Source organism: Amblyomma americanum, chromosome 1, assembly GCF_052857255.1.
Source record: "Amblyomma americanum isolate KBUSLIRL-KWMA chromosome 1, ASM5285725v1, whole genome shotgun sequence".
NCBI lineage: Eukaryota > Metazoa > Arthropoda > Arachnida > Ixodida > Ixodidae > Amblyomma > Amblyomma americanum.
Genome location: NC_135497.1, coordinates 275,005,699 through 275,068,280, shown reverse-complemented (window position 1 = coordinate 275,068,280; position 62,582 = coordinate 275,005,699). Strand labels below are relative to the sequence as shown.

Genomic DNA, 62,582 nt, shown 5'->3' with positions numbered 1-62,582 from the left:
CATCTTTTTTTGGCAACGTGCATTAGGTGGTAACATTCTATAGTGTGCCATACAAATCGTTTCAATTAAAAAGAATTTGCTGATAGACTTCATTGCATCCATCATCACTTCTACTAATGTGTGGATGCTTGTGCCACAGCATGGTGTATAAAATCCGCATCTTCAGCAGTCACACAGTAAACCTGTCTTAAACGTGTCGACACTGGCATCTTGCATGTGCTGACGGTGCAAGGCATACCTCTTTGAAACTCCCAGCTGTTCCGCAGCTCCACCCACCAGCTCTAAAGTTGTAAAGTGGTAGGGCCGACCAGCGTGACAGAAGAGGTGGTATCACAAAATCAAATAGAATTATTTAATTACACAAATAGCTTTGCATTGAACACCGCACAAAAAGTGCTTTGAGCCTTGCTTTTTGAGCCAGATGTGAACAACACTGCGAAACAGAATGTTCTCGTGCCACAGGTCGTTCTTATCGTAGATGACGGTTGCGCACAAGTGTGGACAGTGAATGCCTCATCAGAACCTGTTCTGATCCTGTTGGGGCTTAAACTCGCTTGATTTGATGCTTATGACATTCATACTATCAGATCCATATCTAAGTGTGAGCATTCCAGTCGAGCCACAGACTTCACCGTCAATATCGATCATATGATTAACAAGTCGCTTTTGTCGTCCAAACTGCTTGCATTACAGGCTGTTCTTAGCCAGTATGTGTCAGTGTTTGATTTTGCTCAGCCAGCCACTTCCTCTCCGCTGCCAATTTATGGCATGCAACACTATAGATTAACACTGGTACCGCTCTGCCCATCAGACAGAAGCCTTGGTGCGTGTCTAAGGCCGAATGGACTGGCCGAATGGCCGAATGGACTCACATAGCCTCCCTCAAATGCTGCCATCACAATGCTGTCTAAATTGCTTGAGGACAAGCTTCAACTGACCTGGGGCGAAATGCTAAGCCGCGCTATAGTGCAGTGAGAAAATGACGACAGACTCGGTGGGCGCAAAAATGAGCTATGGTGCTCACCACTGACTGTTCAGTGACGTGCCCAATCCCCGCTTTGGCCTTGTAAATAAATGCTTTCCTGCTCTCGCAACTTCGTATGAATATTGTAACGAAGACAGGACCGGCACAGATCACAGTCTCAGCGAAGTCCAGCGCACAGCAGGGAACTCACAAGATGGCTGTCTGAACCACACACACACTTCGTCTTTGTCCACCGGCACACGCACACTTCGTCTTCATCGTCGGCGCGCTCCCATGAGCACGCGCCAATATAGTAGTTCAGCAACATTTTCCTGTGCTGCCTGTGGAGAACCGTGGCACCATGAATAAAAAGTTTCAATGCTGCCACGAAATTGGGGTCATGCCACTGTTGCATTTTTGTTGTCTACCATTCTCTGTCAGTAACTTCAAAATGTTGCAATAGAATTCAGAGTTCACAATGCTGCCAGGAAGAACACACAGTGACAATCACATGATTTAACTTGCAAACAATGACGTTGGAACTAACTGTACAGACACTGATAACATGATTAGCTTTCAGCATTGTAAAAGCCTGAAACTGAACTTTCATTTTGCTATGCTGAAAAAAATAGTGACTCTTGTTTTTCTCTTGTCAACAGGAGGTACCGCTACATCAGCTACAGCCAGCTTGCACACTGGCTTTGGGGACGCCTGGGCAGACATCACCGGAAGGTCCTCCCTGCTTGTGCTGTATGCCAAATAAGGGAGAGATTTCCATCGGAAGGTTACACTGGTTTCCAGTATGCACAAGGGCTCTAGAAGTTTGTTCAGCAATGCTTGTGAACTTGCAGTCATGTCTTGTTAACATGGACACCTTGCTATAAGGACAATTTTCAAGGACTGATCCCCTCCCATTCCATTCTGCCTTGGTGATATAGAAACTCTCTGCGTAGACTATGGACAGCTTATTTGGAAACCAAAAGCAAAAAAAGATACATTTTGTCTCAGTTTTGCAGACATTGCTTTGGTCCTCTGGGACCTTGCTCATTGGGTATAATATGCAGTCGAAAATTGGTTGTTGGGGAAAGGAAATGGCGCAGTGTCTCATGTCTAGGTGTCCAACCATGCAGTAAGGGAACGGTTAGAGGAGGAACTGACAGAAGAAAGACAGAAAGAGGTGACTTAGTGGCGGGTGCCAGAATAATTTGGCCACCTGGGGATCTTAAACGTGCACTGACATCACACAGCACACTGACGCCTTTTGTGTTTCACCTCCATCGAAATGCAGCCGCCACGGTCAGGTTCGAACAAGGGTACTCTGGCTGAGTAGCTGAGTTTTGACCTTCATTCGTTATTTTTGACCACTCATATTATAAATAATTTTTTCTGGGAACAAAAGTGTCCATATTAACCGCACATCACTGTATTATGCAATTCAAAAAGTATGGAAGAGGGGAATGCACCTTTGGGACAAGAGACTTCAAAGTGAGAAAAGTTTCGCTGCAGATGGGAGCATTTGAAAGAAGTAGCACCCCCTAGGTGTTCATTATTTTTGTGAAAGGGTTGCTTTTAAAAATCCTATACTTGTATCCATCCATTTCTGAATAATATTTTTATAAAGTTTCATCTGCATCCACTTTGTTATCATGTTATTTTTAATGTGCTGATGTTGCGTACAAGGCATAGGTAGGGACAGATTGATTGCATTTTCGCACTCTATCCCAACCTATGCTTTTGAGAGATGGAGAATATTTCTTTTTTTTTGTCTGAGTGTGTGACGACCTACACTTCAACCTGTGCCATGCTTCATGGCAGACATCATGGAATCACAGCACTTATAGCCGGGGCAAAGAGAGGACACACAAACAGCTGCACAGTTTTGCATGTCCGCTCTGTGTCCTCGTATGCAAGCGTTGTGAATCTACGATGTCTGATCAAAAAACAATTAGCCCAGCAACACGCCCTGCATAAATTCATGCGTATTAACATGCGACCAGACTACAACTTGTTTTGAAAGTAATGGGCCTATCCTTCAACGCTGATTTCGTAATTTTAGGGAATACGCACCTGTACTAGACAGTGGTGCTCCCCATGCTACTGGCAAACCTAGACCTTCTTGCTGCCACGAGTTCATTCTTAGAGGGCCTCGGGAAAGAGTGACTCATGGGGGGTGGGGCAGTCGAAAGGTTTTCCGCAAAAGCTGCCTTGAAAGACGGCCACTGTTCACAGCAATGGACTGTCTCCTTCAGAAGCAGGCCAACATAATCTGGAAAACAACAAGCGTGCATATAATAACATCAGCATTATTAATGCCAACATTCCTGACACTAACCAGTTATACAAAAAGAGCGTGCTGAAGCGTACTAAAGAGGGTATAGGAGATACTGCTTTGTTTATGCCCATACACACCCATATTTTAGGTTTTCTTGGAAACGCCTACAATAGAACTTGGTGGCTGAAATTGAATACAACCTTTGTCCGTAATGTTCCGAGAATGAGTCCATTAAAAAAAATGCGTTTAACATTGAAAGCATTTGTGCAACACCCCTTCAGAATAGTCTTCCTTGCAGTCTATACACAGCTCCCAACGCTTCTTGAGGTCTTGGAAACAGTTGGAAAATGCCTCTTTTGGCAGGGCTGTCAGCTCCTTTGTCGTGGCGTCTTGAATGGCCTCCACGCTCCTAATTCAGTTACCTTTTAGGGCTCTCTTCACAGGAGGAAACAGGTAAAAATCGCATGGAGAGAGGCCAGGCGAGTATGGCAGATGGGGAAGTACAGTAATGCTGTGCTTAGCAAGAAATTTTATCACGCTGAGAGCAGTGTGCAGCCTTCCGTCATCGTGGAGAAGGCTCCATTGTCTAGATGTCCATAAGTCGGGGCGACGGCGTCACAGTGCATCAGGCCTGTGTTGGAGCATGCGGATATAAAACTCCCAATTCACCGTCTGCCCTTGTGGAACGAACTGATGGTGTATGACTCCTCTGGATCGAAAAAAGCTATCACCATCGTCTTTGTTTTGTTCTTCTGTCGCTGCACCTTTCTCGACGCCGGAGAGCTTGTGGATCGCCATTCGGCGCTCTGCCTCTTTGAGGATCGTATTGAAAACGCCATGTTTCGTTTTCAGCGATGATGCTGTCGACTAATGCAGCACCCTTCTCTGCCTCGGAGACCAAATCAGTGCTCACTGATGCCCACTTGTCCTTCTGGTCCTGTGTGAGGGAGTGCGGCACAAGTCTTGCATTCGGCTTTCATTTCCCCAAGTTTTCGTGCAAAATTTGGTGGCATGTTGTCTTACTAATGTCGAAAGCATCTGATAGCATGCAGACTGTAATGGTGCAGTCTTGCGGTACGATTTCCCTGATCCGAGCCACGTTGTTTTCAGTCCGTGAGGTTGAAGGGCGTCCCTGCCTTGTGTTGTCTTCCACCGATGTTCTCCCCGAAATGAACCTCTTGTGCCACTCGAAAACTTGCGCCCGCGAAAATGTCTAGTTGCTGTAAACGTCACGAAGGAGCTCATATGTCTGTGTGGCTGTCGTGCCAAGCTTCACTCAGAATTTAATGTTTGCACGCTTTTCGAGGTGGACGTCCATCTCCACATTTTGTCACAGTAGAATGCACAGACGACCAGTGACAACGTATTTTCCTACATGTAAATTGCTCAGGTTAGCTTGGAAAGATGGCACATACACACCAACATTTCCTTTCAGGAATCATTTCTAGAGAAGAAAATAAATCAGTCTCAAAACGTTACGGACAAAGGTTGTACTTTGATTGGTTGGATGAATATGCCACCAAAATGCTGGCCAAGCCTATATTCTAAATACAAAGTTGAAAGTTAGATGCTGGTACACATGTGAAAGATTGTAGTAAAATTTTAATGTATATACATAAAGCGAGGCCTGTAATGTACTCTATATAGTAGCGTGGCCAATGGCCATTTTCAAGTTTGCTGTCATTGGGGGTTGTCTGGTCCCAGGCTGCATCAACCCACGATATTGTGTTGCACTGACACCACCAGGTGGCTTAGAGCAGTCATGCCCATATATGATGGATATCCTTAGGCACGCTGTGCTTGATAATATGGCTTCACAATGGTTTGGAGCATATAGATTCCAATATTAGAGAAAAGAATTTGTTGCCGATATTAGAAGTTACACTTCAGTTACTTCTGTTTTTGTTTTCTTAGCCCACATTTTGTTTTGTATCCCTTTGAGGTCTTGGACCTTAAAGAGTTTACAAAAAATTGTTTTTGTAATGCTAAGTAAACTGCTTACCATATGTAGGCTCCGCTTTCACGGGACAAGCAACGGCTGTACCCTTCCTTGCTTTTGGGTGCTTTATTTTCCATCTGGACAGTCCTTCAGCTGTGGTGGCCTGTCCTTTGCTGGCATTCTCATTGAAATGGAGTATTGCCAGTTGTGTTCTGAAAAACCAGACAAATAATTCGAGCAGGTCATCAGGTGTAAATTTTCGCATAATATCGTTCACTACTTACCTTGCACGCATGCCCTCAGGTGAGAAGCATACAGACTTTGGTGCAAAGCCTATCAGTACACTGTGGAAAGCCTCCAAGCTGAAGGTGTGTGTACAGGGAGCCAGTTGCCTAATGTCTTTCAGGATACGAGGTGAGCTCACAACCTCTACAAACTTGTTGTGTGCAGTTGTCCCTGCATTGACAAATCAATTTCTCAGGAAAGCCTTCTCCGAAAAAGCCTTCTCCATCTTTTTAGGCGGGCATAACTTCCAATGACAACAACAAATAATTCTTTGGGCGACTGGATTACGCAACAGAGCCACAATTTTTTTTTCCATGTACTCGTGTCCAATAAACTTTTGATTGCGATAGTATGTGGACCCTCCAGAACACATGCCTCACAGACCAGATATTACATCAGCACATACAGATAGAACCTTGTGTCTTAAAACGAGAGGGGTTTTTGATGTTGACAGGCACATGGGCAGACCCAGGGTCTTCACCCGAGAGGGGGATCAGCTCATGAGAGGTTGTTCGATATTATAAGCAAGGTAGAGTGATCAAGTTTCTCAGTGCTTTGACTCCAAATGATGACTTACTGGATGACTTACTGCTTGAACTGAAGTAACTAATTGTGAAATATTGGTTCAGCAATTCTTCATTTTACAATGCACAACCTTTCTCCTACCTTGTCGATTGCAGGAAGCAGGTAGCCTCGTTGGTAATTGTAGAATGTTCGTGACGTGAACACCTGCACGTTTACATAGTTGAACATCCGGAGCACTGAGGTGGGACTGGTGCCAGCGAACAACATAGCTGCTGACATCAGCACGTTGCCCGCCGCCTTGCCATTGATCATCGGTTGGCTTGACCATGTCAGGAAGTGGTGGTTTGCACACAGTGTCTGTATTTGAAGCCAAGTCCCAGACACATGACTTACACTTTTGCAAGCGGCAAAGCACTTGCGGCACACTTGAAATAGTTCTTTCAGGCAACTTTCAAATATTATAAATTTTTTATCATCCTGTGGAAGGACTTCTTCAGTGCTGGAGTCAAGTCTGAAACAAAGTAAAGTGAGTTGCAATGTTTAAATAGTCATGTGATGCTGCCGAGATAACTGAAAGCTAGAATTTAACAGCATTAAAGAGCAGTAAATGTAATGGTTGCCCACACCGACACTGCGCCTTCTGTGTTGTAGTGCGCATTTTTCCATTCTGTGCATTTTTTTTGCTTGTAATTAATGTTATGACAGGTTTGCAAAGCTTGCAAATTTTTTTGTCTCATTGATGCAGCATGAGCAGCTGCTTGTGCCATGGAATATTGCAAAAGCATTTCAATGGATCAAGAGCTGCTTTATGAATATTCATAGGGTGCGAAGTTGGCCAGCTGGAGAGAGGACATGTGCACCACCACAACGATATTATGCGAGCGCAGACAGTACGATACTCATACCTGCCCCTGCCCGAGAAAAGGGAGGACAACCTTATGTGCTCTTCTACCTACTAAATGACTGATTTGATTTTTAGTCACGCCATCATAATGGAACGGCATTCAGTGCACATGCTAAAGGGGTACGTATTAAGTCATAATTATTACCCCAAGAAGGTCTCGTTAAGTGATGGGAAAAACTCCGAGCTCTGCAGAGTGTTATGCTCCTCTTCACAGTCTGAGGCTTCGGATTCTATGGGGCTGGATGACTGTCGTGGAGCGAATGAGATGGGAGACGGTGCTCGACCATCAATTGGTAGTGAGGGGACTGTTTGGGAGGGAGGAGGTGGTAGAGGAGAAGAAACAGGTTGCGTTGTGGAGGCTGGAGCTGTGCTTGTATTCGTGCAAGCTTCACAGTGTGCGCTGGTGGTCTGCCCGGCATCTGTCTGCACGTGGATATCCTTTCTCACAGAAATGTGGAGGTTCACCTGTGTATCTGAAAGTTAATGAAGAAAATGAAACTCATGCAATGCCAAGAGCTGTTTGTTTATACAATGTTAATATCACACAGTTATGGATTCCTCATTATCAACTAATAGGCATGCGAGTGGCAAACTTGGTATCAGTTATGCTATCACTACCTGCATGTGAAATACGTGATGGCTTCCTTCGGAGGCCCAAAAAATTTTATACATTATTCCAGCACTTCCCCAGATTGGAACTGACAACACGAATGCCTCCTCCAGAATTTGTCAAGCATTCAGTGGTACCAGTGAACAATGAATGCATCAAACAGTGCTCCTTCCCTCTTCCTAAACCGCGAAAAAATTATTGCGACCCAATTTATTCTTGTGGAATGTGGGTAGAACACGAACGCACCACTGCTGCAAGGAAAATCTTGCATCGTGTTCGCACATCACGGCCGTCAGTCTGGCAGGCAACAGTGAAGGTGTTTCTTGGGGTCTGTGTGCAGCTGTCAACCATTTGAGGCGAAGTTTGCGCCTCTTCGGCTGTCAAAATTGCTTCCACATCCTGCGGTTCGGGTAGTTCCTAAAAAAGGAAAAGCTGTTAGCAACCGAAAGAAAGGACAATAAACTGTAATAAAGTTCATCATTTTCGTCTCGCGAACTTACCTCGGACCTTCTCCGCTTTTTTGGCGGTGCGCCGGGCGAGAGGTTTTGCGTCGGTACGGCGTCTCGCTTGATGCGAGCATTCTTCAAATCCATACCGAGGCTTCGAAGGACATCCAGGTTCGTTTCGTAGTCGCCCGGTAGAAAGTGCTCGGAGCACACGTACCCGGTCTGACTGCCCATATCGCGGTTAATGGCTCGAAGCCACAGGGCTCTTCGCTGCGGGTCTCCGGGCAACTTGTGAAATCTAACATTGCTTCCATTCTGGTAAGTCGTGCGGCACTGTCTCACAAGGCACACAGTTGGCATGGCGTGCACTGAAACGCGGATAACACGCTGAAAACCACAGCCTGGATGGAACTGCCACGACACGAAGAGCAGCGAGCTACTGTAGCGTGCAGCCGGAGGCCTGGGTTGGATTGAGTTGTTTGGTCACAAACCGGCTGTTGGGATCGTGAAAACTCCGCGAGTCGTGTCGGACTGAACTCGACCCTTCCACTCCACCCGAAGGGTGCGTTGACAAGCAACCGCCTCCGCAAAATACACAATCATTCACGCTTTGGTTTCCGAAAACATTTGTTTTGCAGGTGAGAACAGAAGCGGGAGCCGGTTGACAACTCGTGTAGTCGCACCTCGCAGGGCGCGCCACGAGAGTTGACTCACTCGTATTGAGCGCATGTAAACGGAGAGTCGTCGAGTTTGGCCGGCCTTGCTCAACTCGATGCCCTGAAAGAACCATCCACTATCGAGTTCATGTAAACGAAAGACCCCACGGAGGACGGAGAAGCGTAACCAAAACCGAGACTGATCCCAGGTCAATGACTGATCTAGGATCACGTGCTGTTCTTTGCCGAGTAAAGTTCCGTGTGCAAATAATTGTCACACTTTTTTTCGCTTTCTAACTTTCATACTTATCTATTATTTTGGGGTAAACGAAACTGAAAGGTATATCAGTTTCTAAGCGTCTTAATGTGACGTAGTTGGGTAGTACTTCTGTCAGCCGCCGGGGTCGCATGGTCGTTTCACGAGCGCAAAAAGGCAACGATTTCCAACGGGCTTTATTAAATGCAGACTCAATATTGCGCTGAAATATTTCGGAATCGGCATGTACAATATTTATTGAATCGATGTAAATTACAACCGGGCGGCTTCATTTTCTTTTCACAACCCCTTTAATCTAGGGATTTTTGGGGTTCATTTTAGGGATAAAACCTTGACCTGAGTTGGCATCACTGGCTGCGTGTGAGAGCGAACTTAGAGAAGGCACGCTGCTGCATCTACGATCTACTACATCTGCGATGGAGAATTCTGGGGTCATCCCTTCTGTATCTGCAAAGCAGGTATTTATGCACTGTAATATGTGCGCAATACCTTTAGTGGTTATTTTTACGCTATGAGGCACGGTTGCGAGCCTTGTAAATACCGTGCAGAGCATTGGCAGTAGCTAGGCCTAATGCCACCGTGACTGCGACGGCTTCCAGCGTTCGTTCGAACCTTAGTGCATAGTGTTGAGAGTGCGTTTTTATTGTGCCCAAAACTGTGTCGCCGAGCAAACTGTTAGTGCCTGGTCGAACGGAATTTCCCGTAGTAACAAAAACGTCCGTACCCGTCACATTTAGCGGCCCCGTCATAAACGTGGAAACGCCGAAGATGTGCTGCAGACGCTTCATTGGCCCAGACAGCGTTCCTTCGTCAATCGCTCGCACGCACAGGCTTCGAGTGTTAGCGAAGCTTAGAAAAACTAGGTGCATAAAAAAGTTTATTGAAGCCTGCTTGACTTTGATGGAATCGGCTAGCCTCTCGTGACAAGCTTCGGCATGGAGTCCGTCACCTTGGCCAAGATAGTGGCCTGCCTTATGTCTGATCGTCCGTGGGGCGTCGAGTACATGGTCTGTGTCGTTGCGAGCCAAAGTCTCAGCGGGGAATCTGTGGGTGCTCGCAGCTCGAAGTCATCGGATTTTGAACTTGACCTCAACTCGAATTGAGCTGCTCCGTGGTTGCAACGCTTGCGTTTTTAAGAGCGTGAGCTCTTACTGCTTTTGTCAAGGACACGTCAGTCGGCAATGCAGGTCAGATTGACCAGAACAGTTACCACTACGGTGGGCGCGTAGTGCATCAATTAATACCTATACTTTCTATCCGCTGTACAGGTATATGCCAGTATAGCGGCCATCGAAGTGGGACCACCCGCCTCCGGGGCCACACCATTTGCATAAAACTTGGGAGTTACCGGTTTGTCGCAGAATATTCCAAGTGGCGTCAAATGACTTGGTAGCTTCCTGAGAATAAAATTACTAATTGAGATGAAGCCCAAGTTATGTGTGGGATTCGCAATGACGACCTTTCTGCCCCCAAACCGTGCATTCCGCGGGCCTTCAGAGGGTCATGCCGAACCGTTTGTCGCAGGGGGTTCCGTATGGTGTCAAACGCTATCGTTTTTTTTTCGCACGCCAAAACGTCGGCGCTCTGTAGCCCGCCGCGGTGGCTCAGTGGTTAGGACGCTCGACTACTGATCCGGAGTTCCCGGGTTCGAACCCGACCGCGGCGGCTGCGTTTTTATGGAGGAAAAACGCTATGGCGCCCGTGTGCTGTGCGATGTCAGTGCACGTTAAAGATCCCCAGGTGGTCGATATTATTCCGGAGCCCTCCACTACGAACCTATTTGTTCCTCTCTTCTTTCACTCCTCCTCTATCCCTTCCCTTACGGCGCGGTTCAGGTGTCCAATGATATATGAGACAGATACTGCGCCATTTCCTTTCCACCAAAAACCAATTATTATTACTGCCGCCGGCCCCCCCTTCCCTACGTCCTCCGGCTCCCGGGGCGCGCGGCGTGGCCGCGCCCGTGGTAGCGCGCGACGTTTAAAAGAATTTGGCGTGGTGAACCAATGATAACCCCCGGGGTCTGCCGTCACTTGCACAGCTTGACGTCGTATGCCAGGTTTCACGAGAAAGCCAGGCACCGCGCTTCGCCGCGAGGTGCGGAAACGGAAATTTTTAAAAATGTATTGTAAATTTCCCGCTCGCTTTTGAGGTCTCGTATGTGACATGAAAGCTAGGTGGCTTGTACTCTATGTAGTGAAAGCATTTTAAAAACTAGTCTCGAACACCCTTTTCTGTTGGCAGAGAATTTTTATACCCTCGCCTCGCGGGATCGTGCTTTTAACCTCCTGCTCTCAGTCTCACCGGCTCCCGTGGAAAGCTCGCCCGCGCAGCTATAGGCAACGCTCGCTGTCTGTTTGTCGATCACGTGACGCATCCAACTGCCCGCCACGCTTCCTCACCGATCGCGCCATTTGTCGGCGTGACCACGTAAGATATTGGACCCTTCACATGATAGCGTGACTGAGTCAGCGGGTAATGATGTGTTGAAGCTGCCGCGCTGACTTACGACTGCCAAAGAATACGGAAGCCATGCATGCTCAGCTGACAGTAGCATTTACTTAGGTCGATTCGAGCTTCCCATCTCGTTTTAAGCGTGCTTCTCGTGGTGGAGCTTTGTCGACCCCTTTGCAAATACCTGGTAATTGGTTTTGTGGAGGGGAAAGGCCAGTAACTGTAACTTCTTGGTGGACACCTCAGCTGAGTGTTGTGGGAAGGGAGGAAGGTGGGAATGAAAGCAGAACGAGAGAAAGAGCGTGGTAGTGGAGGGTAGCTCCACGATAATTTCAACCACTTTGGGATCTTTAACGTGCACTCTGCACAGCACACGAATGCCTTTGCGTTTCGCTTCAATTGAAACACGGCGGCCACGGAAGGCCCGGAATGCTCCGCGGTGGTTTGCGGTTCCCGTAACCTGACACGACGGTAACCGGGTCAGCGACATTTTCATAGTTGGCATGGTCTCAGATCCTTAACCAACGGCAATCATTGCTGGCCGATAAAACGCTCCCGCCACGCTGAATAGTTTAATCGACTACGAGTTGGCATAGTTTGCTCTGCAAGTTCAGGCTGTTGCCTTTATGCTTCGTTTAAGTCGAGGGGGGGGGGGTGAGGATGTGCAACGCTGCACGATGGCGTTGCGCTCAGCAGTGTGCAACAGCACACCGTTGTGTGTCTCGAAGCATGGTGGCATCGCGACACAGTACAGTTGTATGGTGTGGTTGCGGACTGCAAGGAGCTCAGAGGTCAACGGTTTGGCTCTTTCCCGCGCCGGGCTTTATCCGGATAAACAGGTGCGGAGAACCCAGGCGGGCGCCACGACGCAGTGACACGACGGCGAAAAAGGAGTCAGCATGCATGGTGATTCGTGAGCTCTGCCAGAAGTGCTCCTCGCTCCATGACCCTCTGTCCGCTACTCTAGAAGGCTAACATGTTGGGTTTTGTCTTACAATTAATTACTTTTAAAAACTCCTCGGCTACACCCGTAAAATTCTCCATGCTGGGTTGATTTGCATGAAGAATTAGGTCGTATTTTTGCAGTTTGTTCTCCGCTCTCAAACTCTTTCATGTGTAACCCACAGTGATTTTTTACATATGGCCACGGTTTCCGGCTGCTGACCACAAACGACATGCAATGTTGTTGCGACTGAATTAGGGGTTTTTGAGGAAAAGAAATGGCGAAGCAACTTTCTCACTTCTCTTTGGACACCTCAGCTCAGTGCATCCCTCCACCAGTGTATACCGGGGCAGGGTTAAGGAGCTCCTGTCGCAGATATGCTGGTGTCGGAGTTGTTGGCGTTGTAACATGAGAACCTAAAAATAAAAAATGTTGCGGGAGACACCCGCCGCGGTGGCTCAGTGGTTAGAGCGCTCGGCTACTGGTCGGAAGTTCCCGGGTTCAAACCCGACCACGGCGGCTGCGTTTTTATGGAGGCAAAACGCTAAGGCGCTCGTGTGCTGTGGGATGTCAGTGCATGTTAAAATCCCCAAGTGGTCGAAATTATTCCGGAGCCCTCCATTATGGCACCTCTCTCTTCCTTCTTTCACTCCCTCCTTTATCCCTTCCCTTATGGCGCGGTTCAGGTGTCCCCAATGATATATGAGACAGATACTGCACCTTTTCCTTTCCTCCAAAACCAATTATTATTATTATTATTATTATTACAGAGATGGGGGAATCAAGCCTTTCAGGTTGGACACTCTGAACACGCTACGAAGGCTCGTTGGTTCGGAAATAAAAGTGGGCCTTGTGAATGCATTGGAGTCTGACTCCGTGAAGTGTCTTTGTGCACTGATGCGTACAAGAGTAATTATGAGTATGTGAATTTTGAAACGCGACCCGATAACAATCGCGTTCTACTCTATAAAGCATTTCAATAGACTGCCATGGGCTGCGGCGAAGCAGCACCACCTATTTTGTAGAAACGAAAGCACATTTCAAGGGGCTGAGTTATTTTGCCGTGTTTTTTACTGTGTGCATGTGTGTTTATCTTTCTCCAAGTTGTTCTTGAGCAACTGTATCTTAATTATTGTTGATACTTTTGATAATGTTGATAATGCTAATATTGAATATGAACCCTGCACCTTGTATTTCTTGTTGATGTTACTGACCACTGTATTATGTAACGACTGCTCCCCCCCCCCCTCCTTACGTACTGCCCTAAGCAATGGCCTTTAAGGGTAAATGAATGATGATGATGAAGTAAATGCGAATAGATTGTGCTAAGGCGTGATAGGCAGTGTTATGACTGTGTTCAGTTTGAGTTTGGGTGTGTGGAGTTCTACCTCGCAAAGCAATTCAGGCTTTGAGGGACGCCGTATGGTAATTTCGGTACCTGGGTTCTTTAACGTGCACTGACACCGCACAGGGCTTGTGGATTTTAATTCTGAAGACCGGCAAACGAAATCTCCAGAGACCTCAACTGGTCTGAACACGGGGGCCGGTGCTAACACAACGGTTTCGCCCCTGCGGGTAGCAGCGTGGGTGCAACCCTTCGCGCCCTCTTCAGGCTTCAGACGGGCAGGCAGCGGCAACCAGACCTGTGTGCTCATGTTTTGTGCGAGTGTCAACCACTGCGATGTCACGGAACCCGTACCGCTTGAGCGCCTGTGATGGACGGCGTCTGTGTGCTGTAGTGGTCAACGAATGCGACGCCAACAGAGACACAAGACCTCCATTACGGCCTCTCTCTCTCTGTATTTTCTCTTTGACTCGAAACTTCCTTCACCGATATGTGAGACAGTTATTGCAACTTTCCTTTCCTCTAAAATCACGGAGACGCACAATGGCCAGCCAATTCATCGAGCAGCGTCAGTGCTGCCTGTTCGTGATCTCTTCGGGCGGCTGATGGGCTGTTTTGAGAGACTGGCTAGAGATTCCGCGATTTGTACAACGGGAAAGGCATCGCTCTGGACGGGTGATGGCATTCCGTGGACTACCTGGCAGCGCTGCAAAACGCTGTCGGTTCCACTCTTAAAGGCGAAGCTGAAGCGTCCTCCAATTTTGAAGGGAAAAGCTTCACTACGCTAGTGAACACCTCACTTCACGCGGAGCATGAGCCAAGCAATCTCTCTCTCTCGCTCCATAGTCGCTCCCTAGCACGGTGTAAGAATCGTGCTCCCTAGTCACACGGAGCCACAGGTGTTCCCCCACTGCCCAGCACCGCGCCTTCCCTCAAAATGCAACTTTCAGTTCTCTCTTTCTTCTTTCCTTCTCTCCTTTATCGCTTCCTTTATGGCATGGTTCGGGTGTCCACCAAGATTTATGAGGGGGTTACTGTGCCATTTCCTTTCCTCAAAAACCAAACAAAGCAAGTGAGCTGACAGCGTTCATAGAAGTCATTTGCCGTTGACAACTTTGCAAAGGCGGTTCGTTTTCACGAAAGGAAAGGCACACAACCGGCTCTGTGGGTCAGTGGAGGCCTCAATCTCTTTAATGTACATGGCGTTGGTGTCAAAAGACTGCTTTGATTGCGTTCCGCACTCTGGATAGGCAGCGCGCCCTCCATGCCACCCTGGGAGGTCGCATGCAGTTATTGGTTGATCGCGAGAGATTGATCACCAAATGAACGCTGCGGCTTAGGTATTGCTGCAGTGCCGCATGTCAGCCACAACGCTGTCAGCGCTAATTCATTCATTCCACATCTCTCACCACTAATCAAAGCAGGAATGAGGCGTCCACATATCCAGGGAGTCAGTTATGTGCCCTTTCTTTGCTCAAAGCGATCAGCGTCTAGAACATTGTCAACGCCAATGAACACAGTGAATGCCGATCTTTCGCTTTGTATATCATGGATTAGCTGAGCCAATCCACATTTCTTTTGTTGCTTTGCGGTAGAGGACGAATTCAGATTTCTTAGGAAAGCATTGCAGGCCATATGTGGCGGTGTATCGTTCTACTGCTTCGGTTGCTCGCTGCAGGCGATTTTGTAATTTTGTATGCCAGTGTCTGAGTCGATGAAAATGGTGATGTTTCCGGCGTAAAGTGCGTGTCTTACGCCCGCTATGTTTTGAGGATTTTTGGAAGGTGTATTAGAGCGATACTAAAGCGCATCGAGGATAGGACGGTGCCCTCTCGTGAGCGAGCCTATCTCGAGGGTAGCCATGCGTCCGCTGAGGAAGTCGAACGTAGTTCTACAGCCGGGGTCCGCATTTCGCATTTGACGTCTTGCAGGTTTTTAGAATGGCGGTGTGGTGTAAGTAGTCGAATGCACCTTTGTGGTCAAAGGTATGTATGGCCTTGGTGCTTGTTCAGTTGATTTGTTCTCGAATTTCATCTTTGAGTTCAAGTAGGGCATTTTTGGTGGGTAGGTGAGTGAGAAAACCGTACATGATCGTGGGGGGGGGTCTTCCTTGCCCAGGTACATCTGTAGCCGGTTGTGGACTACATGCTCCATGGTGTTTCCGACCCATGTAAGGGAAGTCGGTCTAAGGTTGGATATGAGGGGCTTCCTTGGTTTCGGAATGAAGCACTGCTTTCGATTCATGGGATATGGTTCCGATTACCAGCACTGATTGATGTTTGCAAGAGCTGTGATGGACCGGTTGTGTGGGTTAAGGATAGCTTTGCCTGAGATTTTGGAAATTTCAGAGAATTCTTGTCAATAAGTCTCTGGCGACACACTGCGCACATTTCCGCGCAGCCTTTATCTTGTTATCATCCGGCCCAGCGAAACACGGCCACACGCTGGACCGCGTTCCCGATAAAACACAGCGCCACCATTGCGTCACCCGTGGCATGCGTCACCGACGGCAGTCACAAAAACAGGCCGCCCGGCTGTGAAGAGTGCCAGTCTACCTTGCGCTACCGCGACGAGCGTAGCGTCAGTATGCTCGTCCGCTGCCATCGGCAATCGAATAAACCCTTGTTTCGTTAGGATTCGTCTTTCGGCCAAAATGATATCCCTCAAGTGCATCTCTCGTGCGAAAGCACTCAGCAGGCAAGCTCATTCTGGTTTCCAACAAGTCTCCTTTTGGTGCGAAAACAATACTAGCAAAGCTGAACAACTCGGGGTCTTTGTGAAGCCTTAACCTTTGGCCTTGACCTTGAACATTGACCTTGCATGTGGTTGCCTTTGAGCCGGTGTTGCCTCAACTGCTTTCGCTACTCCTGCTCGGTTTAACGAAGTTACAACCCTTCTTTTTTGACCTACTCCCATTTATTTTGCTCTCGGACACGCCAGCAAGCATGGACCTTAGTTTCCTAAATACAGCGCCAGCGTTTATGCAACAAATATTTCATCTACCATGCTTCTCAAGGCTGAAACCCACGGGGGTCATTAAGCACCGAACACAACACATGTGTGGTGTCCTCAGATTGTCCCTAGTGCAGTTAGAGGAATTAGCCTAATTTTGGAGCCAATGGGACCTGCAGCTAAAGTCTGTTTCCGAAGGAAAGGGAAGACAGCGTGAATATAGGGAATGTATGGATATAGTGCCCAATTTGTTCCCCTGCACTTTAGGAGGAGGATAAAAGGAGCAAAAGGGAATAAAAAAGTTTGGTCCGGCCTGTCCTTAGGACGTGTCCGTGGACACTGGTCCATTGTGGTGATTAAAAACAAAAAGAAAAAAATATTGAATATCCTTAGTGCGAGTGGCCACTGATAAAAAAGCCACCTAAGTCTCGGGCTTTTTGCAAGTAGCAGTCAATTTGTCTCAAGAGGAGTGTCGGGCGCGTCCGTTGGCTCGCTCCGGACGAGTGAAACGAGCGGTGTGTTTGTGTGGACGTTTGCGCGGCCAAGGCGGAAACGGATGGGAGACCCCCCGAGTGGTTTGAAGAGGGTCTGGCAGCGGCGCCTGGAGGACGGCGAAGGCCCGAAGATGATTGGCAGCCCCAAGGACGCCGCGGCTATGCGCGTGTATGCGCGGGCGATCCGGCGCCCCTAAGAAACGGCCGCGTGCACTGGCCGAGGAGGCTGCATTTGGCGCCGGTTACGCGGCTGACGGCCGTGGCGACATGCTGGCCCCTGCGAAATACGCCGGAGAACTGTCATGCCCGAAAATTTCAGAAGTAGAATTGGCAACTGAAAAATATCAGTATGAGAGAAGGATCAGGGAAGTTGCGGTAGGCATGAAGCAAGACGTGGTGCACCCGGAGAATGGGGCAGGCATCGTGAATAATTTCGAGGTAGGCCATAGAGCGGTAAAGACAGACCGCAGACTAGAAAGCTCGTGTATCGATATTGAGGTCGCGGTGGAGAGATATTACTTGGGTGTATGTACGGGAAGGACAGGTTCAGTGAGAGGGGGCTCAGGCTCACGGTCACGCAGGTGCAACTATGCGTGTAGTTCACCGGACCACCTCGTCCGGGAGTGTCCAGAGTTGGGACCGGCACTAGCAGATCCCATATCCCATGAAAATTGACGCACAGAAAAAGAATTCAGTCGTACTTTCGAGGAAGGCTAAATTACAAAGTGAGAGCACGGCTAGTGAGGCACCTCAATTTCACGGACGACGCGATTTCACTGAGCTGTGGAGAAAGCAAATTTGCGGGGTATCCCAGTTGGAGCGCAGAGCATATTCCGGGGAGAATCAATTCCCGTACCCAGACAAAGGCTGATCTGATTGGTGCCTTCGAGGGACAAGTACAAACAGGGTGGCCGTATGTGCCTTCGGAGTTTTTGGGAGCGCCAGAATGTGTTCTTGTGGCCGGAATTGAGAATGCATTTATTTGTGCTGCGATGGGCAGGTTAGTGCCGGCTGCAAGCACACTCATTGCGCCAGATGCGCATGTTGAGATGTTAGAGGAAAAAGTGCCAGAAGTGGCCGCGCTGATTCATGGTGGCGACAAAAACAAAGAATGTGTGGGCACAGTTGTGGCCGCTAATGTCACCGTAGTGGATCAGGTCGGCGGTGCAGGCGTTGAAGGAAGGAACGGCCTGATTGAAACTCGCACCGAAAGGGAAAGGTTTCAGCGCGCACAAAGTGGCAACATGATGCTCACGGGCGCGGGCAAGCAAATGAGCGAAGATGTGCATTGTACAATCGAAGAAGGCGCACAGCTGAACCATGGAGACGAACTGGGCGGTCGGCCGCGCATGCAGCCTGCGCTGCCGGAATTTCGGCAAACGTAAATGATTCGATAGTGAAAGGCTCTGTTTGAACCGTGAAAGGACGCACCAAAGGAGTAAACATACGCTAAATTGGTAAGAAGCTTCCGTCGAGAAAAGGCGCGGTCGTCAAAACTGCAAAGAGCACCAGGAGCAGCTCAGTAAGGGCCCATATGACAGAGGATGCAAAAAACAATCGCCAGGCGAGATACCCTTTAAGCTGACTAGTACGGACGATCGCGTGGGACCGACTTACTGCCCTCCGCCATAGAGGGGCGAAGGCAGCGAGCAGCATTGAGGGGTTGTAGCTGCGGTCAATAATAGGTGACCAGACTTAGCTAGATTGTAGAATTGGAAATCGAGCGAAGAACGCGAAATTACAAGGCCGCACCTGATGCACTACCAAGGCTGGTAGCACCAGCTCCGTTGCTAAGGGGTGCACGGTAAAAAAGGTGACAATGTCAATTCGCCCGTTTTGTTTTAATGTTGTCGTAGTGCACAGGGAGGGATCGCGGGACATCAGCCGCGCACTGGTGTGGTGTGATGCGTTCCGTGGAGGCATGCATCACAGTGGCGATGTAGGTGTCGGGCGCGTCTATTGGCTCGCTCCGGACGAGTGAACCGAGCGGTGTGTTTGAGTGTATACGTTCACGCGGCTCAGGCGACAACGGATGGGAGACCCCCCCCTTCCCGAGTGGTGTCAAGGGGGGCCGGCAGCGGCACCTGAAGGACGGCAAAGGTCCGAAGATGATCGGCAGCCACAAGGACGCCGCGGTTATGTGCGTGTACGCGCGGGCGATCCGGCGCGCCTAAGAAACGGCCGCGTGCACTTGCCTAGGAGGCGGCAATTGGCGCCGGATACGCGGCTGACGGGCCGGGGCGAGATGCTGGCCCCTGCGAAATACGCCAGAGAAGTCTTGCCCGATAAGAGCAAGGTCTGCGCCTTGGAGAGGCGGCGCCTCCCTAATGGCCGTCAGATTACGGGAGCCAGTGAAGATGCCTTCACAAGGAACCGACTGAAGGGAGCAGCGGGGAAGCAAGGACGACAGAGAGCAAGCTGCAATGGAGGACCGGGAGGAGAGGAGAGACTACCGAGAACGGGACAGACGAGTGGTGGATGCCGAGACGAGAGGCCGCATCCTGACGGCCGAGTGGTGTCACCGCAATTGTGTATAGATGAATAAATTAGCCACTATGTAATCTGAATGTTTGATGTGGTCTGGCTGAATCGGGAGAGGAAAACAATATAGAGGAGGGAGGAAGGCACCAGCCTGACTAGGAGGATAGCTGTATGGAATGCACATGGTGGCGCCGAGCAACAAGTTCTTTGGACAAGGAATTTGACAAACCCAAGCGTCCTTTATGCCTGTTAAATATCTCGATGCCTTGCCTTGCTGTTACCTGGCGGCCAGAGTCTTCACCGCAGAGCGATTTGTTCGCTCAACTTTGCAGGGAATCGGATCGGATGTGGGGATCATGCTGCTACCGACTCCTAGACCATGAGCCAGGTGCCGACAGAAGCCGGCCAAGTCATTACGCAAGTTATGCGCAGTGACAAAGTATTACAGGTGATAAATAGATACGTGTTAGATCTGAAACTAAACCGCATTATTGAGCTATGAAAACACGTTTGTTTGAAATGCACGCAGGTGGGGATGAAGAAGGTTCCGCTCTGCCAGCCTTGTCAGTGGTCACCATTCAGAAACATGCAAAACTAAAGCGACATTAATCTTGAAATGCACTTCGGTGGCCGCATTTCGATGTAGGCGAAACTCAAAGGTGCCCATGTGCTGTGCGACGTCAGTGCACGTTAAGAACCCCAGGTGGTCGAAATTATTCTAGAGCACTCCACTACAGCACCTCTTTCTCTTTCTTCCACTCCCATCTTCCCTTACGACGATGGGGTTGATGTCCAGGAGGACAATTACTGCACTATTTCCTTTCCTCCAAAACCAGTTTTCAGTGTCAATTTTCATTTACCCCGGCGGTGGCATAAGCGATTTGATCATCCACCACCTCGTGTGTGCGAGATGCGGGACACGATTCCACTTGTATCCAGAGTTTTCCAGTGTACAAACTTTTTTTATCCGGTCGAAAACTGTGCGGCACTGAGATTCGAATCCTGGTCCTCTTGCACGTGAGGTGGATCCTCTACCTCTATGCCACCATTCTAGGTAGCCTTAACGCCCTAAGCGTAACAGACTGGAACGCAAGAGAATGCAAGCGTAGCAGGTGTTGGCATAAAGTTAGGTGGAGGATGAGATTAAAATGTTTGCTGGGATGTGGTGACCACATATATGGGAGCGGCCTTTTCCCTGCAGTGGGTGTAGTCAAGCTGGTGATCATAACAAACTTTTGCGGTGAAGCGCATAGAAAAATCGGTCGTTGGTGGCACTTCGTGTAGGCCAATAAGGTTATCTTTGTCTCCTTGGCCAAGCTGCCAAAGCGAAATCATCGAAAACGTCACCAGCTCTGCTACTTTTATAAAAAAAATAACCTGTTATGGAAATTTTATTATTCAAAAAAACACGTCGCGGGGCTAGTTAGTGATGCATTATTTCTAGAGAAGTAATTAAGCGCTATTTATTTGAGACGAGCACATACACAGGCATGACAGGAGAGGCGCTCGTGGAAACTGTTCTCTACTTTGATCCTTGGTGTCATTACCTGCACTCATCGTGAGCCTATCCTCTTGTGTTTCCATGCGCAGATGTCCCCTCCTGGATCTTATGAGGCCACCGCTGAATCTGGGAATGGAGCCAATATTGGAGCGGACCACCTGGAAGATGCAGGAAGTTGTGAAAGGTTGATCCAAGAGATCGTCCCAGACCTGAAGGAGCAGTCAGTTAAAGAGGAAGCTCTGCCGGACAGCTCTAAAAAGCAAGGTTAGCCGACCACACCGCTGCACTAGCATGGTTGCTGCGCGACTAGTATGGTGTAGCCTGCAACCTGCTTTAGGAAGGAGGCAGCCAGATTATAATTGCGAGAGGATGATGAAAAGTTATCGACCATACCAAGACGGAAATTAATGAAAATTTTCTTTATTGAACATTTTTAGCCCGACATTTCACACCCTTTGCACATCGCATCTGCAGTTTTGTTTAACCCTCCAACACACAGGTTTCTTCGTCGCCGAAAATTGCTGCCATGCCATCCACCGCTTCATTTTTAACCCTTCAAGGTCTTTTATGATGCTTGGAAACAGGAAGTAATCATAGCAGCATTTCGAGAGCAGCGTAAGTTAAAACGAGGAAAGCTGCGAAACTGTCTTCCTCTTGGGAAAAGATGGACGATTAAAGTCCTGTCAACTCAGTAGATGTAAAATTTGAGCCCCCGACAAACGCTGTTAGAGAAAAATGGTAGGATTTTAACTTCGTTAAACAGACTAGGAGGTGCGGTAGCACATGAGGCAGCAACACCTCAATTGCAACCGCAAGAAATATCGGGGGGAATGCCAGTACCACCGCGCCATGACGGAGCAGCTGCACAGGGCATCCGCCGCTTGCGCTCCGCCAAATGGCAAATATTGAAGCTCCACATATGCCTCTGGTTTTTCACTTTTGCTATTGAAGGAGTGCTTTCACACCAAAAGGCCATCTGAAACTCGCCCGCAGTCTCACCCGATGAAGGAACCGAGTTGGGTTTCTAAACGTCATGTTAATTCATTGTTTATTTGGCGTTCTTTTTTAACTTAAGTTTAAAAGTGTTGAAGTTGTATACGCATTCCAACCATTATGCATGTTTGACAAATCGCAGGTGCAGAGAACAGAGCTGGTGGCGAGAATGAACAAGAAGAAGAAAGGGAGGAGTTGCCGCAACGCCGCCGCCGCAGACGGCGCGCGATATTCAAGCGGTTGGGCAGCGTAGGGAGGCCACCTTACCGGGCAAAGGTTAAGGAACCTACATTTTTTTGTCACCGCTGCCCCGCCAGTTTTATATTCAAGCGCGAGCTGGAGTACCATATTGTGGAGCACACCGGACGACCACTTCTTCCGTGCGAGTTCTGCCCGCGGCAATTCCCGACAGGCCGCATGCTGTCCAGCCACTGCGCCAGGAAGCACGGGCGCTAATCGCTGTCGGGTTTGGCAGAATGCCGCCATTAAAAATGAAAGTTGGATTGAAGGGGTTTTGTGAAACAGGAACATTGAACGGATGCCGAGGTGCGTTGGAGCCGGTAACTTCACGTGGACGTCCCACAGCTGCCATCCAGTTGGGATTCAGGTAGCAGCATCCCACTGCTGCCACCAGTTGTTGGGATTCAGGCAGCGTGACTGGGCCGGAGAAGAGACGAGGACGATCGGGGGAAGAAAATTGGGAAAACTTTATACAAGAACTATTTACATTATGTACAAGCACGGCCAACTGAGAGTGGTTCTCAGTAAAGAGAGCTTAGGAGTCGGGAGCCTCTGATACCTCTCAACAAGGGGGCTCTCTCTGGCATCAAACCAGCAGCTCCTTAAATACTCTTAATATTCCCCAAATCCCTAGCTGGGGAATACAGTTCGAAGAATGGTGTCCAATCACACGATGGCACTGATGGTACCACCCACGGCAGGGCGGTCCTGATGTTTCTTCGCAGCTCGGTCGAGGGAAAGGGAACAGGACCCAGTCATGTTGTCGTCCCCGCGGCCTCCAGGTGGCCGCACCCGTGCGTCCGGAGGGCACCTGCATCACACAGGAATGGAGGCTGTCTCCCCGCAGGTGTCGAAAGAGCTTGCACTGGTGACCGGGATCGCGGAAGCTCTGTCGCAGGTGCGGCACTCGGGCAATTGTTCAAATCCAGCGTGACTGAAGGGGACCACATTGATACCGCACTTCGTCCTTCGTCGTGGCCCGAGTGCCGCACCTGCGACAGAGCTTGCGCGATCCCGGTCACTAGTGCAAGCTCTTTCGACACCTGCGGGGAGACAACCTCCATTCCTGTGTGATGCAGGTGCCCTCCGGACGCACGTGCGCGGCCACTTGGAAGCCGCGGGGACGACATGACCGGGTCCTGTTCCCTTTCCCTCGACCGAGCTGCGAAGAAACATCAGGACCGCCCTGCCGTGGGTGGTACCATCAGTGCCATCGTGTGATTGGACACCATTCTAAGAAACGTATTCCCCAGCTAGGGATTTGGGGAATATGAAGAGTATTTAAGGAGCTGCTGGTTTGATGCCAGAGAGAGCCACCTTCTTGAGAGGTATCAGAGACTCCCGAGGACCGGAACGAATATGCTTATGGTCGTCGCTCGCATTCCTGTTGTACACCTGGGGACGCTATTGTCGTCACTGCTTCCGGCGTTCCTGTTTGAACACGTGAGGACGCTATTGTCGTCGTTCCCTCTGGCAGCCCTGCAGTCACGTGTCCAACAGAGGGCTCACCTAGAGTCACTAAATAAAGACTTAGAGTACCGTCACTGCAGCACGGCGGTAAGCAGGGGCGGCCATTTTGTTGTTTATCATTGTTGCCAGATTGCCGCTTCGGCGACCTCGCCGCTAACTTTGGCCCGGCCATTTTGTAAACAACGCTGTTAGTCACCCTGCGCTGCGGCGGGGATCGTAGCCGTACGGCATGGAGCCGCTCAGATGCAAACGGTACAGCTGTTGCCTTCAGTTTATGCTTTCGTCGTGTGGAGCTGAAATGCTGCGAGGCGCGGAATCCCTGGTCACTGAGTCGGTCACCGGCAGCGTCGCAGCACTAGGACTACCACAGTTGCCCGACTGAAAACGCATAAGCCACAAAATGGCAGCCCCCATGAACCGTCGCAGTGTAAACAAATATCACGTGATGCAAACTGACCAATGATCGTGGCGGCGGCACAGAACAATAGGAGAAAAGAGTGCCGGTACTCTGTCTTTATTTAGTGACTCTAGGCTCAACCACCCTCGTGGTGGTCTTCAGGGTGTCCTCCCCGTGCTCCACTTAGCCGAATTTCCACAGCAGGAAGGAAGCGCGAGCACAACACCGCTGAGCCACCGCGGCGAGTTCCGCAAGAACCAATTTTAGAAATCGCCACCCCCGGGTTCGAACCCGACCGCGGCGGCTGCGTTTTTGTGGAGGCAAAACGCTCAGGCGCCCGTGTGCTGTGCGATGTCAGTGCACGTTGAAGATCCCCAGGTGGTCGAAATTAATGCCGGAGCCCTCCACTACGGCACCTTTCTTTCTCTCCCTCCTTTGCGTTGCTCAGTTGGGGCCGCTTCTGTATTGAGGCACCTCACGTTATGAGACAGTAGGCTTTTTGTAGCACCCCGTTCAGCCTCCCTTTTCTGTTCCACAGCTCCTCCCAGGCTTTCGCTTAACGATTTATATCTATGGATATTGATTAAGCGGCGTCGGCAGCTTCGAGGAAACCGCTGTCATCACGCAAAGGCACGCAGCATGTCGCGTCGAATTATCTCCACACGCACCGGTTACGTACTTGTGACATGCGATCAGCTTCACGAAGAGAGGAAATGGCGAAAAAACGGCTGGCTATCGGCTAATAATAATAATAATATTAATTGGGTTTGGGGGGAAAGGAAATGGCGCAGTATCTGTCTCATATATCGTTGGACACCTGAACCGCGCCGTAAGGGAAGGGTAAAGGAGGGAGTGAAAGAAGAAAGGAAGATAGAGGTGCCGTAGAGGAGGGCTCCGGAATATTTTCGACCACCTGGGGATCTTTAACGTGCACTGACATCGCACAGCACACGGGCGCCTTAGCGTTTTTCCTCCATAAAAACGCAGCCGCCGCGGTCGGGTTCGAACCCGGGAACTCCGGATCAGTAGTCGAGCGCCCTAACCATTGAGCCACCGCGGCGGGGCGCGGCTATCGGCTGCCGATCGTAATCTCAACGCATCAGTGGTGTAAATTAGAATGCTTAACCTCGACGTGTCGTCTTAAGCGGCGTCGCGCGCGCGCGGGGTGGAGCGGTGTAATGGGTGCGGGAGGTCAGTCTCCACAAGTGTTGGCTGCGAAAAAAGCCATGGCGCACGCGAAACGCTACTGCGAATCACGTCAAGCGCAACGCTGCGAACGCGTATCTTGTCTTATTGTCAAAAGCGTCAAATGCGAAAGCAAAATAGGAAGGTATTGTTCCCTGCCGGTACTGAAAAAAAACGCAGCTAAAGGTCCAGTGACAACATAAGCATAGATTTCGCTCCTGTGAGGTACCCGCCTTTTGCAGAGTTCAGAAAAGCTTTATATAAAAGCATGTCACATATATACTATGTAGAGTGGCAGGTACACTATTTTATTCAAATAAAAAAAGGCTCTAAAAGTGCTACTTGCTTTTCAATCTTTCGAAAAGCGGCAGAAAGGGCTCAAATGCTCACCGGAAAAATCGGAGATTTTCACATACAACGGCAAGAAAGTGAGAAGCAAGCCACCTTCGAAATTCCAAATCCTAGTAGGGGACAGACAGGTACCCGAAGTGGAAACAATCAATCCTAGGCCTACACACGCAGTCGAATGGGCAGAACACAATCACCATCAGGAAGCTGGAGGAACATACGATGCAGACCCTCAATTTAATCAAAAGGGTAACAAGAAGGGGGACCTAAAAGAGAAAAACCTATTCATTCAGGCTAATACAGGCCTTCATAACCTGCAGAATCAGCCACGCCACGCCGTACTTAAATTTAAAAGCAGCAAAGAGAAACAAGATTGACACTCTCATAAGGAAATGTATCAAAAAAGCATTAGGGCTACACCTATGCGCATCTTCGGAGAAACACCTAGCGCTCGGGATGCACAATACTTTGGCAGAACTAGGAGAGGCAATAAGGATATCACAACTAGAGAGGCTAAGCATAACACATGCGGGCAGAGCCACTCTCGCCAAAACTGAACTCAAAGCAGACAGGGGCATTAAAGAAAGGGAGGAAATTAACAAGGAGAACAGGAGCCACATTAGAATCCCCACTTTCCCAAAAAACATGCACCCAGAACTAGACAAAGAAAGGAGACAAAAGAGGGCCAAAGCGCTGGGCGAGAAACCAAAGAAAAGGCCGAGTACCCAGACGCTGCAGGAGACAGAAATAAAAATACATGACAGCCGTGGTGGTGGACAGCTGGGGCAACCCAATCACAGCCACCACTATAAGGGGGACAAATATAGAAACAGCAGAGAAAGTTGCGATCGCGCTGGCTTGCATTGGGACAAATGCCGAGTACATTATAAGCGACAGTAAAACTACAATCCAAAATTTTGGTACAAGGAGGGTCTCTCACAGCCAAAATTTTAAAGCAAACAAAATTGGACAGGCCAATTAACATAATCTGGACCCCCACGCACGAATCTGTCTGAGGCAACGAGGCTGCCCATGAGCAGCTCAAGAAGGGCCCCACCTCGAGAACCACAGAAGAGAAGGGCGACAAATATATCAAGAATGTAATTCAGAACTACAGGCAACTTCCCCCGCCCAGTGCGAAGCCTAATAATCAGCAAGCAGTGGCATGGAGACGTCTTCAAACAGGCGTCTACCCGCAGCCAATATTAATTTAACATATTATCCCGGAAATTGAGGCTGAGAAATGTGGAGCGAGAGGAACCCTCGACCATATTATTTGGGAGTGCACACAATCCCCAGGCAGGGCGAATAAAATAGATTGCAGAGATACCTGGGAGACCTTGCTGCGTAGCCCAGACCCTGAGCACCAGCTCCTCGCTGTACAACTGGATGAGGAGGCCGCCGGGATTCAAGAAATCTAGGCCAGCATCTGATGCGGTGACCGTGTCCACCCCAATCCCACCTGGCCCTCATCTTTCGACTAAGAGGGAGAGCCGGAGGGTAGACTGCGGTTGTCTTCTTCTGTTGGAAATTAGTCTTTCACTCGCTCACTCGAAAGGCCCTCAATCTTGTAAATTTTGTCTGAAATCAGCAGACACCACCTACCTAGAGCATATAGGCAGCTACACCAATCGTGTGGTGCAAGTACACACCAAAATGTAAGACGTGAAACAAAATTTGTCAGGCACAGCCCAACAATTCCTTAGCTGTAGGACAACAGTAATGCACCAGCAGCAGCACCAGGCCGCAGCTACTTTCAATGCAGCAAGACTCCTCGTAAAAGGGAAAGGTTTAATGTCAGGAGAGGTGAAGTCGGTTGGAAAAAAGTGTCTTTACATATGCTACTCAACATTGGGGAAAAGGGAGGAACCCAGAGGCAGAGAGTGAAGATTCAAGGTGAAGACATATTACAATGGCTTTAATTTTATGCCCCTAAAACTCCTCCTGTGTGACAGAAGCATTCAAGAACAGTTGTGTTGTCATGATTATGGTTTTGACGAGCAAAAAAAAAAAAACAAAGTTCAGGGATGAACAACAAGAGACAAAGGGCTAAGGGCATCTGTGGAAGGCCAGAAAGAAGTGTCCAGCAGATCATCTAAAAGAGAAGGGAGACAAAATGCAGTTTCAAACAATAACTGTAGTGTATACAAAAGATTGCTGTGTACAGAATATGTCGTTATATTTCAGATGAAAACAAGTACTCGTAAAATACAGCAAGACACATATGTACAGCCAGGCTGAAGAGAGATGCGAACAGTGCCTAAGACCGCGGCGGCAGCGTTTCGATGGAGGCGAAAGGCATAGGCGCCCGTGTGCTCTGCGATGTCAGTGCATGTTAATGATCCCCAGATAGTCGAAATTCCTGAGCCCTCCACTATGGCGCCTCTTTCTTCCTTGCTTTTTTCACTCCCTCCTTTATCCCTTTCCTTACCGGCCAGTTCCGGTGTCCACCCATATGCAAGACAGATACTCTGCTATTTCCTTTTCCCAAAAACTAATTCAATTTTTTTTTCAACAGTGCATAATGAACAAAACATATATCTGCATGCTTCCAGCTGCAGTATGTAACTAGCCTGATTCATGTTTCCAAGTAAAGAATCAACCGTAGTACACATTTATAAATTCTTTCTAAATGGATACCTCACTGAAAAGTATAAAAGTATGCCATATGCGTGTTCACGATTCATTCCTGCCTGACTGTACACAGCTGTCTGACCAAATGTGCAGCTTGCACCCCTTCATGAATGCCACAGGCACCTGCAACCAAAGAATACATGAAGCAGATCAACAATACATATCATAAGTGCTTGGTGACCTCGTCAGAGAAACTTATCAGAGAACAAAATGAAGGTGTTCTTCAACAATCAAATAATTTACAATGTTAGCAATTGCATGGGACAAAAACCCCTCACTACTTTGTATTAGAGCTCCCAGATAACCATTTGCATCGGAGCGTGAAAAGCATAAAAATGCTTAAAAACTGTTTGCTTGTGAAGTCTTCAAATGTAACTTTCAAAGAGTGGTAGCTTGGTGCCACTCTGACTTGCGCGTGCATGGTTGTGTGCAACTGGGGTAAAAGAGCACACATACAAAACTTATCACCGCACGCTGGTATATACAAGGAAGGCAGAAATAAACACGGGGGTTTTTTGCCTCTCGGCTGCCAACCAACGTGCCATGCCCTAGACACGACAGTGCATTGCAGATCATTTATCTTTTTCTTTGTTCCCAGCAGAGAAAAATATCACTATCTGCTGAGGTACAAATGATGGCACAAAGCGCAGACTTCTAATTACTTAAGCTTGTATGCATCTATAATGCTTTCCTTGATTCAAAAGCCCAACCAACACAAAGAAATTTTACCGTGCTCATTTGCAACTGCAGTCACTCCGCTCATTTCAACTGTGATTTATTTATTCATTCCATTAATGATGCCTCAAATGGTCCTTGCCGGGGTGCTTAAGTACCGAAAATTAGGCAAGGAGGAGCGAAATAACATTATCGCAGTGCAAAAAGCACAGGCAGCAGACAGAGAATTTTAGCTAACACAAGCACAGCAGTATTAAGGAAGAGCCACATAGCTCAGCTAGGCCACTCTTCTGTTTGAGGAAATATAGGTCACAACAGTAAGAGAAGACTATAAATCAAATTTAGCAAATATTTAGGGCCTCTTGTTAGTGGTTAAAGCTTGGCATTACCCAGTTTGTCACCCGAAGCATACATCATGAAAACCAGGTTGATCCCAATTCCTGGTAAAAAAACTGCCCTCAGGAGAAATGTAGTTTTCCAGTGCAACAGGCTGAAGCTACCGTATAGAAACTGGCAGATGTCTTGAACCTGAAGACAATGGAAAAGCTGGCCATGTGATGGTTAGCATGTCATGTTGCACGACATTAATTACTGTGGAAGACATCGTTTTCTTTATGCTCTTTTACAGTGCAGTTTCGGGTAATACCAAATTCACAAACTGCCAGGAAGAGCCCAGTGCTACAGGATCCACCTCATTAGCAGCGAGTTGCAATCCGCAATCCCGGTAGCACTGCTAGGACTGTTACCCTGCCTTTGTAAAATACCTACAAAGAACATTCAATTCAAAGGGCTTCGATTACAATGTTCAGCAAGAGCTTCCCTAGCACCGTCAGTGCTCAAGTGCTAAATGATGTGGTGGTATGGGTACAAGCATCCCACTCTGTGATGATGCAATTAGAAAAGGCACTATCCACCTGTAAAAAAGTTGAAATTGGCCCTTCCTATGCATTAAAAGTAGACACGTGCGGTGCCCACAAACATCCTGTTCATTACCCGATTTACATTTTCATTACATTTTCATTTTCACACAAAAAGAAGTGTCTACAAGGCAGAGACCAAGAATGAATGAAAATAGTCAAGACAAACAATGAAAAGGTTTCTGAAAGGCTTCTGACGCTGGCACACAGGAGGTCACAAGCTCTATATGCTAAACCCAAAACCTTAAAGGGGCGGAGACACCAAATTTTTGGTTGCAGTGTTCTTAGTTTCAAACATTGCATACTCCCACCAAGCGCGTGATACATGCTCCGCGATTCAAATATGCACATTGAATATTATCGCATTATTTATACCGAGCGATTTCGGTTTCTGAGTAAGGGTGCGTTATGATGTCCGTCCTGAGGAAGAACAGCAACCCTGGTCATCTGGGCTCCAAAAGTAGTGCCACAAGGACCGCTGCATAGTCTTCTCTTGTACACAGGCTGCTCATACCACAGCTTTTCGAAATGCCAGCCAGTACAGCGCTATGCTTTATTTTCGAGTAGTTCAAATATTAACAGATATTTGAAATTACAATACAAACATGTTTCCACAAAATGCAGTGATGAAAAGAAACATTTCACACAAATATTTTATCCCTCCTCACCGTTTATCACATCCTAAAGCTTATTGAGCATCTCAATGAATCAGGAGAAATCATGTAGAATGGTACAATTTGTCTGAGCCACAACTGTGTTCAGGAAAAAACATGACAGCTTGAACTTGTAAGCTGCCAAACGACAATCTTTCGGCTTTTCACTTCTCGGCCTTTTGGCGAAGATCATAGCACCGAAGCGCGGCCTTCTGGCAGGGCATCTGCCTCACATTCGGGAGGTGCTGTGTTCGATACCCAGTGCCGCCGGGTACCTACAGGTTTTTTTAATGGGTACAAGATTTACCCCAGCATGGGGCTCGGCTCATCTAGGGTGAGATGATTGGAAAAAGGGTCTTCGACCAAACCGTTGCCTTGACGGATCAGATAAGTTCCACCGTCAAGCAACCCTATATCCGCCTCTTGCGGTAGAAGTCCACCATTTTTGTAGCGATAGCTACACTACGATAGCATTTCGAGCCTTCATCGTGGCGGCGCCGCCATGCTGTCACGTGGTGCGGAGCAGCTGCCGGCGCCGAGGCTGATCACGTCGTTTGTCATGTGGTTTGTCAGGTGACCAAGTTCCACTCGGACAGCTGTAGCTATCGCATCACTCCAGGTTTAAGCAAAGCTAAACCACCGCCTTTTTTTTGTTAACTTGTCATGCACACCTGCCGATGCGTGTTAGCCAGCCACAACAGTAGCGAGGAAATACCGCTACACTTTGCTCCAAGGGGGTTTGTGAGCGGATAGTGCTATGGCACATCTCTCGTGAGGCTTGAGAAGTGAACGTTTCATGAACGTTGTAAGTTTTGTAACTGGCACAAAGCGAGAGTTGAGTTTTGGACTGCGGGTTTTAACCATGTGGAGTCGTATTTGTGCCCGCATTTGACGGGAACTTTGAGGCACAGGCTAACCTTCCTACGCGATGCACCCCTGGAGAGCCCAGCACTAGGCCGGGGGACCGCGGGAATCAAACCCACGACCGTAGCCGAGGCGAGCACGAGGCCATGGCTGCGGTGGAGATGTTCTTCTTGTAACAGTTCAGACACTGAAAAGGCGACAATGTGGCATTGTTGAGAAACATAAAATGACACAAAGAATCGATTAACAGCAGCTTAAGCTACAACAAGAGTGAGAGCATTAACAAGACGTCCTCTTCCACACTCCCTTGTGACTGACACCTCAAGCCTTGGAATGCTGCCCCAGATGCAGCATTCTTGACAGGACATGGCCCGCTTAACCGCTTGTGCGTGGGTTTCACCACAGTGGTATCCCTGGCCGTAACGGACCCACAGATGCTGGCACATTTCAACTAGGAATCTGTGCAGGAATTTTAGCAGCTGTTTCCCTTCTCACTGGACAACAATACCTGACTGATCCGGACTCTTAGATTTGTAAGTTTGTTAAAATTATGCTCGTAAGTTTCTTCTTTTAACGGTTCATAAAAGTTGTGGCCATATGTGCTGACATTACATGTGCTTTCACAGAAGAAACAAACAACTCTACTTTGAGAAATATCTGGAAAATTTGTAAACAGAACACTGCATGATTTCAAGGGCTTCATATGCTGCTCATTGTACTGCAAAAGAATATTTCAGGCTCTCAAGAAGGAACCCTGGAACAAGAAGGCTGACAAAGGTTGGTTTGCTCATCAGTCAGAAGCACTGCCTTTTACTGCCTTTTCAATGAAGGCACACTCTGGCATCCCTTCCTATAGCAGCAATGCCACGGGACAAGCACCAAGCGATTTCCACAAAAAGTAACAGCTTTTGATGACCTCGTCATCACAGCTGTAACCACAGAGAAACTAGCTTCTATTTGTTTGTTTCTGCAATAGCCTACAAGATTGACGAGGCCTGAGAGCACGATTGACAGGTCGATTTTGTGGCGTGGCGTGGCACCTCGCATCAGCATACTGAAAGTGCATGAATTCTACACATTACTATGACTACGGCTTATTCCACCGAAAATACCTTTGAACGTAGCTGCGTCTATTCATATGCACCAGCTCAAATTTAATGAGGAGTGTGGCAACCCGTACAGAAGCAACCAGTATATACAATGTTCACTTAATTGAACACAAGAAAAAGTCAGCTAAAACAGACAGGCTGCGATGCCTAATAGTCGTTACAAGCAAAATTATGTCATGACAATGAGAACGGAACTTGTGCTGGACACTCACAGTGCCATTAAAACTCGCACCAGACCCCTGCGTTAATTTCAGACCGTTCTTTTCCCAGACTCGGACACTTTTTTGACGGTTTTTCTCACAATCTCCGATTTTTTCAGGTAAACGAAATTCCTCTGACACTTCTAGGTTGCTAAACGCCCTTTTAAACCGTCACAGCCTTTCAAAGAACAGTAGAACCTTGCTGTTCTGTTCTTGGTTCGTGTTATCTGCAGTTTCATAAAACCAAAAATTATGCGTGTTGTGCTATCTTTAATCACAATACAAATCCTGGATAACTTTTTGAAATGATTCCCTGGTATACATGTCCATAATTTTGCCAAATTCTCCAGCGGAAACAATTAAGCACACGGGTACTGTTAACGATATGTTGTCTTTTTAATGGGCAACGAACTTTTCCTGTCTCAAGCTTCGAGCTGTGAAGCTTCCTTTCAGAAGAGCTGTTTTTTCTTTGGGAGGAAGAGTTCCTTCGCCAGTGGTCCTGCCTTTTCGTGTCCGTTTCAGACGGGCGTGTGATGGTTGTTTTTCGGCCGGCCTGGTTCTTGAAGCCGGGTTGTAATTCCCGTTTTATGTCGCTTATTACAATCGCAAAGTGTACATCAACAATACAACCATTCACATTTATTTACTGTATGTATAAACATTCACCCAAAAACATTACAAATGCTTTTTCTGTGCATTCACTGTATGTACGCCTCCGCCGTGGTGGCTCAGTTGTTATGGCGCTCTGCTGTTGACCCGAAAGACGCGGGTTCGCTCCCGACCGTGGCGGTCGGATTTTTATGGAGGCGAAATTCTAGAGGCCCGTGTACTGTGCGATGTCAGTGCACGCTAATGAACGCCAGGTGGTTGAAATTTCCGGAGCCCTTCACTACGGCGTCCCTCTTAGCCTGAGTCGCTTTGGGACGTTAAACGCCCATAAAACCAAACCAATCACTGTATATACCTTCATGGATATCACTGTTTTCTTCATTGTGCCTTTTGCATATAATCAACCTGACTGGCGAGTAGCATGTTAATGTTGTGTTGTACTTGGGTGATGTGCACTCAGTCTTGCGTCTCGTTATCGCTCGTTCTAATGTCAATGCCAAATAGACTTTTCCTAACCATAAACTTTTATGAACGCTGCCTTCTTTACGCTTGTTGGATCCCGCGGCCCCTGTTAATCATGGACCTCAACCAGAGAAGCATACCGCTTTCTATGCGTCGTCAGTGGCACTTTTCAGGAATTTAAGAGCAGTAGCCCCGGATTTCAAGATTGCCGCAGATCGTATGATAGACATTATGGCCTCACTATTGTTGCCTGTTATCCTGGCGGATCAGCGCTCGCCGATGCGCCGCTGTCAACGGGCGCGCTTAGCGTGGACACCGCTCCCATACCACTACGCGACTTTGGAAACTCGGTTGGGCAGTGCTCCCATATACTTTTAATCGGTTAGATCGGCGGGGTGTGTTACACTCCACTTCCTGTCCGAATTGCCCGCTCCCGGAATCTGCCTCTCTGTGGTCGGTCCTATTAGTGAACTCACCTTTAACGGCCTCCTTATTTGAGGCAGCGGTTCCTGGGGTCAATCCGGTTTTTAAATTATCTTTAACGGGACTGTATAGACGTTAAAATCATATTTGTCTGATCACACAGAGCTGTTGATGATGATGATAATTTTTTTCTGGGGGGGGGGGCGAGGCCAACTTGGGCCAAACAGCGTCATGGCAGAATGTGTTTGCGTCTACTCAATGGGGGCCGGTGACCGATTATGAGAAAAGGAGGGGAAAAAGCGCTTCCAGAAGAAAAAAAAACGACGTAGAATGGAACTGCACCAGCGAGGATTCTGAGCTGCTTAGGAGTTTCAGCGATATGACCCCTGCTTTTCGCGTTCAGCAGGACGAGTTTCGTTGCGCACGTTATAAACCGGTTCGATATCACGGAATGCGTCTGTTCACCGTTATCGTTGAAATAGGCTAAAAAACACAATGACGAATTAGTGATGCGCTCTCCACATTTTAGGGGCAGATGAGTGGTTTTACAAAACTCTGGCTCATTGGTCAGCAGTTTTGCGCTGCTGAATTCTGCAGCTGATGCGCAATGGTCTGATGCGCTTATGCGCCCTCTGGGCATGACGTCGGTGAGTGCTGGAACAGTTATCACGTATCCATCTATCCCTGTTCACGCACATTTGGTAAGTCTGCAATCTACGCGTGGTACATGCATAGCTACGCCTGTTTCGATGTTCGAGGCTATTCCCGGTCCCGCAGACGACCCTTTTACATGGAGCCCCCTTTTAGCCTTTCCTAACGGTCATTTGATAGGAGAGACATTGACGCAATCAGCTAGGCACTGCAGTTACGAATAGGAACGGTGTTCGTGCTTATGGCATGCAAGGGGACCTCTCATTGACTGCAAACACGCAACTAAATAATGAAATGGGCAACGGCCTATTGCTGGGAGGCACTCGTTGAGATGCTTGTTCCAGAACGTAACTGTGGCCGCAAAGAGTGAGGCCCGTTACTTATAAGCTACCGTTTTATGCGTCATAAGTGTTTTTTTTCTCTCTGCGTCTGTCCAACGCGCGAAATGTGGCAGATACACATGGCGCGCAAATGCGACACAAAAGGTTTGATGCTACGCTGTGAACATATTGCACGTCTCAGCGCCTTCCACTATCAGTGCGCCTCGTATCTCGCAGTACTCATTCATATCTTCGTCATCAGCCATGTGCTTTACACCACGCCGTACTTAGGCCTATGCAAACGCGATACTAATGCTTTGGACGTCTTATTACTCAAGGCGTACAAAGTAGCACTCAGACCACCCCTTAATGCACTCACGCACCGACTGCTCGGCTTCGGCCTCTACGACACTATCGGGGAACTCGTGGAGGCCCACCGACAAGCCCAATACATTCGCCTCACATAGACATCCACTTGCAGGCACATCCTGGACTCCCTCGGGATCCGGATACCGGCCAACGACCCAAAGCTTCTCCCTATCCCACGCCACATCCACCGGAAGCTGTTTATCAAGCCGCTCAGGAGGAACATGCACCCACACCTCCACGAACAGTGCCGCTGAGCTCGTGCTAAGGCACTACGCCGCTATTACAGCTCAGAACCAAACGCAGTCAGGGTGGATGTCGCCTGCACGGGAGAGGAAGTGGTTGCCGCCGTGGTGGACCCCTCCCTCTCCCCACTCATAACACTGCCCTTTCCCCATGATGCCTGCTCAGAGCTGCAGAGGAGGATGTGATTGACATTGCCGTCACCCATACGGAACTGCATTACATAATAACATACAGAAAAACAGCGATACTAAATTTTGCGCGAGGCCGAGTCCATGTTTCTGCTTTTTGCACACTGGACTTGCTCGTTGTACCCTCGCCCCGCCATGTGGAACTGATATGAGTGCCTGCGCACTCTGGGAATCCCGGAAACGAAGCTGCTAACCGTTTATCCCGAGTTTCTATTAAGCTGGATCGAGTGGCCTCAGATCCGGGATTCACGAAGGAGCGCATGCACTCTTCCAGTGCATCGGCTCTACCCCCCCCCCCCTCACCCCTCCCTATACAATAGACATGCGACACTCTGTAAGCGACTCCAGGCAGCCCCCAATCACCCTATTCCATTACCACCCGTCCTTCCCCACCCACCGAGCACCCTTGGTCCCGTACCATTCGCACCCACCATCCTCATACTCTCTCTTTGCCCGGTGGGCCCTCCCCTGCGGGGCCTGGAGAACCTGACATCGTGAGACGACTGGGAGATCCTGCTCTGCCCAGAGAACCCGGAGACGGAGACCGTTGAGAACAGCCGGGCTGCCAGTGTTACGGACCTACGGAACATAAGCACTGTAGAGGAGTGTGATGTGCGAGGGCCCGGGGACCTGGGTGCCCCGAAAAACCTTGATTAAATAGTTTTTCTATCCATCTGTCTGCCTAGTATGCGGGTTTTTATCGGCTAATGAAAACAAACAAACAAAAATGAACGCAAACAAATAAGCAATTGATTTTACTGTGCAATCTTTGGAGGTGTTTTTCTTGTCTTGGCTGATCTGTGCCAAAGCTTTTTAAGGTTGTTATTACGGTCTTGGTACTGGTTCCATTTGTGAAAAAAAAATTGGAGGACGCTTAAGCTTCGCCTTTAAGAGTGGAACGCGACAGCCTTTTGGAGCACTACGAGGGAGTCCACAGAAAGCCATCGCCCGTTCGGCGCGACGCCTTGCCCGTTAAATCGCTCTCCTTGGTAGGTGAAACGGACGCACGGAGCGACAAACCACGTAGAAGCGCTGACAGGCGCCTTGCCGAAACGCGCGGGACCCAAGTTGCAGTTGTAGTATGTCGGCACATCGTTCTCTACAAACCCGATGCCACGAACGCCAGCATAGCTTCCGCGCCGAACGAACGGGCAGCAAGCCGCAAGCTTCGCGGCGAACGCGCTTTGGATGTTCGCTGCGTTTTTACCTCCCACAATACCTGATCGCTCCCGTCATAATACCTAGTATGTGGCGTCTCACAGCCAGTCTTCATACGTTACAGAAAAAACTAACGCCTACAATTACAATTATTCTATCTGAAATGTAACTGACTGCAGCGGTCAACAACAGCCCCAGAAAAGAAAACTGAAAAATGCAGAAAATTAATCGATTTCTATTGCGTTATTTTTCAATGCCATACCACAATTGTACTCATACTACAATCAACTACTGCAGCTTGATATTTTATTTCGCGTTAATAATTTTTAAGAGGAGTTGTTTCTCGAAGTTGTCTTCGCTAATTTTTCCGTTTCCGCGCGAATAGATTAGGAGATAGCTGAATACTCGCTCAGTGTATGCGTTGCAGGGAAAGGCAGCATTGTAAAGTATATATGCATGCCTTGCCAACCCACTGCATGGAGCGGCATGCTCATGAGGAGCTGCGCTAGCATGCTGGGTTTATTTCTTTTACTTTTCCTTGTTCGCTTAACTCATACTGCCGCCACTGACGCTGCAGGGTACCCAACGCTGCCGTCATGCTGCCTGCTATTGTCCCTTTACTTCTGTGCTTACCTTAAGGGTTTGGTAGATTGTGGTAGGCTGCGGGCGAATGCTCACGTGTGATAATACTGTGGTCTGCGGCCAAGCTGCTTCGAACTTGTGAAGGAGCTTGCAGTTTTTTTCCATGAAAGCGTGGAGCGAAATTTCTTGCTGATGGAGTTCCGCTCTGTAAGCCGAATGCCCGTACAGTAATGCGAACTTTTTTTAAAAAGAGTTTCTTAGCTTTGACTGTCGGGCTGCAACCAGCGGCTTATTAGGATATCTACAGAAGTAGATAGTCCGCCAACAACTGCAACATCGATGAGGCACGAGGCTGGCACAAAAGTCGCTGACAATGGCGGGATTGGTAGGCACAGTCTACTTTCCCCGTGGAAACGATCGCACGCTATCTTCTATGCAGCCAGTTCGTTTTTGCTCTGCCACGAATGGAACATCCCCGCTAGCACCTGCGTTTGAGGTCCGGTTGTGGTTCTCAAAACATTGCTGGTGGTTGCTGGCTTTTGGAGAAGAAGGAACTGATTACCAGCAATCAGTGACAGAAAAAAAGTAATTGTATTTCCTTGAGCGTGATCGTTTGACAAAAAGTAATATGTGGGATGTCGTTGCTGCTGAAGGACGAATCCCAAAATGAAAACATAACTGTTTATTCGATTAGCGACGGCAGCGGATGATTATACCAACGCTACGCGCGTCTCGGTAGAAAGAAAGCAGCTCTTCCCAGCCGGGCAGCCTGTTTTTGTAGCCACCGTCGGTGACGCATGCCTCGGGTGACGCAGCGGTGGCGCTGTGTTTTATCGGTAACACAGTCCAGCGTGTGGCCGTGTTACGCTCGGCCGGATGGTAGCAAGGCGGAAGCTGCGCGGAAATATGCACAGAGTGTGTCGCCAACATCCCGCCCCTCCCCCGCGGAGTGAACAGCCCTCAGGGCTTCTAAAAATCTTTGCAGCGTGCCTGACGTCCATAACTTGTAGTGACAGAAGCAGGCTGCGATGTCGGGGGTCGTGGATAGACGCCTGTGGGCGCACTGGTATTTCCTGGTTCGGCGGAATCGACGTAGGCTGGCTTCAGCCGGTCGATAGAGACGCGGACGTCGTTGCCGTTAACGCGCAGGGTGAAGGTTTTGTGGTCGCGACGGAGAACAGGGTAGGGTCCGCTGTAAGGTCGCTGGAAATGCCTGTAGACGGTGTCGTCGCGGAGAAAAGTGTGCGTGCACGTTGCCAGATCCTTGAAGGCGAAAGGGGCAGTCTTACAGTGGTGAGCTGCTGGTGACGGGCGGAGGGCAGCGATGCTGTGTTGGAGCCGGGAGACGAAATCGGCGGGATCTGATGTCGTGGTGGTAGATGACGGTGCAACAAGAAATTGGCCTGAAAGTCGGAGTGGTTCCCCATAGACGAGATCTGCAGGTGTAGCCTGAATGTCCGACATGAAAGTGGCGCGAAGACCTAGGGCGACGGCTGGGATAGCTTCGAGCGAGATTGAGTCCGGGTGGCACATGATGGCTGTTTTGAACTGTGGATGGAAACGCTCGATCATCCCGTTGGCGCAGGGGTGGTGCCTGGTGGTTCTCGGGCGCTCGAACCAGATGGTCAACCCGAGGAGCCTGAAAAGGTGCGATTCGAACTGTCGTCCTTGGTCGGTGGTGACGCGGCCAGGGGGGTCCGAAGCGAGCAATGTAGCCGGCGAAGAAGGCCAAGGCGACGTATTTCGCGGTGATTCCCTCGAGGGGCCATGTCTCGGCCCATAGAGTATATCAGTCGATGGTGGTGAGGCAGTAGCGACAGGGTTAAGTTGGGGGAAAGGGCCCTATGATATCAAGGTGCACGTGTTGAAACCGACCAGAAGGCTGGGAGAATGCTCCGGAGCGGTGAAGTGACATGCCTTGGGACTTCAGCGCACTGGCATTGAATGCAGGAGCGCGCCAAGGTTCGGCAATCGCACTCCATGGAGGGTAAGACATAGCGGTCGGCCACGAGGCGTGCAGAGGCGCGTATGCCGGGATGACTGAGATTATGCAGCTGGCTGAAGAGGCCACGGCGATGGCAAATGGGCACGTAGGGCCTGCTTCGTGCTGTTGACATGTCTCAGTAGATAGTGGTTGTCGATCCATGCATGGGGACTTGTTGCAGCTGTAGTGAGGACCCGCCCTTAAAAACTTCTTGCAGTTCCACGTCCGTAGTGTGAGCCTCGGTGAGGACGTCAGCTGTTTAATATCTCCGAAGAGGTGATAGCTGCCACACGGGAAAGCGCGTCGGCGACCACGTCGTCCTATCCGCTGACATGTTGGATGTCGGTGGTAAACTGGGCAAAGAACGAGAGTTGGTTCGGCTGGACCGGATGGAGTTTGTCGCGGCGTTGAGAGAAGGCGTAGGTCAGAGGTTTATGGCTGGTTTAGATAGCGCAGTGCTGTGTTTCGAAAATGTGGCGAAAATGTTGCAGTGCTTCGTATATCGCCAGATGGTCTCTGTAGTTAGCTGGCGAACTCGACGAGGCGGGGGTCGTGATTTCATTGGAGGGACTTGCCGCAGAAGGGGTTGTTTTTCGAGCTGAGAGTTTCTTGGAGAAGAACGCCAAGAAATGCCAGGGGTTGTCTACGCATTGCATAAGGGCGGCGCTGACTGCGAAGTTAGCGGCGTCCGTGAAGAGCTCCAAAGCAGCGTCTGGCACGGGATGGGAGAGAACTGTGGCAGTGCAGGCAGCAGCATTCTTCGAAAAGTTGCGCTAAAGCCGGTGTCCACGTGACGGGTTGGTTTCCTCGCAGACCAGCCAAGGCATCACGGAGGGGTGCCTGGTAGTCGGCTCGGTGTGGCAAGAAACGTCTGTAAAATTTCAGCATGCCGACGAAATGGCGAGTGCCTTTAGCGGTGATGGGTTAGGGGTAACTTTGCAGGTATGAGATGCGTTGAAGCAAAGGTCCAGTTCCCTCTGATGAAACTTCATGGCCGAAGCGTTTGACGACTGAAGCGCCGAGCGTGCTCTTTGGGTCATTGACGATTAGGCCGTGGTCATCGAGGCGTTGGAAAAGTAGACGAAGGTGCGTGTGGTGTTCGGTGGCGTTACGGGAAAAGACCAATATGTAGTCACATAGATGAAACAGAAGCCGAGGCCGCGGACGACTTCTTCGATGAAGCGTTGAAAATTTTGTCCATCGTTGCTGAGGGCAAATGTCCTGAAGGGGAACTCAAACAAGCCGAAGGGGGTAATGATTGCAGTTTTCGGGACGTCGTCCGGATGAACGGGTATCTGCGTGCATGCCTTCACCAAGTCTAGCATGGAGAAGACGTGGCAGCCATACATGTGATGGGCGAAGTCCTGTATGCGGCGAACAGGGTACCTGTCCGGAATGGTGCGGATGTTGAGGGCACGGTAGTCTCCACAGGGCCGTCAGCCTTCGGTCTTCTTCGGGACAAGGTGAAGTCGCGAGGCCTATGGGCCGTTGGAGCGGCAGGCGATTCCCTCACGGAGCATGGCATCGAACTCTGCTTTGCCTATGCGCATGCGGTCCGGGGCAAGGCGACGGGCGAGGCAGAAAACCAGGGGGCCTGGGGTGGTCCGGATGTAGTGCACAGTGGTGTGCTGCGCATCTCGTGGCAACCCGCTAGTGCGCGTCAAACCAGGAAATTGGCGAGAATGGCGTGGTACGGTGAATGATTTTTGAACACTGAGTAATTTGATGCTTGGCTGTTTGGGTAGTCGTACGCTGTCCAGGTGAAGAATGTCCCGTTGTCGCGTTATTGAGATGGTCGTGGCGGCAGTCCTGAAGGAGGTTGTAGTGCGCCAAAAATTCTGAGCCGATGATTGGCTCGATGGCGTCGTCGATGACAAAATTGCAATGAAAGCCACAGCGTACGCTTTTAAACTGGACCTGCAGGTGGAGCAAGCCGTAAATCTTGATTGTGGACCGGTTTGCCGCGCTGAGCTCGAAAGACGTAAAAGGACGGGTACCTTGAAGGTGGGCTCGTGGCTAGCATCAAATGTTGGAACCGCGGTCAAATATGAGCCACTGCTTTGTAATTTGGTCGGTGACGAAGATGTGACGACCTCCAGGTTGGCAGCTCGTAGCCGTGTCGATTGATTGATTATGTCCAGCAGAGCAGGGTGGTCGACAATGTCGTGCTCTGACCCCGAAGCGTCGATGGTAGTAGCACCGGTCGTCGTCACCAGGCTGCTGCAACGGGGTAGTGTTACGTTCGCGGCTTTGCGGGTGGAGCGTCGGCAAGTGTTGATCCAGGCGTCGTTGAATGGAGCTGAGCTGTCGATTGATATAATCGATACGGCGCTCAAGCTCTGTTGTGTTGAGAGGTGCGGCGACAGCCTGGACGGTGGGCGACAACTGCGGCAAAGAGCCCTCGATACACAGGTTACTGAATGATAGGCTGCGACGTGCATTCGACCATTGCTGATCAGAAAACAAAAGCCTTTAAAGAGATAGGTAGCCTTAGTGGATTAAAATACGGGTGACTGAAACTATCGTCTCGCATGCAGCCAGGTTATATGAATTAGTTGCTCTGGACCACGCTTTCTTTACTTTATAATACGTGATTTGCCCTGGGCCTGACCTATATGGGTGTGCTAATCGAGGTTTATTGCGATCGGTGCAATTAAAGTTAGATCCATTCGCCAGATATCAATATAGGCTGTTCCAGTGTGCCTTAAAACTCATACTCGATTAAGGCACGCTGTTAGAGTGTGGCTCAAAGACCATACTCGAGCAACGTGAGAAAAATACTGTTCGGGGTATAGTGAGTAAGTGAACCGCATTTTCTTACACATGCCCATGTCCTCCTTTTGAAGATGATGGGTCTGGGTTGTAAATGAGCTCTGCGTGTCGTGGAGGATTGTCATGGTGCCCGTTTTTCCTCACCGCAGGCAAAACGGCCGCCACAAGTCCTCCTACGTTAGCTGCCGTCCTGCGGGTGGAGGCGGCTCGGAGTGAGGCGGCATCCTGGGGGCTGGCGTTGGCGGCGTGCCTAACGTGCGTCACGCCGACAGCGTCTACGGTGTGTGGCAGCGAGGAGAGCCCCGAGGTGAAGTTCCAGGCGGCCGACATGCCGCAGGGGATGAAGCGTGCCGCCGTCGAGTCGGCGAGCCAGGCGGTGAAGCTGTACTGGACCGAGAAGCACGGGGCGGAGAGCATCAAGCAGAACTTACCCCAGCCGACGTGGCACTGCGTGGTTGGGCACAACTGGGGAAGCTGCGTCACTCGCTCCAAGCAGTGCTACGTGCGCATGGCCTACCGGGACATTACCATCCTCCTGTATCGCTCTATTAGAGCCCGGCAGCAACCGAGGGGCACAGTTTTGGAGAAAGAACTCTGCGGCCAGGTCCGACGCGCCGCAATGGGTTGATACGTGCGCGCGCTGGGACGATCGGAGTGAACTGAACCGCGGGGCGCTCGGTGCTATACACGCTGCCACAAAAGGTCCAAAGACCACCCACTTTGTTTTCGACGTGGAATTGCGAGCGTTTTCAGAGTTTCTGCACGGAGTCGGTCGCTGACCTGACCGCTACTGCACTTTGTTCTCTGTAGCGCTGTACAGCACCTGCTTCTTGTAGCACAACCGTCGCCGCGCTTGCGTGGAGTGCGCGAGGAGTGCGTTGGCGATAGTCACCACTTTCTGTATGGTCTGCACTCTGCACCACAATGAAAAAGCCAGCATCAATGCCGCAGCGCGTACTGAGTGCGGAGAACTTCGTAAAGCACACAGCCATCTGTAAACGTCGTCACCGCACTCCAAAGCACGGCGTCCACGCGCTGCGCGCAAGTGTGACGGAGTCTGTGCGGTATGCTTCGACGCTATTCTCGTCTCCCGAGGTTCGGGTCGGCTTGGGTTTTCGGGCAGGAGGTAAATCTTCTCGAGACAATTGACCAGCGGTGCCGGCGAATGCCCTCAACTAGACATGTGCCGGCCAGTCCGGCCGTTATCTTCAGCAGCGTGGAGCTAGAAGGGAGATTAAGTTGAGCGTCGCTCCAAGACATTCTAAGCATTGCAAGAATGTCTGCTGCCTTTGTGTGCGCGATAATTTTATCTCGTACTGCGTGGTTCGAGGCCATCGCATGTGTACCAGAGAAGCCGCGTAATAGATTGACTTACCAGAAATTGATTCGCGCCTCGTACGCAGCGCATCAGTTGTGCGGTGGGCACTTGCATCACTTGGTAGCTAATCTGACGGTGCGATTTCCCAGCTGGCGCTTGCAAATTGGCCCCTCGTGGAATCGACTCTGAGTGGCATTCACAGAATTTCAGCTGCTGCTGCTGAATAACTACGCTTCTATGCCCAGTGTAGCATACTGTTAGCCATTTGTTTGTAGATGAAACCTCGCTGTTTATAAACAGTGTGGTGGAATATATATGGCTGCTGTTCTTTTGCTGTGTCTATGAAGCGCTTTTGTCCCAGTAGACGTTCTACTACGTATTTACATGAAAGACTGGAAACAAATTTGAGGGGTTGGAAGCAACAACTGCAAGAAGCCTATCCAACCATTCTTGACTTCATTATGAGTATTGCCGGGGAGAGGCTTTGAATGTGGCGGTACGAAGATTTTCGCATGATCTTTTAGTCTCTTCTGACAGCCCTGCTTTATGTGGTGCATATCTGACCTCATACTATTTCCATGCACCGACCCAGTAGGGGTCAAATTTTGGTGTTTACACTTAATACTGGCACATGCACACGTAACCGAAAAGTACTATACTTTTTACTCCCGTTTTATTTCTATTGAATCCAATGATTCTCCCTTAGTACATCAATGGAGCTGGAGAAGTCCTCCATTATGACCTCAATATGTATTCTGATCTTACCTATATTCTGAGTATCGTAGTGCACGGAACGACCATTGCGTTTTTTGACATGTCTGTCTTTCACACTGCCATGAAGATTAAGAGCACAGAACTGTACTCTAAAAAATGATCTTAGGCCTTGAAATAAGCTCTCTCGGGAGATTAATCAGGAGAGTTTCAGCTACGCCACCGAAAAGTCCCAGAATAATTGTTTATACAGTGGTGCCAGAAGGATCGATAGACTGAACTCGTCACATGCCGAAAGCGCAGGACTACAGGTGATCCCAGAAAAGAACTACAATCAAATATTTTCTTTGTCTTCGGTTTTTGCGTACGGTCCACTGATTTCTCTTTGTCATGGCCACATGCGAGCTTGGATGTTGAGCGTGCATCAATCATTTCTTACATAAAGAGCTTAGCTGGTGCATTTATCACGGGTTGAGTGCAGCGCCCGAGTGTGCCGTTGTTGGCGGGGTTCTTGCTTGTACAACATTTTGTGCGGTGCTGCCAAGTGCTTATAATTTCCCCTGCAATCGACTTATTCTTCTATTCAAGAATGGGGACACGCACAATGCTACAAACTATGGCCAGAAGTGTTGAGTCGGTCGGGCTCTACAGCCAAACGATGCCCATTTTCAACAGAGATATGCATGAATCGCAGCTGAAATTCGGCTTTAGCCTCGTAGAAGCAAAGTGAAGCCATCGCTAAAGGAAAGGCGAATACGCCTTTGGGAGGTGCATACCTCACGCTTAGCCAAGATTTCTTTTTTGCGACCCAAGTACAGGCATTTTATCCTATAGTTTCTGACGTAGTAACGTATTTATTTCTTAAGATATACGCGTCGGCTAGTACTTATAATAATATTGTGTGTTGAAGCCTAATCTGTCTCTTGTTAAGCCATAACGTACAAGAAATTCCTGTCAAACGTTTTCATTAATTTCTTGTAGGACGTGCAAAGGACGGAGAGGGCGTTTTCAATTAGCGTTACATTAATTTGTTCTCTAAGTGCCAATGAAACCTTTAACGACTTTCGGCTAAACTGGCAATATAGTGCAGCTGTGACACACTTTTGCCCTACGTGTCTCCTGCAGTCGACACAGCCAATGTTTATAGACCGCTAGATCACAAGGGAATACTTACTCATTGGCATCAACCCAAGCGCCGCCATAGGGTTACAAAGGAGTGGGAGCACTGCCCTTTTCCTTGTGTTTCTATGTCCTGCTTCTACGGCCTTGAAATGTTTAACAAATGTTGTACTGGGACTGGGACATTCCATCCTTTTTTGGGCGCACATGGGGAGGCACGTTGCTTGCTGGGTAATGTTATATAACTTTCAAGTTTCCGTGCATACAAAGAAGTACAACGGTCGCATCCTCTCATAAGCATTTCATATTGCTTAATTTATTGCACCGCAGTAGCAATTCAGCTTCGAAGCGGCCGTCGAAAATTTGGCCTCGCTTTAACAAAGGGTGTGCTTGGCCATTATGAGTAACCGGTCTTCTGAAGCAGGCTGGTTCGAGATGGAAAGCTGTTTGAGCCCAGTGCACAGTTCAAAACTCGGAAAATTGCTGACATCGCCTTCATGCACCCCTGAATTTCACCGTTCGGCGTCCCATACATACGCACCTTGTTGGTTGTGAAGAAATTATCCTCCGCGCCACTTTTGGCCGCTGCAGCGATTTATTGTTAAATGTGGCGTCTCCAGAGTCATGCAGCGAAACTCAGTGCTGGGGCCTCGCGCTAATAGTCAGAAAAAGCAAAATCTAAAAATAGTTCACTGAGTTGTGCGCCCCGCTGTTCAACTTACACTGCCTCAGAAAGACTTCCCCAAAGAAAATTCAGCAAAGGAAACACCAAAATCTCTATCCAATCGCAATGCGCACAATTTCTTGTCTTCCCGCCAAGTCAAAGTCCCCCTCCGCCCTTCTCCCCCAGATTCAGAGGTGTTTGTCTCTGTAGGTGTGTGAAGCCTCTGCGAAGAAAGTGTAACTGGGTCAGTGTACTTCAATGGACACCTCAGGCATGCTCAGGCGATGGCGCGCGCCCACAAATTGATGCAGTTATGCGCATTCCCATTTCTCAAAACAAGCTTTAAACATCCATGATTTTGATAATAGCAAATTTCGCATAACTGGCTCCCTGGGTCAGTGGACACGTAACTTCGCCCTTTAAGGTACGCGGTAGTTTTGTCCACCTGCTAGAGAACCACGCTTTCGTACAATATTTCTTTCGTGCTTACCAACTTTTTTTAAAGCGAACCCGCTATACTGCCGCTTTGGGTGCAGCGATAGATTAAATTTGTGATATTTTATATATGCAGAACAGATCTTCACGGTGAGCTCTCTCTCAGAGGAGCGCGCCCTCCGTTATCAGCGCATGCAGTCTCTCAAATTTCACGCCAACGAATGCCCTACATCCACCAACGTCACCACCCCCATGGTTCCGTCAAAGGCAAAAGGGAGGGTAGTTATGCAGTCGGGGACGAGAAGAGGGCAATGCCCGCTCCAAGCTCCGGTTCCCCCTCCCCCCCCCACCTCAAGCACTACCGCACCAGGAACCGCCAGCAGTAAACAGGTGAGCTGTGCAGCCATGCCTCTCCCCGTCACACACCTATTAAATCCGGCTGCCACACATTCAGCCAGACCTTCGATATATTGAGTAGGAGGTCCTTACACAGCAAACAACGTAACTCCCCATGTGCGCCCAGGAATAATGGAATGTCCCAGTCCCAGTACAACATTTATCGAACATTTCCAGGCCGTAGAGGCAAGACAGAAACACAAGCAAAAGGGCAGTACCCGTACTAATGGTCTAGGAACGTTTCTTTGAGGGTGTTAAGTAGAAACAAAAACAAATCACAGCATTTTGGTCCCAGAAAGGTAACTGCGGAGAACGCTTTTGGGACCAATGCTTTTCAACAAAAAATACAAATTGACTCCTAGCTCCCTTTTCCCTCTCCCTCGCGCCAAAAGCTACTGGGACAGAAGGTTTTGCTCTTGCACTCGCTGTTTTAATAGATCAGTTAGACTGATCAGATAAGATAGATCAGATCAGATAGAATAGATAGACAGTTTTGGTCGAACTGCCGAAGGAAGCGCAGTTAACTCCGCATCTCTCTCGTGGGCCATCGGCTCCATGCTGCAGGCAGGCAGGCGATGGCGGTCTGCCTTTTCATCGCACCGCCGGAACCGGCGGTCACCAATGCGCCCGTCTTCTATAGTGTTTCCAACTTCAGCGCAGTGCGGCGGTCCCCGCAGGCATCTCCAACTACCAGCAGTCCTTGTTGCGCCGCTGTCTAGCAGAGGCGCAAGAATGGCCTCCCGTCGCTCGCCAGGCTTCCTCGTTGGACAGAAGCCATCTTGCGCACACGTGTTCGCGCAGACCCTAGCCCGCATGTGCATGGTAAATTTATCTTGTTGGGCATGCCTCATCGAATTCTTGAAGATGAATTGAGTCTGACATGCAGGGGCATTCACAATAACCTCCTTGGTTATCATGCTCTAATTCTTTGTTATCAATTAGGTTTAATATTTTCATGTTTTTAGAAGGTTATACTCTGCTTAAAGCATCCAGAAAATTATGAAAATGTTACCAAGTACGATCACCACTGGTGCGGGGGCAGGTCGCTAATCAGTTCAGCACACAGGTTGATGTTTGAGGAGGTTAAAGGGACACTGAGTAGAAATTGAAGTTGGCTTGTATCGATAGAATACCAGATCCTGATCACAAAAACGCCGCTCTTACTGATAACAAAGCTCTTGTAAGGTAGAAAATAGTAAGAACCAAAATACAGGTATCGCCGACACAGGCCAAACTCGCAACTACAAGCGTGGTGACGTCGTAGGACAAGAGACGCCACCTTGGAGGAATTTTCCTTCCTACATGTGTCGCGAATCTCTGAGGCTGACAAAGGAAGATTTCGCGGTTCGATATTGAAGTAAGTTTTGTTTTAAAACCGACAGTGCACTTCTATCACACAAAGAAGGTAGACAAAAGGCAACCTGAATGTTGGAAGCAAAGAAAACCGATGCTTGGCGGCAGCACAGGCGGCCAGGAGAGTTTCGATTTTTTAAGGCGCTTCGCGTCTATGAGCTTTGCGTGTCCCGTGGTTTTGTTTTTGACGCGCCTCGATTTACAAGCGCCGAACAGCAGAGGAACTCCAAGTGCCGCTTCAAGTGCTAGTTAACCTTTGAAGGAGCCTGTTAAGGCTTGTCAGATGATCGCCACGGTCGACAAAAAACTATGATGGCACGATGGTCGGTAATCGTACAAGGCAGCACTTGTGTCTTCGCACGCTCGCCCGGCGAAACATTCCCGGCTGTGGCGGCCAACTTCAAACTACTTAACGGAAATCGTTTATTAGGGACGGGAGACGAGGTACAAGGCAGTTCAGAAAAATTGCTGATGGCCAAGCTCTGTTAGGCAAGGATATACGTAGCGAAAGAGCGGAGATTTCTGCATCGGAAGAGTGCATTCACTAGATGCGCCTTTATTGGTTTTTTTGTACTTGAGCCGTCGTGGCGGAGTGGTAGCGTCTCCGCCCCAAACGCCAACGGCCCTGGTTCGATTCCAAATCTAGGCACAGGATTCTTTTTTTATTCAGTGAGTGGGCGGGGGTAGAGTCACTAAGTCTTTATTTAGTGACTCTAGGCGGGGGGTTTCAGTGGCTCCCATAGATGCCGCCACCGAATACGTTGGTTAGCGGTTAAGCGCAGGCTCTGTTAAGGCGCGTTTATGCTCCGGCGTAACGCGCGCGCGCTGCACGGCGACGTCACGTCGGCCAAAGCGAGACCCTCTATACTGCGCTTGACCGCCGACGTGTTCGGCGGCTTCGGCGCACTCTGACCGCACTGGCGGGGGAGACGGAGCATGTCTCTATTTCGCGCCGAGTGCGCCAGCCGCCACCGGCCCGGCCAGACTGATTGGGCTCCGCGGCGAAATGCGCGTTTTAACGTAATTCAATAACTTCGGCAGTTGGGCGGAGCTCTTCTTTTCGAGCTCTCTGCTAATTTTATCCATTCACGCCCTACTGAAAAATTTATATAGGTTTGAATGGGTAAGCAAATAGGATTATGGCACATTTGGTTTGGCTTTATAGGATGGACGTCCCAAAGCGGCTCAGTCTATGAGGGACGCCGTAGTGGAGGTCTCCGTATAATTTCAACCATCTGGGGTTCTTAACGGGCGCTAACAATGCACAGTACACGGAATTTTGACATTTTTCCTCCATATCGAAATGCTACCGTAGTGGGCGGGTTCGAGCATGCACTGTGTGATGTAAGTGCACGGTAATTAACCACGGGTTATACGGAGCCCTCAACTAAGGAGTCACTCAAAGGCTGAATCGCTTTGGAAGCTTCATCCTATAATGTTAAACGATATGTGCCATAATCCTATTTGTCTCCTATTCAAACCTGTACACATTTTTCAATAGGGCGGTAGACATCTGAAGGTACATGCAAGAGGGCGAGAGAGCTCGATCCAGTGGACCCGTTGGATCTAGCGGAAGCCGTTGAAGCCTCGTGCGTAGGCTTTACTTTACAAGGCGCCCACCTTAAACGCGACCGCGCGCCCTTGAGCACCTATCCGTTTTTTTGCGGCAATAAAATAAATAAATAACTTGGCCCTTGCAACCGCGCCGTTCAAGGAATCCCAATCCGTTGGCCCCAAAGCCCCGGCTAGCCTCCGATGGGCGCAACGTGCCGACATTGTCCTGGCGCCTCGCGACTCCTCGCACTGGGGTTATGATATTTAGTTTGCATCGGCTGCTCACTGAGAAAGGGGGAAACGACCCGCCGGCGCCTAACCTAACCGTGCTCCCTCATCAAAAGCATCGCACGCTCTGTGGGGCTGAGGTAGCTGAAATGCAGGCCGGAGATTTTGCGAGAACTACGCAGTCGGGTTCGGGAACGGGATCCATGGCAACGCTGGCAAGACGCCGGTGCAAACGTAAACAGAGCGACAGTAGCGACCCCCGATAAATGCCTTCAACGTGCGGCGGCGGTAGCTTTCATTTCGGCAGCTGCTAGACCGCACCGCTAGCGGCCAGAAATCACGGAGTCTCCGTTTACGTCACATTTGACGTCACTCCGTCCTGTGACGTCATAAGAGTTCTCCGTGTCGTCATAAGAGTTCTCGAGTTTGAATCGGAGCGGCGGGAAAAGCTTTTTCAACTTCGAATCCAAATTTCTTTGAAATAAATGCATCTTTTGCTGCCGGACAAGCGGCAACAAAGCCATGAAATGCCGAACTATCAGACTTTGCTAACGAAAAAAATTTGATAGGGTTCTCCTCAGTGTCCCTTTAAGAATCCATTATCATAAGCAGATGAATATAACGAAACTGCATATTCAACACAAGGGCACACAGGTAACAACTGTGCTGAAGAATCAGAGGAATAATGATCTGCATAATTTCAGCCGCAGGACTACAAAAGGAAAGTTCACAGCTTTCTACACTTTGGTAAACCTTGAGGTGGTTCCCAAAAAATTCTACTGAATAATGACGCATGGTAATTGTTGATTAATTCACTTTTTCTTTTCCACTGGTTGCAATTTCTGCAAACTCATGTGAAGGAGCAACTGCCCTAGAATTTTACGAATATATGTGCAAGTTTGATCTGCGGTCATAAAGCAGAAATTATGCTCATGCTAAGAGGCTACCAACTGAGTATCCATCCCCGCAATAATCTCACCTCGAAAACACTGAACACGAATTCTGTCTTTTCCTTGAAGGAAATGCACAACAACGGGAACACCCCATTGAGCAGAGCTTTTGGACGGCCAATGCCCTGTGCTGCCTTGTCTATCATAAGGAGCCATTTAAGTGCTTCGTCTCCCTTCAGACTGCGTCGCAGGAATGCGTACAAGACCTCAAGGTCTGCAATTTCTTGATTTACAAATAATCCTTCTAGCTGCGTGTCAGTTAGCCTGAAAAGAAAGACGTTAGGCTGTAAAGAGTGCTTGACATCGCTGAAAACAACCATAACAGTGAGTGAAAGGTAATTTGTGTGCTTGTACAAGACTTTCCCCTTTTAAGCCTAACAATCCAGTGCTGACCAATTTATCAACACCTACAGGGTATGCCCTCTCAACTGTGTCATCCATTATCCCTAACCTTCATTTTTTTCCCGCCATCTTAGTGCGCAATTGATGGTCATATACAATGTGTTTCAGGGAAGCCTGCCACTAAATTTTAAAAATGGGTTTTTTGAGTTATGAAGACTGGTTCTGCGGCAGACTAATACCAGTGTAAGCGGGCAATGCAAACAGGTGATTAAAGTTGGCTAGCAAGCCGGTTAAATAATTTCTCATAATTAACTTCATAACTATCGCAGTCAGGCAACTGGTTGGAATTAAAAATTGGTAGCCGGTCATTAGTAATAGCCATATAAGTGTTTAGAATTTCGAAAACATGATTACCCTAGATGCTGTTGCCCAGCAAATTATACCTATATCATACCAAGATACAAGCACTTTTGAAATCCATGCAGACCAACCAATCCCTCCAGTGCACGTAACTATATAGTCGAAATAGCCAAACTTTCAATGTCACAGCGCCAAGGGTAATCCTGTTTTCAAAATTCTAAAAATTGATGCGGCTATCAGTAATGACCAGCTACAAATCTCTAATTGCAGCCAGGTGCTTACTGTGATAGTTTAAGTCATCAGAACTTAGTTATACACCTAACTAGTTAACATGCAGGCTTCCCTGAAATATCTGGTACAAACTTATATGTATGACCACACTAATTCCTCATGCCTGCTAGGACACACTATCAACAAAAAGAATAAACGGACTGCAAAAATAGCTGATTTTGTAAAGCAGGGTAAGGCTCTCGGAAGGCTGCACGACACATTTACGAAGGCAACTGCACCAGGTGCAGTCACCATCACCACCAGCCTGACTACGCCCACTGCAGGGCAAATGCATCTCCCATGTCTCCAATTAACCTAGTCCTTTTCCAGCTGTGACCACCGTATCCCGGCAAACTTCTTAATCTTATCCACCCACCTAACTTCCTGCCACCCCCTTCTATGCTTGCCTTCTCTTAGAATCCACTCAGTTACCTGCAGGTGCAGTCTACTCCTGACTATATTAACTTCTACTGTTACACCGAGTTTCAAATTAAGTAAAATTTTAAAAACCGATTTTTGAATTTTGTTCATTTTTTGACATGATAATGAATGTTCACTGCCTGTAATTCATGCATTCCTTATTATTTAAACAGCAATTGCAATTCTTGTTGGAAGTTAACCTTTGACATGGAAACGGGTAGTAAAAGTACTCTAATAAAATTCGTGGCATAGCTTGCACATACGGCAGCCAGCATTACTTTAACACACATTCAGCAACAATTACGTTTCCTGAAACCGCAAACAACATTTCAATTTTCTGATTCAGCTCTGAAATACAGTTGCATACATGCCTTCTAAAGTGGGCCAGGAAGTGCTGCTGTGTGAAGAGCAATGGCCACCCTTTCTGTACATCACAAGATCGCTTGCCCTTAGTGTTGATGATCATTTGAATTGCTGCATAAGCACGCATTAAGAGTTCCTCTAGCCGAGGAATGTATTGTTCCTCTCGAGCTTTCAGGCTTTCAGCAAGAAGGATTTTTTTTTTGCTCTCCCCCCAGTCATCGAACTTTATGGCAGCGACTGGTGGCTGACATTCTATGCAACCATGTGTCCTTGTTGCCCTCTTCATAGGCCCTCCGCACAGTTCCTCAGAAAGTTTGAAAGTTTAGTTTATTGAAAAAGATGCATAGGTAAGATGTACATAAATTGATTATTACAGAAGGAGGTCCCAAAGTGGAAACTGTCAGGGGGACCTCCTGTAATTAATTGCATATTTGAAGTAGGATAAATATATGGCAGATAGCAATTACATAGCGGAACACAGGTGCAATGAAAAGTAAGATCTGAAATAACAGTTTAGTCATGCTAAATTTTAAAAACACATTTTGCAAACACAAAAAGAGAACATAGAACAAGCACTCAGGCAATAGAAGTCGTACACAATACTAACAGGTTTCACTGGCGTGGCAATTGAAGGCAATTATGCAGTACATAGTTTTTCAAGTTTTTATGGAATTGTGCTTCGGTGCGGAATGATTTGATGGTTGCGGGTAGCGAGTTCCAGACAGTGATTGCTGAAAATAAAGCGGACTGTTTGCCATAATTAGTTTTGACATTCGGAAGCAAAAGATTATGTTGTTCAGCGAATCTAGTATTATCAACGTTACACAAACAGGAACCTGTAAATATAGGGAGAGTAGTGCTATTGTGACGGGCGCGATAAATTAATAAACCTAGTTTCAGTTGGAGTGAACAAAGGAGAGGTAAGATATTGAGCCGGCGGTAAAGGGGAGCACTGGATGCGGTGTATGAGCTGAATGTCATTATTCTAACAGATTGGTTTTGAAGATGACACAAAGAAGAAAGATGGGTATAGTATGTGTTACCCCACGATGATAAACAGTAATTGAGGTGGCTATGAATGAATGCATAATAAAGTGAGCGAAGAATATGCTGTTGGAAATAATAACGCGTTCTAATTAGTATAAGTATACCGAGTGCAAATTTTTGCTAATAGATTTAGTTTGAAGGTTAAATTTTAAATGTGAATCAAGCGTCACACCGAGAAATGTTACAGAACTTGATGGGAGAATAATGTGATTATTTAGGTATACATCTGGAACGCTGACAAGTCGTTTGTGTTCTGAGTGAAATATCATTAGCTTTGTTTTAATTGGGTTTATTTGTAAAAGATTGCTGTGGCACCATTCCATTACATTTATAAGGTCGGCATTAATTTTTGATGTTAGGTCACTTAAGTTATCGCTAGAAGAAAATATGGTAGTGTCATCTGCATACAGAATGCAGTCAGTGTTATTGAGGCATTTTTGCAGATCATTAATGTAAATTAAGAATAGAAGGGGGCCTAAAACAGATCCTTGCGGAACTCCTTGATTAATTGTAATTGGTTGGGATAAAGTATTCGATATTTGTACAAACTGAGTTCTGTTAGCGAGGTAATTACGTAGTAAACTAAGAGTGGGCCCACAAATTCCCAGCGCTTCTAGTTTTAAAAGGAGTATGGGATGATTGATTGTATCAAATGCCTTCGTAAAATCAATGAATACAGCTGCCGCCCAAAGTCCGTTATCAATGAAGTGTTTAATTTTGCCAGTAAATTGTATCAGTGCGAGCTCAGTGGAATAGTTAGGGCGAAAACCAAATTGATGAGGTATCAGAAGGCTGAATTTTAGAAGGTAGTTCATTAGACGGTTAACAACGAGCTTTTCGATTACTTTACTGAAAAATGGAAGAATAGTTATCGGACGATAAATAGCCAAACTGTATTTATCGCCTCTCTTATGTATAGGAATAACTTTGCCGTTTTTAAGTTGATCTGGAAAGTCACCAGACTTAAACATCGGGAGTGCCTCAGGGCTCCAACTTAGGACCGCTGTTGTTTTTAGTGTTTATTAATGATTTGCCGTTACATGTCAAGAACTCGAGAATTTTGCTCTTCGCAGATGATTTCAAATTATTCCGTAATATTGGAGATATTGAGGACTGCCGCCAATTGCAAGCTGACATTAACAACGTTGAGAACTGGTGTTTTATGAATCGCTTAAAACTGAATATTAAGAAGACTTCCGTTCTGTCTCTAACGAGGAAACGCGACACAGTTACGTTTGATTACACACTTTTGGCGGGTGAGATTTCTCGCGTGGCTCATGTACGAGACCTTGGTGTTGTTGTTGATTCAAAACTTGATTTTAGACTGCATGTAAATTCAATTGTGTTACGCGCATTGAGGCATATTGGTCTTATCTCTAGATTAACAAAAAAATTTCGACGGCACGAATGTCTACGCACTCTATACTGTGCCCTTGTGAGACCGCGTCTTGAGTTCGCGTCAGTAGCCTGGAATAGCGTATCTGTCGCCTATTGCACGAAAATTGAAAATGTCCAGCGTAAGTTCATACGCATCTATTATGATAGATATATTGGTCGCCGTCGTTTCTACGACTATGATTCTCTCTTGGCAGACCTCAATATGTCTACCCTTGGCGACAGGCGACGCATACGTGACATGCAGTTTTTGCAAAACGTCGTGCGCGGTTACATTAACTGTGGGACCTTACTGATGTCGCTGAATTTTCGTGTGCCGCATGCAAAAGCTGCAAAATGTTTCGACACATTTTATCCCGATTTGCACGCCATCTGTCCAATGACTCGTTTACAAATCTTATATAACAAAACGTTTAATGACATGGACATATTTGCCTAATTGTTGTTTTCGTGCCTGCTTTTAAATCTTTTGAAGTGGTGTTTTTGATGTATCTGACCTAGTGTGCGCTCGTTTAGGCCACTTGGCTGTTGAGGCACACTCAAATAAACATATCTATCTATCTATCTATCTATCTATCTATCTATCTATCTATCTATCTATCTATCTATCTATCTATCTATCTATCTATCTATCTATCTATCTATCTATCTATCTATTATTGATAACAGAACTTATTGATAACATCTTATTGATAACATAACAAGGCGCTTACATCCGCGCCTTGCGTTTTAAATTCTGCACTGAATTTGCCAAGCAAGTTCATGAAACGTTTTACCCCCTGAGGAGGTGAACAGTGCATCACAGAGTGCTGACAAATATTTCTGGCCGACACGATTGGCCACTGACCGGATCTGCTTTGCAGTTTGCCTTGAGGCCGCTTTGCACATCGCTGCTGCTATTAGCCTCACTATTTCTTGATATTGACTTCGTTCAAGTGGGTTTGATGCACTCAGAGCTGTTAGTTTCATGAGACAGGAAGTTCCATGGAATCGTCAATGACTGAAAATCTTCCAGTGATGGCTGGCGGGACGACGTTGAAGGCCCTTCTGTAAACAACATTCAAATGCAATCAGACTTGGCAAAGTAGTTAAGAGTGGTAACAATACCAGTACTTACCGTAGCTGAACAAATTATGAGATGGCATGTATTGCACAGCATTTAGAGTCATTTAAACCACTGCCCCATATTTTTGATCAAGTCAGATAGTCATGTTCAGCATGATGCATCATCATCATCAGTATAACTATGTCCACTGCACGACAAAGGCCTCTTCTATATCCCTTCAATTAACCCTGTCTTGCGCCACCTGCTACCACTTCATCTCTGAAAACTTTCTAATTTCATCCGCCCTCCTGACTTCGATGTCTCCTGGTATGCTAGCCCTTGTTATCTGCCATTTAAGGGCTATAGACACCTAATTTTATTGCACATTTTCTTCTCTCAAATGATGCATAGACATTAGAATACATAGATTGCCGGGTGCTACTAAACTTACAACCGCTAAATAATTTATAATTGAATTTCTTCTCCCATGCTGTTTCGGTTTGTTCATCGACCGAACGATGAATGTGACATCAAGTTTATGTTTTGGTCATGTGATCGACTAGGAAAACTAATATTATCACAAATATGTAGTTTAAATTGACTACAACATTTAATATAGCCTCTTCCAAGACCTGGAATGACAAAAAATGATTTGTCACTTCACGTCCGAGTCGGTGTTCGGTCAATGAAACCGAAACAGCATGAGAGAAGAAATTCAGTTATAAATTGTTTAGCGGTTGTAAGCAAATACCACCTGGTAATTTATGTATACGAATGTCTAACGCATTGCTTCAAAAAAGAAAACATGCAAGCAAAAATTTGGTGTCTATAGTCTTTTAACAAGTGTCGTTTATCTTGCCTTTGCATCAAATGTCCTGATCATGCTCTTTTTTTAGTTAGATTAAAATATCATTAACTAGGGTTTGTTCCATGACCTACCCTGTTTTCATTCTGTCTCCTAACATTACAGCTATCAGTTTCCTTTCTATAGCTTGCTGAATTGTCCACAATTTAAGTTCGACCTTTTTTGTTAGCCTCCACATTTCTTCCCCATAGGTGAGTACAGGTATGGCTGTTATATAGTACTTCCCTCAGAAATACTTGTAAACGACCATTCATCACCTGAGAGTACCTGACAAATGCAATCCCCCCCATTCTTACTCTAATTATTTTACTCTCATAATCTAGGCGCATTTCTTACAGCTCCAATCTTTGCCACATTCCTGCATATTATTTTTAGCATTGTACTTTTAAGGCATCAAAACCACACACACACACACACACACACACACACACACACACACACACACACACACACACACACACACACACACACACACACACACACACACACACACACACACACACACACACACACACACACACACACACACACACACACACACACACACACACACACACACACACACACACACACACACACACACACACACACACACACACACACACACACACACACACACACACACACACACACACACACACACACACACACACACACACACACACACACACACACACACACACACACACACACACACACACACACACACACACACACACACACACACACACACACACACACACACACACACACACACACACACACACACACACACACACACACACACACACACACACACACACACACACACACACACACACACACACACACACACACACAAAAGAGAAGAGTACGGGACACAGCGTACTTCTCGGTGTGTGTGGTTTTGGCGCCTTAAAAGTACAATGATCAATTACCAACTAGCCCAACAAGAAGTTATCTTATTATATTATTTTTAGACCCCCCGCTCTGCTGTGCCTGTCTAGGTGATTGACCATGCTTTATGAGAAATGTTGTGGTGGAGAGCTTCAGATGATTTCTGACTACCTCGGGAACTCTAATGTCCACTGGCATCACACAGTACACTGGTGGTTTTCTATTTTACCCTTTTCAAATTTGGCTGCAATGGCCAAGAATCAAAACTTTGACCTTGACCCTTGACCACTCAAAGAGTTGAGTGGCACTCCGTCCCATTACCTTCTCTGGTGTGTGCGCCTTCAAATAATTACAATGAGCTGCTTTAGCAAGGACATGTGGTTTGCTGTGTCCATCATAGTGGCAGCAGAAGTAAATTACATGAACAGGTTGCAGCTTTTCTTTTTCCAGCTGCCTTTGCTTAATTTACTGTGTCTTATGTCAAGTAGGTGCAGTCATTTGAAAAACACTAATAACAGCAGCCGCACCAACATAATATCGTGCTAGTACAAGGTTTACTTGGCAGAAATTGCTCTAGCTCTCTTTTCAGATCGTGACTATACTGAAATTTCTAGCTACACTCGGCCTGCTTTTGTCATTTCTGTAGCACTTCCCTTTCTTTGAAATAAAAAAAGGATACAATGAAGTTTCTGATGACATTATATTAAACTCTAGTGCCTTTTCTTTTTCTCACCTTTAATCTTTTCTCCGAGGGACGTCTTGGTCAAGAGAAAAGTATCCTAACTATAGTGCCATGTTATAATTTTACTAGTTTTGCTTACACAGTCTGTTCATATGTACAGTCATAGACAAAAATTTGAAGGTTGCAGATTCGTAGCTAAAATGTATTCCTGCGTAGTCAGGCAAAGCACGGCGATGAAAAGTACAGACGCATGATTACATATGCGTGCTTCATTTGCTGGAATCAATAGCTGACTTTCTAGCAAGGTAATGTGGAAATTTTTTTTCGGTCAATCCGCATCCTGCAAACTTTTGTCAATGGCTGTACAACCATCATATCGGAGCCCTGGAGTCAGAATGCAGTAGCAGGGCTGTTAATCAAAACTCATAGATCTTCTCACTCAATATATCTAGGTGCAGTGGCTACAATAACGCACACAATACAATGCAGCTTTAGCATGCAGTTTTCATGCTTCAAGGTTTATCAGTCATGAGAAAAAATTTATTAAAGCAAAACTGTTTGTGCACATAGTTTGGTAAATACAGTTAAAGCACTACAGTACACCACACTTAACAGATGCTGTTGATCACTTGACCCCATCATTAGCCTAGAATAAACGTAATGCTCAGGCTAATGCTTGCTTCAAGTTATCAATTACTGCTAGAAAATCGAAATTACTTCAAAATTAGCATGCCTGTCCTTTGTCTACTTTAAGTTATAATAAGAATGCATGTTAGTCAGGTCAGACTCATAGCTCCGCATCACTTTACTTATGCAAAAGGCCTCTATGCTGCGCGATGCCAGTGCCTGCATATTAAAGAATCCCAGATAGTTGAAATTAATATGGAGCCTTGCACTAAGGCATCTTTCTTAGCCCATGTGCAGCTTCGGGGTCAAAAGCCATACCAGCCTAATGAATGCAAAGCAGTGTGTCACAAAACACTTCAATGCACACTCGAGAAATGTTATGTTGTCAACCTCATCTGTGGAATCCTGAGTACCAGGGTTTCAAATTTATGTATTGGTCAGAACATAGGTGGTGCATGTGCTTGTAAATAGTGACAGTGTTGCATGCATTTTGATGAGTATGCATCACGTGTACCAAAAGCCTGAACAATTACTTTATGTTGCACTGCGCTGTACTGAAAGCATCATACCTGCATTGAAAGAATCTGCAGTGAAAACACTGGAGCCAAGTATGAATGTGCAGCCCAAATTGCCATCAAAGTTTCTTGCATGTACTTAAAGCTTTTCTCATCAACCTCTGTGCCATCTTCAAGAAATACCTAGGACAAAAAGAAGAGATTTTAAAATGTGAATTTTTAAAGCAAGGGTCTATACACTCTAGAAAGCTGGTTGACAATATCGAGGCTAAAGGGAAGATGTGGGTCTTAAAAATGAAAATGTTTATTACAAGAGATAACGCAATGAAATTAGGTGTGGATATCTATTACTTCCTTCTATTTTCAAACATATATATAGTTACAGTATATCTCAATCAGTTTTCATATTACGGGAAAATAATTGAAGCCTAATTAGGTAATTTTTTACGGGTTGTTCAGACACTTTCCCTCAACAGTTCTTGCTTTTGATTGGAAAGCACCTGTAGACAAATACCTGCCATGCAAAGTTATGCTAATTGTAGTGTTATTGAGGTACATCATACAACAATGCTCAATTTCGTTAAAGCACCATAATTACAAAATATAACTAGGTGAAATTAAAAATTTATATGTTCGACCGAGCTACAAAAGTATAGCATAGCACCATCGTTCACTTCTTTCTGAACTTGACAGTATAAGTTTAATTAAAACTGCACCACAAAAATATAATGAAAACTTCTGTAAGGGCAGTCAAGTTGGCAAAAACACAAAGTAGAGAAAACCGCATGCATTTGAGGTGCGCATGCCATGCATCTGGATGTCTTTGTAGAGACCTCAGACAATAGCAGAATGCAGATATTCCGAGAGAGCTTCCCTATAGTGAGTAATACCTGGATGTAGGGAATAGCGGCTGTTTTCAAACAAGAGCAAAATGGTGGCCATTGGATGTGCGGTTCTGCCGCATTTTGCCCAGAAATCACCATTTCCGTGCGTTGGTGGCATCAAATATATGATTTTTAGTTTGGCAGCTGGAGCTCAAATTATCATGACAATACAGCACAGACAAGGACGAGGAAGGAATACGACTGCACAAGCACCGACTTTCAACAGGGTTTACTGGAAACCATGTCAAATAAAAACATTGCGGCCTTTAAAAAACCAGCAAACAAAGTATGCCTTGTCATATTCACGCTGGATGTATTGAAAAAAAAACGAAAATTGATTATGAGGCTTTTCACAGCACGAGCTCTTTCATAGTGAGTGACACACAAGGTGTGCTGCCACAATGATTGCGGTTATTTTTAAATTTCCATGGCCTTGATTATCTCACGCACCCCAACTTTTCTTCTGTGCCTGTCTAGCACAATGCACTGCGCATGAATTCCAGCACACAGGGCTCGGATCGGGCAAATGATCGTAATTGCGACAGTGAATCATCAAATTCTCTCTCACAGCTTTGTTAACATCATATTGGTGCTCTTTTAACCTCTCATTAGCACACCTGCCAGTTTTACCTTTGTAAACATAGCCACAATTCGAGGGGATCAAGTACACTACGCCTTCTATGCAATCCGCAAAGCGATTCTGGCTGATTGTGGAAACTTCGTCGCCTTGCTGATCTCGGTTCACAGACTTCCGGAGGTGCTGAAGCTTCTGAGATGTGGAGAAAACAACAGCAATGCCAACTCGACTGCCTACTTTATTTAATCGGTACGATAAGTTGCGCATGTAGGAAACAGGCACAACCTTTCTTTTGGGAGCTGCAGTCTTGGCAGGGGCACAACAAGCCTGTTTCAACTTGTGCTTAAGGCACTCAGCTACAGATGCCAACAAAGGGTATGGATATCCAGCACTAGACAAAAGGCTTATTTGCTGGGCAAAAGTGCATGCCATGGTGTACACACAGGATTTCATCAAGTCATTTTTAAAGCAAAGGTTAGCGACAGCTCTCTTCACCAGCCTCGAGTGAGCCGAAGCAAATGTAAAGGAGGCTTGTTTGCCCTCGGCTCGTAAGTCCAGCAAGTGTGGTCACCCAGGAATGAGATCCTGAGATCCAAAAAATATAATGACCCATTCTCTGGACTCTCAGTGGTGATTGAAAGCAGACTGAAGCTTTGACTGAGCAGCTCTATCACCTTAGACACTGCTTCGTCAGGATCGGAGACCATTCCATCACAGAGAATGTGGTAGTCGTCCACGAATCGAAAAACTTTATGAACACATGATCCCTCTAGTTAATTTTCTAAAATTCGAAATAGTTCAGGCTGTTAAATGCTTCATGAAAAATATTTGTTATCAACAAATTCAATTTGAATATGGCAAGGCATCCTTTGTGGGTCGTTTGTTCAGGATGCAGCGTATATATTTTGTAGTGCTTTCCAGTAAACCTTGTCAAAAGTTGGCGCTCGTGCCGTCTTAGTCCTTGCTCGTCTTATCTTGTCTGCACTTTTCTGTCACGATGAATTACCAACAAGCCGATCCATCCATCCATTTAGCAAAGGTCAAATTAAACCTTGAGACTTGGCAGGTAAGAACTTCAGAGCATATTCAACC

At 47.6% G+C, this 62,582-nt stretch overlaps 2 protein-coding genes across 3 annotated transcripts; one reads left to right on the top strand and one right to left on the bottom strand.

Moving 5' to 3' along the window:
- Positions 1–2,449: 2,449 nt before the first annotated feature.
- LOC144115111 (uncharacterized) lies at positions 2,450–5,591 on the bottom strand. Its single transcript, XM_077649270.1, has 3 exons — positions 5,460–5,591; positions 5,239–5,387; positions 2,450–3,230 (listed from the first exon to the last, which is right to left on the bottom strand). The coding sequence occupies exons 1-3, from the start codon at positions 5,468–5,470 to the stop codon at positions 3,037–3,039; spliced, it is 354 nt and encodes a 117-aa protein (XP_077505396.1). The 5' UTR covers positions 5,471–5,591; the 3' UTR covers positions 2,450–3,036.
- Positions 5,592–8,440: 2,849 nt separating this feature from the next.
- Positions 8,441–42,892, top strand: LOC144115108 (uncharacterized). Of its 2 annotated transcripts, XM_077649269.1 has the most exons (4): positions 8,441–9,336; positions 21,138–21,312; positions 22,184–22,317; positions 42,644–42,892. In XM_077649269.1, exons 1-4 carry the CDS (start codon positions 9,295–9,297, stop codon positions 42,674–42,676), a joined length of 384 nt encoding a protein of 127 aa, XP_077505395.1. In that variant the 5' UTR covers positions 8,441–9,294; the 3' UTR covers positions 42,677–42,892. The 2 variants fall into 2 exon arrangements, with proteins under 2 accessions (XP_077505395.1, XP_077505394.1); XM_077649268.1 differs by lacking the exon at positions 42,644–42,892 and having other exon boundaries at positions 22,184–22,728.
- Positions 42,893–62,582: the final 19,690 nt, after the last annotated feature.

Excerpts from the sequence above, each read along its gene's own strand:
- LOC144115111 (XM_077649270.1), bottom strand. Across the intron at positions 3,231-5,238 it reads GAAAGCGGAGCCTACATATG|ATTATGTTGGCCTGCTTCTG; the intron begins GTAAGCAGTTTA and ends GTTGTTTTCCAG.
- LOC144115108 (XM_077649268.1), top strand. The coding sequence starts at position 9,295 with ATGGAGAATTCTGGGGTCATCCCTTCTGTATCTGCAAAGCAG. Across the intron at positions 9,337-21,137 it reads CTTCTGTATCTGCAAAGCAG|ATGTCCCCTCCTGGATCTTA; the intron begins GTATTTATGCAC and ends TTCCATGCGCAG. Across the intron at positions 21,313-22,183 it reads GGACAGCTCTAAAAAGCAAG|GTGCAGAGAACAGAGCTGGT; the intron begins GTTAGCCGACCA and ends GACAAATCGCAG.